The sequence below is a fragment of the Gymnoscopelus microlampas genome (assembly GCF_963454915.1).
Source record: "Gymnoscopelus microlampas genome assembly, chromosome: 4".
NCBI classification, from domain to species: Eukaryota; Metazoa; Chordata; class Actinopteri; order Myctophiformes; family Myctophidae; genus Gymnoscopelus; species Gymnoscopelus microlampas.
In genome coordinates this window covers 4,784,565-4,854,678 of record NC_139941.1, presented here as the reverse complement: position 1 = coordinate 4,854,678, position 70,114 = coordinate 4,784,565, and the positions used below count along the sequence as shown (strand labels likewise).

General features: G+C 39.9%; 3 protein-coding genes and 2 long non-coding RNA genes across 6 annotated transcripts in view; 2 read left to right on the top strand and 3 right to left on the bottom strand.

The window, feature by feature from the left end:
- The window catches only part of LOC311044272 (major facilitator superfamily domain-containing protein 6-A-like), a 31,917-nt gene extending 30,138 nt beyond the window's left edge, over nucleotides 1-1,779 (top strand). Inside the window, exons 13-14 of one of the 2 annotated variants that reach the window (XM_084055722.1) lie at nucleotides 218-361; nucleotides 1,514-1,779. In XM_084055722.1, coding sequence (XP_083911848.1) covers nucleotides 218-361; nucleotides 1,514-1,621 — 252 coding nt within the window. In that variant the 3' untranslated portion in view covers nucleotides 1,622-1,779. Of the gene's footprint in view, nucleotides 1-217; nucleotides 366-1,513 lie in introns of both variants that reach the window. The other variant, XM_084055723.1, reaches the window with a different exon arrangement.
- A 16,956-nt stretch (nucleotides 1,780-18,735) lies between these two features.
- On the bottom strand, nucleotides 18,736-24,067 carry LOC311043269 (uncharacterized protein). Its single transcript, XM_084054445.1, has 3 exons — nucleotides 23,958-24,067; nucleotides 23,403-23,586; nucleotides 18,736-20,956 (listed from the first exon to the last, which is right to left on the bottom strand). The coding sequence occupies exons 2-3, from the start codon at nucleotides 23,584-23,586 to the stop codon at nucleotides 19,509-19,511; spliced, it is 1,632 nt and encodes a 543-aa protein (XP_083910571.1). The 5' UTR covers nucleotides 23,958-24,067; the 3' UTR covers nucleotides 18,736-19,508.
- Nucleotides 24,068-30,855: 6,788 nt separating this feature from the next.
- LOC311043154 lies at nucleotides 30,856-31,639 on the bottom strand. The gene is made up of 3 exons (XR_014600590.1): nucleotides 31,585-31,639; nucleotides 31,388-31,458; nucleotides 30,856-31,033 (listed from the first exon to the last, which is right to left on the bottom strand). It is a non-coding gene; the product is annotated as an uncharacterized lncRNA (long non-coding RNA).
- Nucleotides 31,640-37,331: 5,692 nt separating this feature from the next.
- Nucleotides 37,332-48,119, top strand: LOC311043268 (uncharacterized protein; the record flags this gene model as incomplete). Its single annotated transcript, XM_084054444.1, has 5 exons — nucleotides 37,332-37,548; nucleotides 38,119-38,235; nucleotides 40,353-40,454; nucleotides 44,507-44,874; nucleotides 47,817-48,119. The coding sequence occupies exons 1-5, from the start codon at nucleotides 37,470-37,472 to the stop codon at nucleotides 48,117-48,119; spliced, it is 969 nt and encodes a 322-aa protein (XP_083910570.1). The 5' UTR covers nucleotides 37,332-37,469.
- An 18,797-nt stretch (nucleotides 48,120-66,916) lies between these two features.
- On the bottom strand, nucleotides 66,917-68,306 carry LOC311043586. Its single transcript, XR_014600614.1, has 4 exons — nucleotides 68,182-68,306; nucleotides 67,792-67,838; nucleotides 67,645-67,694; nucleotides 66,917-67,318 (listed from the first exon to the last, which is right to left on the bottom strand). It is a non-coding gene; the product is annotated as an uncharacterized lncRNA (long non-coding RNA).
- Nucleotides 68,307-70,114: the final 1,808 nt, after the last annotated feature.

Sequence of the window (70,114 nt, the reverse complement as noted above, 5' to 3'; positions counted from 1 at the left end):
TGGAAGCCCATGAGGGTCCCTGGACCCCAACTGTAGACCCACTGGTGTTTCCAGTGGGCCAACATGCACAATATTAGCACCCTGACTCTGTTTGACCAGGGCCTTCATTAGTATCATTAGTAACACCTGTGAATGTCTTCACAATATGGCTGCTGTGCATAGAGCCTATTAATGGTCAAGTAACATTTTCATGACGGTGACAACCCTCTGCCACCAGGAGGAGCAGGAGGAGTGGAGCCGGCCGGCGTGGGGGCTCAGTGGCGCCCCCTGGGTCACGCTAACTTACACCCTGCTGAAGCTCCGAGAGACCGTCGTCATGAGCAGGAAAAACCCACCGCCTGCTGAAACACAACCCCTACAGGTGTGTGTGTGTGTGTGTGTGTGTGTGTGTGTGTGTGTGTGTGTGTGTGTGTGTGTGTGTGTGTGTGTGTGTGTGTGTGTGTGTGTGTGTGTGTGTGTGTGTGTGTGTGTGTGTGTGTGTGTGTGTGTGTGTGTGTGTGTACAATAATTATACAGTTTTGAATTAGTCACTTTATGAAAGAAATACAATATCTGCACTAATTGTGGAATATCAGATTTGTTATGGATAAAAACATGAACTTGTGACATGCTGTCAATGTGGGCGTGTCCCTGACTAACTGTCTAACAATGCCTGTCTCACTGCTTCTCCACATCCTGAAGAAAGGTGAGACACTTCTGTGTGTGTGTGTGTGTGTGTGTGTGTGTGTGTGTGTGTGTGTGTGTGTGTGTGTGTGTGTGTGTGTGTGTGTGTGTGTGTGTGTGTGTGTGTGTGTGTGTGTGTGTGTGTGTGTGTGCTCTCTGTCTGTCTGTCTGTCTGTCTGCCTGTCTCTCTGTTTGTCTCTCTGTGACGCTTGATTATGAATCCCACCAACGTTATAGGATAGACCCGCCTTACCTGTGTCTGATTGGCTCCCTGGCAGGCATAGTTTTACTGAGGCTAGGTTTAGGCATAGTCTTACTGAGTTTAGGTTTAGGCATAGTTTTACTACGGTTAAGGTTAGGTTTAGGCATAGTTTTACTAAGGTTAAGGTTAGGTTTAGGCATAGTCTTACTGAGGTTAGGTTTAGGTTTAGGCATAGTTTTACTAAGGTTAAGGTTAGGTTTAGGCATAGTCTTACTGAGGTTAGGTTTAGGTTTAGGCATAGTTTTACTAAGGTTAAGGTTAGGTTTAGGCATAGTCTTACTGAGGTTAGGTTTAGGTTTAGGCATAGTTTTACTAAGGTTAAGGTTAGGTTTAGGCATAGTTGCAATCACAGCGGGTTTTGCCTAGAACTGCGGTGGGATCCATAATAACACCTCTGGGACGTCTGTGTTAACTTTGAAGTGTGTTAACTTTGAAGTACACAGAAGTAGTGTGACGAGCATTGTAACTAATTACTTTTCTAAGAGAGTAATAATTAAAGTATTAAGTGTGTGTGTGTGTGTGTGTGTGTGTGTGTGTGCGTGCGTGTGTGCGTGCGTGTGTCTGCGCATGTGTTGTCTCTCGGTTTAGGTGTCTAACGGGCGGCACGCCAATGGTTACCAGGGTGACGGACAACCTGAAGCCCCGCCCCACCCACAGCCGCCTGCTGACGGCCAATCGGAACCGCCGCACAGCTAACAAACAAACACTGACTGACCTTTGATCTCTAAAGGCCACCAGGGTTCCAAATGGACCCTTAACACTGAGAGTGTTACACATGTTTTGTATCTCTGGGACCCCCCAGTCCACACTGTGCAATTCTCAGTGTTAATATAACTGAGAGTGTACACATGAAACCAAATGGACCCGTATGGGTCCATTTGGTTTCATTTGTACACTCTCAGTTAAATACCGAAACGGACGTTGAGAAACAGTGCTCTTAGGGTCCTCCCGGGCGGGGTGAGGTTCATCGTCTTGTTCAAGGACACAGCGGGGCTGCGGCAGGGATTGAACCGGTGGACCTCTTGGCTTCAGTAGAAGTCGTTATTGTAATTTACAGCGGAGATCTTCGGAGGTCAAAAATTACCCGCGAAAGATGAACCTTAATGGACCAAGAAATTTGTTCTGAGATCCGATTGGTTTCAACGTTTTTTTGTTTTGTTTGTTTGTTTGTTTTTTGTTTTGTTTTTAATGACGGACCCCAAACCTTAATTGGACCCGTGAAACTTGTTGAGAGATGTCACAGAACCGACCCCGACTGTTGTTTTATATGGATCTGACAAACCCAATAATTACAATATTATTATTGTTATTAAATTATTGTTATCAAAGGTAAGGCAACAGATAATGGACAACTTTTGATATTTACATATACATACTATATCTAAACAACAATACCAGCTTCTTTTTTTCCCATATAATTATATGGAAATGACTTAAAATGAGACGTTCTGAACACTGCTTTACACTGTATTGTCAGCACTTGTTACAATATTGGCCTATAAATGAACATTGTAAATGTGTAGCATTTAAACATCTGACATATTTGTGATGCTCTGGACACCTCTCTACTGTAGACGGTTAAATTGAATGTATATTAATGTTATATATCCTTATATCTGTCTATAGGGCACAGTGGCAGACAAAATAATGGGGTTTCTATCTGTGGCACCACTGCTACGCCCTATAGGGCAGTGGTTCCCAAACATTTGAGCTTGAGACCCAAAAGAGAAATTAAATGTCTCCCCGGGACCCAAACTACTGAAAATAGCAGATCTACAAGCACACAACACGTCGCAGTTGTGTCGCGATGCGACGTGTTGTGTGCTTGTAGATCGTGTGTCTTTTTTAATTTAGGGAATTTCTTTGATTATTTTCATTTTATTTATGAAATTCTTTTGAAACATGTTTGATTTTTTTTTTCAATATAGTTTTGAAATAATAATTGAAAACAAAACATAGGAAATAAAAAATAACGGGACATTTACATACAACCCATAAAAAATTACCCGCAACCCGAACTGGGGTCTCTACCCACTGTTTGAAAAACACTGCCATAGGGAGTTCAGGTGAGCTTCCAGGGTGGACTTCCTCCTCTCCTGGCATCACAAAATGCTCAACTGAATGTTGGGGGCAGATGTAGCTATTCAAACACCCTTTTTCCAACATTTATAAAGCATATTCCTTGTTTATGAGAATGACAAATTATGACATTTAAGTACGGTTTCTCCAGCATCTGAATATCCAGCATTTAAACTGATCTGTCGCCCTGCCTTTAAAATGCTGTTCTACCAGTAGACGACAGTGACGGGATGCTCCATAATGGAATCTGCCAACAAGAGACAATTACGTTGTTATTATTTTAAAGTTATTTTGGGGCGCTTTTCTTGCCTCCATTGATAGAGAATAGGTAACAGGGGGATAGAGTCAGGGAGTGACGTGCGGCAAAGGTCAGCTGGGCCTGGGAATCAAACCGGTGACTCGTATCCACCATCAGAGCCTATTGTTGCTGTTGGGCAGAAACTTCTTATTTCCACGTTTAAACTTTTATGTTTTTTTTTCTATTTTTGTTTTTACGTAAATTAATCCCCTACTTTTGCCCTACTGTGTCAAAAGAAAGTTCTACAAAAAAAACAGCCGATCTACAAGCTCACAACGTTTTGAGCTTGTAGATCTGTTTGTTAACGAAGTTTTTTTTAACTCAAGGCGATTCTCAACCTGCGAGCCGGGGCCTACTGTTCGGCCGCGAGGATATTGCAAGTGGACCCCCCAAATAATTGGCAAAAAACGAATATTTTAATGATAAAATAACATCAATATATAAAAAGGAATGTAACACAAAAAGTGTATGGTATTTTTGTCTTTAACCCATTAAGACCGGGAACGCATCTGTGTGATTTTTTTAATTTCTTTGGCTATTCAAAAATAGCAGATCTACAAGCTTGTAGCGCGGCACTCAGTGCCACGCTACAAGCTTGTAGATCTAGAATCTTTTTTTTATTTTATCGTGAACATTGCAAATCTTGAATATATATTCTACAAAACAGTTTTTTTTTAAACTTATGTTGCTATATCAGTGGTTCTCAAACTTCAAGGACCCCCAAAATGATACGTTATGTATTTGGCCACGCACCCCCATCTCAAAATATTTTGGTTCCAGGGACCCCCCCCCCCCCCAGAAGCATTTTTCAAAAATAGCAGATCTACAAGTTCATTATGAACTTGTAGATCTGCTATTTTTGAATAGCAAAATAAATCTAAGATGACACGGACGCGTTCCCGCCGGTCTTAATGGGTTAAAAGCTTGGAAAATGTGTTTTAATTGTGATTCCGCACAGATGCATATAATAGGAACTTATTCTATGTCGGTTTCATTGATCCAAGTCGTAATACAATCGATTGATCGATCATTACATTCAAATCAAATAACGTTTATTTATAAAGCACATTTGGGCCACGGACACTTTCTCGATTTCCAAGTGGGCCCTGATCCAGAAAAGGTTGAGAACCCCTGTATTAATTAGCTTTCTTAACGTACAGTAGTGAGATTAGAAGAGACCGGCGAATGTTAAGTATATCAGCGGTTCTAAATGTTTGACCCGGGAGGCCACCAGCTGTCCCTATGGACCCTTTCGGGTCTGTAACTCAAGAGAGTGTACAAATGGAACCAAATGGACACAGGTCCAGGTCACCTGATTCGGATGTTATCAATGCATTACATGGGACATTATCACGTTTTATCAGACCATTGAATGGGCAAAGTAGGAGACATACTGACCTACCCGCGATTTATCACACCATTCCATTGGGTGTTATCAGGATACTGATCTACCGACGGAGAGGACTTATATAACCCTTTAAGGCCGGGAAGGGAATGCAGGTGTGTCATTTTAAGATTGCTTTGGGCTATTCAAAAATAGCAGATATACAAGCTCATAGCGCGGCACTCAGTGCCGCGCTATGAGCTTGTAGATCTGCTATTTTTTTTAAATTGTGTCCCTGGAACAAAATATTTGGTAGCACTTTACAATAATGACCCGTTATAAAGCATTTATAAACGTTTATAAGTAGTTTGTAGACTATTAACAAATCATTAACAACCTGTTTGTTGACATTCGTAAATGATTACTAAAACCTTTATAACTACAGTTACAAATCATTTGTAAAGTATTAGTAAGTAGTGAACTATTCATGAATAAGCCATTTATATACATCTGTAAAAGATTATTAAATCATTTGTAACGACCCATTCTAAAGCATTTATAAACGTTTATAAGCAGTTTGTAGACTATTAACAAATCATTAACAACCTGTTTATTGACATTCGTAAATGATTACTAAAACCTTTATAACTACGGTTACAAATCATCTATAAAGATATTAGTAACTATTCATGAATAAGCCATGTATAATACATCTGTAAATGATTATTAAATAATTTGTAACTGATGTTACATAATATATACAAGCTATTGGTAGCTTGTTCATGTTTAACATATGCTTTGTTAAACATTCCTAAAGTATCTATAAATCCTTAGTACATGTTATCATGTGCCCTATAGTAAAGTGAAGACAGTTCATCATTTACAACTGTCTGTTAATGTGTTTGTTCATGTTTAACATGCTTTGTAAAACATTCCTAAAATATCTATAAATCCTTTGTACATGTTATTATGTGCCCTACAGTAAAGTGAAGACAGTTCATCATTTATGACTGTCTGTTAATGTGGACTTTCTCCTTACCTGTTGCAAACTACCTGGCTTTCATGAATGCAGACACCAAACAATTACTAGAATTATCATTCATGTTAAGCAAATGATGCGTAAGACATTCGTAAAGAGTATGTAAACCATTTGTGGTGTTAGGGACCAAAAAAGTCACTACAAAGTACTACCAATCAACTCTAAATTGCCTGAAACGTACTCCTAACAGGTTTTTGGGGGGACGATTTTGGCCTCCACACTTAGTGATTGTTGCGTTTCGGTAGTTTGATTACAAAATGTAAGTTGTGTAAAAAATAATCTGACTATACTAAGTTGTTATTTGTTTGTTTAAATCAGGCTATACTCTACTCAGAGTCATAAGTTTACAAAATGTACTAAAGTACAGTGAACGTCTGTGCGGTTTGTCTTCATCACTGAAAATAACGTACATGTAAACTGATGTCATGTGCAGTTGGGGTGAAGAAACACAACGATTTCACTCCTAATAATACCTATTTGATTTGACATCCTGACTTGCTGCTGTAGCTGAGGCTTGAACCTGTTACCTGCGGCTCACTAGTCAGTGACTCTATCCATTCACCTACAGCTGTTTCCTTGGAATCTGCGGTTCTGAAACGTTTTGTTGTCAACCCCTCAAATTGACATGTATTTGGGCAGTGGACCCCAATGTGAAAAGATGTAGTGTCAGGGCCCCCCATGAAAAAGATTTATATTTATGCTGTAACACATTTTTTTAAAGTTATTTGTCTTGTTTGTTGTTCAAGTCAAAGCACCAGGAAGGCTGTACCTGTCAGCCATCTGTTAGCTCAATGGGTTGAGACGCAGTATTCATGATCCAGAGGCCATGAGTTCAAATCCCATTGATGTCTTTCCTATGATTCTTTCCTTTGCAGACTGGCTTCCAGAGGATCAACTGAAAACTACCAGGAAGGCTATATTTGTCATCCAACTGTTAGCTCAATGGGTTGAGACGCAGTATACATGATCCAGAGGCCATGAGTTCAAATCCCATTGATGTCTTTCCTATGATTCTTTCCTTTGCAGACTGGCTTCCAGAAGATCAACTGACAACTACCAGGAAGGCTGTACTTGTCAGCCATCTGTTAGCTCAATGGGTTGAGACGCAGTATTCATGATCCAGAGGCCATGAGTTCAAATCCCATTGATGTCTTTCCTTTGCAGACTGGCTTCCAGAAGATCAACTGAAAAATACCAGGAAGGCTGTACTTGTCAGCCATCTGTTAGCTCAATGGGTTGAGACGCAGTATACATGATCCAGAGGCCATGAGTTCAAATCCCACTGGTGTCTTTACTGTGATGCTTTCCTTTGCAGACTAACTTCTAGAAAAACAAGTTAAAACCACCAGGAAACCTGTAACTCTCAGCCAACAGCTTAGCTCAACTGGTAGAGCGTCTGTCCAATAACATGACTTGACTTGACTTGAGTGGGTTCAATTCCCACTCGAGTCAAGTGTCCCTGGTAACTTGAGGCAACGGATAAATTGACTGATATCCTTAGTGATGCTTCCCTTTGCAGACTAACTTCTAGAAAAACAAGTTAAAACCACCAGGAAACCTGTAACTCTCAGCCAACAGCATAGCTCAACTGGTAGAGCGTCTGTCCAATAACATGACTTGAGTGGGTTCGATTCCCACTCGAGTCAAGTGTCCCCGGTAACTTGGGGCAACGGATAAATTGACTGATATCCTTAGTGATGCTTCCGTTTGCAGACTAACTTCTAGAAAAACAAGTTAAAACCACCAGGAAACCTGTAACTCTCAGCCTACAGCATAGCTCAACTGGTAGAGCGTCTGTCCAATAACATGACTTGACTTGACTTGAGTGGGTTCGATTCCCACTTGAGTCAAGTGTCCCCGGTATCTTGGGGCAACGGATAAATTGACTGATATCCTTAGTGATGCTTCCCTTTGCAGACTAACTTCTAGAAAACAAGTTAAAACCACCAGGAAACCTGTAACTCTCAGCCAACAGCATAGCTCGACTGGTAGAGCGTCTGTCCAATAACATGACTTGACTTGACTTGAGTGGGTTCGATTCCCACTCGAGTCAAGTGTCCCAGGTAACTTGGGGCAACGGATAAATTGACTGATATCCTTAGTGATGCTTCCCTTTGCAGACTAACTTCTAGAAAACAAGTTAAAACCACCAGGAAACCTGTAACTCTCAGCCAACAGCATAGCTCGACTGGTAGAGCGTCTGTCCAATAACATGACTTCACTTGACTTGAGTGGGTTCGATTCCCACTCGAGTCAAGTGTCCCAGGTAACTTGGGGCAACGGATAAATTGACTGATATCCGTCAAGGGTAGGGCCCAGAGTAGGGGGAGAAGTAGGAATAGGGCCCGGAGTAGGGGGAGGAGTAGGGCCCAGAGATTCGGTTTCAGTTACTAAGGTGGTGACTGGATTTGAACCAGAACACTCCTACAAGTTATTCTACGGATATCAGTCAATTTATCCGCTGCTCCAATTTACCGGGGACTTGACGTTAGTGGGAATCGAACCCAGGACCGCTCGGTCCTGGGTTGAACTGGATTTGAACCAGCACACTCCTACAAGTTATTCTACGGATATCAGTCAATTTATCCGTTGCCCCAAGTTACCGGGGACACTTGCCTCGAGTGGGAATCGAACCCACACAAGTCAAGTCAAGTCATGTTATTGGACAGACGCTCTACCAGTTGAGCTAAGCTGTTGGCTGAGAGTTACAGGTTTCCTGGTGGTTTTAACTTGTTTTTCTAGAAGTTATTCTGCAAAGGGAAGCATCACGAAGAATATCAGTCAATTTATCCGTTGCCCCAAGTTACCGGGGACACATGACTCGGAGTGGGAATCGAACCCACTCAAGTCAGGTCAAGTCATGTTATTGGACAGACGCTCTACCAGTTGAGCTAAGCTGTTGGCTGAGAGTTACAGGTTTCCTGGTGGTTTTATCTTGTTTTTCTAGAAGTTAGTCTGCAAAGGGAAGCATCACTAAGGATATCAGTCAATTTATCCGTTGCCTCAAGTTACCGGGGACACTTGACTCGAGTGGGAATCGAACCCACTCAAGTCAAGTCAAGTCATGTTATTGGACAGACGCTCTACCAGTTGAGCTAAGCTGTTGGCTGAGAGTTACAGGTTTCCTGGTGGTTTTAACTTGTTTTTCTAGAAGTTAGTCTGCAAAGGAAAGCATCACAGTAAAGACACCAGTGGGATTTGAACTCATGGCCTCTGGATCATGTATACTGCGTCTCAACCCATTGAGCTAACAGATGGCTGACAAGTACAGCCTTCCTGGTATTTTTCAGTTGATCTTCTGGAAGCCAGTCTGCAAAGGAAAGACATCAATGGGATTTGAACTCATGGCCTCTGGATCATGAATACTGCGTCTCAACCCATTGAGCTAACAGATGGCTGACAAGTACAGCCTTCCTGGTAGTTGTCAGTTGATCTTCTGGAAGCCAGTCTGCAAAGGAAAGAATCATAGGAAAGACATCAATGGGATTTGAACTCATGGCCTCTGGATCATGTATACTGCGTCTCAACCCATTGAGCTAACAGTTGGATGACAAATATAGCCTTCCTGGTAGTTTTCAGTTGATCCTCTGGAAGCCAGTCTGCAAAGGAAAGAATCATAGGAAAGACATCAATGGGATTTGAACTCATGGCCTCTGGATCATGAATACTGCGTCTCAACCCATTGAGCTAACAGATGGCTGACAGGTACAGCCTTCCTGGTGCTTTGACTTGAACAACAAACAAGACAAATAACTTTAAAAAAATGTGTTACAGCATAAATATAAATCTTTTTCATGGGGGGCCCTGACACTACATCTTTTCACATTGGGGTCCACTGCCCAAATACATGTCAATTTGAGGGGTTGACAACAAAACGTTTCAGAACCGCAGATTCCAAGGAAACAGCTGTAGGTGAATGGATAGAGTCACTGACTAGTGAGCCGCAGGTAACAGGTTCAAGCCTCAGCTACAGCAGCAAGTCAGGATGTCAAATCAAATAGGTATTATTAGGAGTGAAATCGTTGTGTTTCTTCACCCCAACTGCACATGACATCAGTTTACATGTACGTTATTTTCAGTGATGAAGACAAACCGCACAGACGTTCACTGTACTTTAGTACATTTTGTAAACTTATGACTCTGAGTAGAGTATAGCCTGACTTAAACAAACAAATAACAACTTAGTATAGTCAGATTATTTTTTACACAACTTACATTTTGTAATCAAACTACCGAAACGAAAGTTGGTCACCACCGAAACGAAAGTTAAATCCGAAATAATCACTAAGTGTGGAGGCCAAAATCGTCCCCCCAAAAACCTGTTAGGAGTACGTTTCAGGCAATTTAGGGTTGATTGGTAGTACTTTGTAGTGACTTTTTTGGTCCCTAACACCACAAATGGTTTACATACTCTTTACGAATGTCTTACGCATCATTTGCTTAACATGAATGATAATTCTAGTAATTGTTTGGTGTCTGCATTCATGAAAGCCAGGTAGTTTGCAACAGGTAAGGAGAAAGTCCACATTAACAGACAGTCATAAATGATGAACTGTCTTCACTTTACTGTAGGGCACATAATAACATGTACAAAGGATTTATAGATATTTTAGGAATGTTTTACAAAGCATGTTAAACATGAACAAACACATTAACAGACAGTTGTAAATGATGAACTGTCTTCACTTTACTATAGGGCACATGATAACATGTACTAAGGATTTATAGATACTTTAGGAATGTTTAACAAAGCATATGTTAAACATGAACAAGCTACCAATAGCTTGTATATATTATGTAACATCAGTTACAAATGATTTAATAATAATTTACAGATGTATTATACATGGCTTATTCATGAATAGTTACTAATACCTTTATAGATGATTTGTAACCGTAGTTATAAAGGTTTTAGTAATCATTTACGAATGTCAATAAACAGGTTGTTAATGATTTGTTAATAGTCTACAAACTGCTTATAAACGTTTATAAATGCTTTAGAATGGGTCGTTACAAATGATTTAATAATCTTTTACAGATGTATATAAATGGCTTATTCATGAATAGTTCACTACTTACTAATACTTTACAAATGATTTGTAACTGTAGTTATAAAGGTTTTAGTAATCATTTACGAATGTCAACAAACAGGTTGTTAATGATTTGTTAATAGTCTACAAACTACTTATAAACGTTTATAAATGCTTTATAACGGGTCATTATTGTAAAGTGCTACCCACATCTTTAGATGGGAGGGGGTCCGCGGACAAATACATATTATTTTGGGGGTCCTTGACACAAAAAGTTTGAAAACCATTGATAATAATAATGAGCAACATAAGTAAAAAAAAAAAAACCTTTAGGAAAAAAAAAATGTTAGGATTTACAAGACATTTGTAAATTATTATTTTTTGAGTGAATTTGTAAAAAGATTTGAGTTAAAAACTTTCGCTTTAAAAAAGTATATATTCATTCAACCTAAAGATTTGCACACATTTTCACAATAAAAATTAAAAAAAGCAGATATACAAGCTCGTAGCGCGGCACTCGGTGCCACGCTATGAGCTTGTATATCTGCTATTTTTATATAGCCAAATAAATCTTAAAATGACACAGATGCGTTCCCGAGTCTTAAAGGGATAAAGTACGTTCGGTTTTGGTTTTGGACCATGACGGAGGCACGCAGTCTCAAGCGAACTGGAGCCACGGGACGGACCGCCGAGCGAGCTAAAGCGAGCAAGATGTCATGCCGAACGTTGCGACGTTCGCTTGAGCCTACTAAGCGCCGTCCGAGTTCTATACCCATAGGCACAGAATCGTAAATCGTGTCGTGGGGACTGCTCTGCCTCCGGGGTAGGTCAGTATCTCCTGATTACGCCCTCAATGAATGGTCTGCTAAATCACGGGGAGGTCAGATATCTCCTAGGTTGCAATAGCGCTCCTGTTTTTGTGTATAGAGGGGTGGGTGTATAGAGGCGCGGAGAGATTGCGCCTGATCCCATTGGTTCACCGATCTGTCCGTCAACCCCCGCCCCGTTAACACAACATTACGAGCGACGCCCACTGCACTCTGGTTGGTTGGGGAAATAAAACACTTCCCATACCGGGTACACCAACGCGCTCCTCCAGGCTATTTTTTAGCAAAACTAAACAATAAAAGCCTGGAGATCGAGGCTAGATATCGCCTACTTCGCCCATTCAATGGTCTGATAAAACGTGACAATGTCCCATTCAGTGCATTGATAGCATTCGAAGCCGGTCTCCAGGTAACAAATGGGGATCTGTGGCCTAATGCTTATCAAACTGGGGGTCCTTGAAACGAAAAAGTTAGGTTTTAGAATCACTGGAACGCTAATCTACACTGTAACATCCTGCACACTCTCTGTGTTACAGACCCGTGAAGGGTCGTTTTTGTACCTGTGGTGGTCCCTGGACCCCACATTGAGAACCCACGGTCTTGTATGATAATAATAATAATAATAATAATAATAATAGTCTCTGTGCATAACTGTGGTTCCCTTTTCCAGAAGGTGGCATAAACAACATAAACATAAACATTTCCTTTAACCCATTAAGACCGGGAACGCATCTGTGTCATTTTAAGATTTCTTTGGCTATTATTTTTTTTTTAAACGTGGAACATTTGTGCAAATCTTTGAATATATATTTTTTAAAGCGAACATTTGTCAAACATTTTGTTCCAGGGACCCCCAGAAGTAAAGATTTGACGTACAAATGTTCGCTTAAAAAAATATAGATATTGAACGTTTTTTGAATAGCCAAAGAAATCGAGAATGACAGAGACACGTTCCCGGATTGAATGGATGTACGGGTCAGTGTGTCATCTTAGCTTCATTTGATCGGCTCGGCAGCAGATTTGAACCGGATCATGAAGGTGTCGTGTGATTCCAGTTCAAATCTGCTGCTGAGCTAGTCAAATGAAGCTATATGATGACAAACTGACCCAGAACAGGAAATGTTCCATGCTACCTTCTTGAAAAGGGAACCATAGTTATGCACACAGTCTATTAAGAGTAGATCGATTGAAAGTCATGGTTTTCATCTCACGTCTCTATTTATTATTTATGCCGTTTGTTTTTATTTGCTCTTCACGCTACTCGACTGATGCCATGTAAAAATGATAATAACTCCATTTGATACTAAATCCTTGATCTCTGCTGTGTGATCATTAAATATGTGAGCTGTAACCACTCAGAACTCGCATTGTAAACACAATTACAAAGACTGGAAATGTTTTTCTCAAGTCTGGATACACTGGTGTCTCTTCAGGTCACTTAACACATTGAAACTCTTGTCACAGAGGAAACAGCAGAAACGTTTTTCTGCTGTGTGGATCAGTGTAAATTTCATCGAATAAAACGATGACAAAAGAAAACCCGTCAACCTCCTTTTTTTTCACTGATGAAAACTAAATAAAAACTAAGCTATGCTGCGACGCGTTGTTAGCTTGTAGATCAGCTATTTTCAGCATGCAACCAAGTGTAAAATCAGCTATTATGACCACATCAAGGCCCGCCAAAATATATTTTTGTCAACAAAATCAACTGTATATTTAGTCGACTAAAATCTTATGATATTTAGTCGACTAAGACTAGACTAAAACTAAAACATTTCAGATTTCAAATGACATTTCATTCAAAAGTCTATGACTAAAATTTCATCAAAATGTGCTGTCAAAATGAACCCTGGTGTGGATCCGCTGGTGACTCTTCAGGTTAGATGATGTGTTGAAACTCTTGTCACACTGTGTACAGTAGTATCGTCTTTCTCCGGTGTGGAGACGCAGGTGTGCCTTCAGATGATCTTGACTGAAACTCTTTTCACACTGCGTACAATAGAAAGGTTTTTCTCCAGTGTGGCTATGCTGGTGTTTCTTCAGGTTAGATGATGTGTTGAAAGTGAACTGTGGAAAGGTTTTTCTCCTGTGTGGGTACGCACGTGTGTCTTCAGTTGATCTGACTGACGGAAACTCTTGTTACACTGTTGACAGTGGAAAGGTTTTGTTATTCTTGCGTCGGTGCGCCAAGATAAACGAGGAAGTGTAGTGGATCAAATAGAATCACTTTTCGGTTATTGCATTGTATATTTCTCACTTCAAATGTTTTCAAAAATATTCTTGAGAGCAACGTTTAGCTGTAAATGACATTGTTTGTTTTTTACATGGCTGTCATGTTGGATACAGCATAAAACCAAGCAGCGCAGGTTGACATGAGCAGGTGTTCTATATATACTGTATATATACAATTAGCATCATCAAAATCAGACCCAATACATTAACTTGTGAAAACAAAAGAAGACATAATCATTCAGATAACCAATTAGTAACTATACATGTGAGCACAATTTGATTTCAACCATACCATGATTTGGGCTTTGAGTGAAGCTAAACAGTCAAGTGTTATAATGGATGAAACAGCTGCTGCTACAGCCATCTGTGGATGCGTGCCCCGGATGCATAACTTTACGCATTATGAGGGAGGGACACCGTGAGGCATTTCCTTAATGTTAATGCGCCAAATAAAACAAATTAAATGGATTGTTCATCCAAATTCCCAAATTTCAAGTCTGAGATGAGGACAAATCTTAAGTGAAGTCTGAAGTCGACTGAAGAAGTGCGACTGAAGACCGAGTCTCAAAATCTATTTGCTATCTCTCCTTTTACATGTAGTAATGAATATATAAGGTTTTCTGTAAGATGTGTGTCAGCTCAGATTGCGCTTTAAAAAAGCATGTTAGTGTTCAACTAGCATCTTACGAGTTGTACTTAGACCACCAAAACATTTGCTACAAACTAAAAGTTATTACCCTGTGAGTCTTCATGTGTATCTTTAGAGAAAATCTTCGATTGAAGCTTTTTCACAAATTGTACAAACAAATGGCTTTTCCCCTGTATGAATCCTCATGTGTCTTGTCAGACCTTCATTATGAGTAAATCTCTTTCTACAAACCGTACAAGCAAACGGCTTTTCCCCTGTATGTATCCTCATGTGTTTTTTCAGATTTGCTTCAAGAGTAAAGCTTTTGCTACAGACTGTACAAACAGGGAGCTTTCCCCCTGTATGAATCTTCATGTGTTTTTTCAGCTGGTCATTAAGACCAAATATTTTGCTACAAAATGTACAAGCAAAGGGCATTTCCCCTGTATGGATCTTCTTATGTCTGCTCAGACTTCCTTTAAGAGTAAAGCTTTTGCTACAAATTGAACAAGCAAAAGGCCTCTCCTCTCTATGAATTGTCATGTGCTTTTGCAGATGATCATTAAGACAAAATCTTTTGGTACAAAATGTGCAAGCAAATGGCTTTTCCCCTGTATGAATCCTCATGTGTCTGGTCAGACCTCCCATCAGAGAAAAGGTTTTTCTACAAACAGTACAAGCAAAGGGTTTTTCCCCTGTATGAATCCTCATGTGTGTTTTCAGTATTCCTTTTTTAGTAAAGCTTTTTCCACAAACTGTGCAAATAAAGGGTTTTTCTCCTGCATGAATCCTCATGTGTCTTTTTAGAGATATTTTATGAGTATAGCTTTTGCTACAAACTGTACAATCAAAGGGCTTTATCCCTTTATGAATCATCATGTGTCTGTTCAAAACACCCTTGTGACCATAGACCTGGCCACAGTCTGTACAACTAAAATCTTTCTTTCCTGTCTGACTCCTCGTGGATGGTGATTGTTTTGATGATTTCAGGTTCTGAGGCAGCTTGTTGGTCAAAGACAAGCTTTGTTCTAACACATGTTGAGTCTTGTGTGATTTCAGTGTGTTTAAAGCTGACTCATCACCCCTGGTCTCCCACTTGCTATCAATGTATTTAGTATTATATTCAGAAAGGTTTGGAGCCCAGTCATCACTGTCTTCAGTGTCAGATTCAGAACAGTGTGAAGAGTGGAGCTGGTCATCACTAGTTGGATGAGAACACATATAAGCTTGTGTTTTCATGTGTTCAGTTGAGGTGCTGGCTGGAGGCTCTGTCTCTCTGTTTTCATCATCATCTTCACTTTTCACTGCTAGTAATATAGCCTCCTCTGATCTTAAAAATACCTCCTCCTGTTCCTCTTTAATCTGTGGAGGTTCTAGTTTCACCTGAACCAGACTAGGACTCATCTCCTGTTGCTCCTCTTTAATCTGTGAAGTTTCTAGTTTCACATGGATCAGACTGGGACTCATCTCCTGCTGTTCCTCTTTTATCTGTGGAGGGTCTAGTTTCAACTGGACCAGACTGGGACTGCTCTCCTGCTGTTCAACCTCCTCTTTACACACAGGAAGGAATTGGAGATCTAGAAGGAGGACAGAGGAGGGAACTTCAGAGAGAGCAACTCAATGTTTTCTGATGGATTAAATTAATTTTCCAACTTGTTGATTATTTAGCAATTATATTATATAATTGTTGTTTTTTTAATTGGGAAGCGGCACTTGTCAGAATGGTATTGTATGTCTAATTGGTGAATTGAGTACATTGTATGCGTTGTATGTCTTACTAATGAATTGAGTACAATGGCCCCCCGGGGCTTTTTGTGTTATCCTTTTAACATAGCTATTTTTTTTACTGTATTATCGTACAAACAAACAGACTTTTTAATAAAGTATTCAATCAATCAATCAATCAATCAATCAATGTACAGGAATTAGTGTTCACAGGTACTATACAAATGTACTGACCTATGACCTTGAAATCAATAACAAATGTTTCTCCAGTACAGTACAGAGTCTATTGCAGTGATTCTCAAACTTTTTAATTTCAAGACCAACCAGTTAAGTATGCATTAGGCCACAGGGCCCCGTAACACTGAGAATGTACAAAAGCAACCACATTGACCCTTTGGAGTCCATTTGGTTCCTTTTGTACATTCTCAGAGTTTCAGGCCTGTAAGGGTCCATTTGCTTCGTAACTATACATCATTTAGATGGTGACCCACTGGAAGCCCTTCAAGGACCCCTGGGGTTCCCAATTTTAGAATCAATGATGTATTGTGACCCGCCAACTAGATTGCAATGCCTTAAGTGAAGAAGTTAATTCATTGTTAAACAGAATCTTCATTCATCCCAAGTAATATCAAATGTCTCCAAAAGGCCCTTATGGTTATTTGCAGGGTTAACAACCGTGTAAATGACATTTCCACGTGTGCATGGTTTGGCTCTGGTTGGCTAACCGTACTCAGCGTTCCAATATGAACGTCTTAAAAACCCTATATGCTTCATTGACTGGGGACCAACAAGGCCCTTGGCCCTTTACGTTCCCCCCTCTACACCACTTGAGCTGATATACAAGCTCACAAGTCTGTAGAAGTCTGTTTTTGCAGGTTTGACTATTTTTGCTGAAAATCAATGTACAGGAATTAGTGTTCACAGGTACTATACAAATGTACTGACCTTCAAATCAATAACAAATGTTTCTCCAGTACACAGTCTATTGCAGTGATTCTAAAACTTTTTAATTTCAAGACCAGCCAGTTAAGTATGCATTAGGCCACAGGGCCCCGTAACACTGAGAATGTACAAAAGCAACCACATTGACCCTTTGGAGTCCATTTGGTTCCTTTTGTACGTTCTCAGAGTTTCAGGCCTGTAAGGGTCCATTTGCTTCGTAACTATACATCATAGATGGTGACCCACTGGAAGCCCTTCAAGGACCCCTGGGGTTCCCACTTTGAGAATCAATGATGTATTGTGACCCGCCAACTAGATTGAAATGCCTTAAGTGAAGAAGTTAATTCATTGTTAAACAGAATCTTCATTCATCTGAGTTCATCCCACGTAATATCAAATGTCTCCAAAAGGCCCTTATGGTTATTTGCAGGGTTCTTCTTATCGTGCCTACAAGACAGTCAGTTACAAGGCTTGGCTAGATGTGGTTCAGCCACAGCTGAACACATTGCTGTCCCTTCTCATTAAACTCTGCCAAGTCCGATACTGTGCAGGATTGCTCCAGCAGGGGGCATATCAGGAGGTGCTGCATGGTTTGTGGTTCAATGCCGCAGTCACACACAACGTCCCCGTCATTTAGGTATCCCCATTTGGCGAGGGTGGCTTTTGCACGTCCAACACCAGATCTTATTCTGTTTAGGCATTATATGCTTCATTGACTGGGGACCAACAAGGCCCTTGGCCCTTTACTTTCCCCCCTCTACACGACTTGAGCTCAAGCTCACAAGTCTGTAGAATTGCTATTTTTGCAGAAGGTTTGACCATTTTTGCTGAACGCCTGCTTTTTATGACATACCCAGAATAGGAACTCTACGGTTCATATGGTTAATGACAAAGACATTCACTGATTGGTTTTATGCCCACAAAACACAAAACAGATTTCTGAATATGTACTACTGCCAGACAGTTGAGGAGAGACAATACACTTTCTACACTACACTATTCATAGATGTCTTGTGTTATCACAAGGTTGATTATATACAGCCATTTTCCTCAATGTGGCCATTTTGTTGCTGTAGTTTTTTGTGTGCCGTACGTACCGTGAGGTGTCACTTCAGTTGTAGTTTTGAAATGCAACCACGGGGTGACGCCGGCTTAGAGAGAGCAAACTGCTCGGGACAGTAGTACACACACAGATTTTTACACTTTTTAAATAACTTTTTATTACAATATTGACAAATATTCACATTTAGATATTCTGTTCAATTGCTTGATTGATTTAGTTTTTATTGACATTTGACACAAAAAAAACATACACATGACCTTTTATACATAGTACAAGGATACTTTTGACAGATGTGATGGCATCTGTCATCAATTGTTAGGGATACTTTTGTCTGTGAGGGTTTGTTAAGATTTGGGAAGTCAAAAGAACACGAATAGTCCAGGGGCCAACACTGATATTTTCACAAATTGGTACCACCTAAGGTAACCGTAAAGTTTTTGTATTTTTGTCTTCCTATATGTCTCTAGTTTATATTTTGGTATGATAACCCTTCCAATCTTGTAGCTCAATGGCAGTTATCACTACCTACCAGCTAATGTATCCTGTAGGAGACACAAAGTAGAGTCCAAGTGGAGTCCGTTGCCTCTTCTACCAATACACTAACCTGTTAGTAATCTACTATGACGGCTTTGACGAACGACATGTAGATTGTGATCGACTGATTGCTTACCAATGCTCTAAAGCAAGGAGTACTATAAGAATATAGTGCTATTTAAACACATAGAGCTATTTAACACAAAATATCACTTAACTCATTGACTGCCACTGATGAGTACACTCGTCATTTGGCCAAGGTTCACAGTGACGAGTCGAAGAGTGTGGTGTTTTCAGTGGTTTACACTGCTGTTCTGCAGCCTGTGAATCATGATGATGATGAAGACCACAGCCAAAGATCACGTGATCACAACAAAATGGAGATGGTTTGGTGTAGTAGTTTTAGGATTTATAAAAGTCACATTTTCAAAGTCAAGCTTGTGTTGCTTTTTAGCGAAAACAAGCCAGTCAACTGCCCATAACTATTGAATGGATTATCCCGACGGCTCGCTTTTTCCCCGCGATTCTCCGAGACCTCCCTACGTCTTTTGAGGCGATTGCTGGGTGGATCGTTGTGAAGGATAATATTCTATGATTTTTCAAAGGTTAGTAAAAACTCTCGAAATCGCTGGCAAGGGCAGCTATAGACGATGTTTTAACACTGGCAGTTAAAGAGATTGGCCATAAGCTGTACAAGCAATTTTCCTTTGCTCTGTATGAATTCTTGTGTTTTTTTCAGAACACCCATGTGATCAGACTTTGCCACAACTGGTAGCTTTTCTTTCCTGTTCGAACAACGAGCTTCAATCATCTAAACAAACATCATCTACGAGGATTCAATGACAATCTTTGTCTTTCCATATTATTGCCCTGTATGAGTGCACTCCATGTGCACCTTTAGAGAGAATTTTCGATTGAATTTTTTTTCACAAACTGTACAAGCAAAGGGCTTTTCCCCCGTATGAATCATCATGTGTTTTTTCAGATCTTCACTATGAGTAAATCTTTTGGAACAAACTGTACAAGCAAAAGGCCTTTCACCTGTATGAATCCTCATGTGTCTTGGTAGATCTTCATTACGAGCAAAGCGTTTGCCACAAACTGTACAAGCAAAGGGCTTTTCCCCTGTATGAATCCTCATGTGTTTTTTCAGACTTGATTCAAGAGTAAACCTTTTGTTACAAACTGTACAAGTAGGGAGCTTTTCCCCAGTATGAATCCTCATGTGTTTTTTCAGATAGTCATTTAGACCAAAACTTTTGCTACAAAATGTACAATTAAAGGGTTTTTCCCCTGTATGAATTGTCATGTGTTTTTTCAAATTTCCTTTACAAGTAAAGCTTTTGGTACAAACTGCACAAGCAAATGGCCTTTCCCCTGTATGAATCCTCATGTGTCCTTTCAGAACACCCTTGCGATCACAGACCTTCCCACATTCTTTACAACAAAATGTTTTCTTTCCTGTTTGCCTCCTCATGGATGGTGTTTGTTTTGGTGATTTGAGCTTGTTGCTCAAAGACGATCTCTGTCCTTCCATATCCGTCTTGTGTGATTTCAGTGTGTTAAACTCATCATTGGACTCATCATCCCTGGTCTCCCACTCATCGCTGTCATCAGTGTCAGATTCAGAGCAGTGTGAAGAGAGGAGCTGGTCATCCCTAGTTGGTTGTGATGGTACCCAGTTCTCTATATAAGCTTGAGTTTTCATGTGTTCAGTTGAGGTGCTGGCTGTCTCTCTGTTTTCATTATCATCGTCACTTTTCACTGCTAGTAATGTCAACATTGACCCACCAGCCTCCTCTGGTGTCAGAAGTACCTCCTCCTGTTCCTCTTTAATCTGTGGAGGTTCTAGTTTCACCTGGACCAGACCGAGACTCGTCCCCTGCTGTTCCTCTTTAATCTGTGGAGGTTCTAGTTTCACCTGGACCAGACTGGGACTCATTTCCTGCCGTTCCTCTTTAATCTGTGGCGGTTCTACTTTCACCAGGACCAGACCAAGGCTCGTCCCCTGCTGTTCCTCTTTAATCTGTGGAGGTTCTAGTTTCACCTGGACCACACTGGGACTCATGTCCTGCTGTTCCTCTTTAATCTGTGGAGGTTCTACTTTCACCTGGACCAGACCGAGACTCGTCCCCTGCTGTTCCTCTTTAATCTGTAGAGGTTCTAGTTTCACCTGGACCAGACTGGGACTAATTTCCTGCTGTTCCTCTTTAATCTGTGGAGGTTCTACTTTCACCTGGACCAGACTGGGACTCCTCTCATGCTGTTCAGGGGAAACCGCCTCTTTATACTCAGGAAGGAATTGGAGATCTAGAAGGAGGACAGAGGAGGGCACTTCAGAGAGAGCAACTGATTGGATCAAATTGATTATCCTACTTCTAATTTTTTATAAAAGTTTTGTAATATTTTATAATCGTCTTTTTAAAACGTTGTCAAAATAGTTGTGTACAAAGTATGGAATAGCGTTCAAAGTACAAGTACTTTGTTACTGTACTTTAGTTTTTTTGAGGATTTATACTATACTCAAGTTTTTATATCTATCATCACTTTTACTAAAATGACTTACAAATTAAAATCTGGAGAGGACGCACTGGATCCTATTTTCTTTAACTAACTGCGCCATTAATATTTGAACAAATAACACATATCTTTCTCTACTATCAGGCACATTCCCTATTGCCTGGAAAACAGCCCATGTAACCCCCTGCATAAAGGAGGAGATAGAAGCGACTTAAATAATTGCAGACCGATTTCCGAGCTATCCTGTCTAGCTAAAATTAAGGAATCTGTGGTAAATAACCAGGAAAAAAACGTTTATCTCAAAACACTCTGTTCTAAGCCCACATCAATCCAGTTTTAGAGAAAAACACAGCACAATCTCAGCCACCACCTTAGTAGTAAATGACTTCGCAGCTTCGCAATCTGAATCTGTCGGGGCGGTCGTTCAGAACGTGTGCACATTGGCCTACAAGTGGGCAGGCCTTAGATCCGGAGGCAAGCCGCGCTTTAACCAATCAAAGCCGCTCCAGTCTAAGGATAATTCCTTTTAACAGGTTGTTCATGAAAGTCCTTGCGGTCTTGTTTCCAATGAGAACCTGTGAGCAATTAGGGGTTAAGAGTCTTGCTCAGGGACAAATTTCATTTCATCGACACATATGCTGACCTGGCCTGGAATCGAACCTGGGGCAACCAGTGCCTCTGGCTCCCTAGGCGGGCTCACTAACCATTCAGCTATGGCCGCCCCCGCGTCCATCTCCACAGACTTTCTAGGTCTGCAAGGCGAAACATATGGTCCCTGGCTCGGACTGACACAAATAGTGCACAGCGCACGTCAAGATTTCATAAAAATGTCTCCGTAATCCACACAAGTATGTTTATAAATATATAATAATATTGTATCTATGGCCACCACACTGACGGTCCCGTTTTTCGCCATCGCGGCAACCGTTGGTAACTGGTGTGGTTGTCTGTCTGTGAGAATGATCCCCCCGGCGTCTGTCTCTGCACGGTAACGTTACATCGCAATGTAAATTTAACTCCGCGAGGGTACAGATGGAACCAAATGGATCCGTGGACCCTCTCTCTCTCTCTCGGACTAACAAAAACAGTCAAAATGTCTCTTTTAAGCCACCCGCTCATATTGAACAATTCCTAAGTAAATTGTTTATGAACAGAGCTAAATCAGTTTGTGTGCCTCAGCCTCAGCATAAAAGAGTCATTTTTTTTTGTTGCCCATAGTGTTCCGTGGTGGAAGAAATGCTATCTAGTCGGAATGAAAACATAGGTGCACCACCGGACGTGGAGGGCTGAGGGCATGGACCAAACCCCAGTTTCCAGTCAGCGTAGGTCTAGTTAATCACTACCCCCAGAGTCAAATGGAAAAGTGAAAAACGCTGGGGGTGCTGTTTTTCCTTTTTATTTGACGATGGTTTCCCAGATTGCTTTGCGGTTAACCACTCTGGTACCGTTGAGTCATTTTAGAACCCCGCAATGTGTAATTGTTTTTAGAATTTTGTTTTAAATTTGTGTTGGTTTCTATTTATAACTTCTGTATGCCTTTTATTTTCTGAAATTCCTAAATATAATTTATTTTCAACAGTGATGTTGTTGAATGCATTGCATTGTATTACTCGACGACATTGAAAATGAGTTGAACTACTCTTATTATGACTTTCGATGAGATCAAATCATTGGCTTAGGAATGCGCCAAAAACGAAACATTCTCCATAAATTCCAGGCTTCATGGGGCGTGTAATTGATAGACATTTTTAGTAAATCACTGATTTACTATGACAATATGAATGGCATATTAGGAGGCCACTAGGACAGTGGTTCTCGAACGTTTTATATTCAAGTAACTCAATGGAACCCATTTGGTTCCATTTGTACACTCTCAGAATTACAGATCTTTAATTGTAATTTAGGGCTATAGCTCTTTATAAGTTGTCTACTCATTTTGTATGTCCATGACAAAAGAAAATTGACAAACAAAACACTAACACATATTCAGTCATGGAAAAGCTAAATGAAATGACTGCATTGATAAGCAAAATGAAATCACTGCATTGTTAATCCAGCAACAGCGTCTTTCTTCCATGCCCGAGAAAGACATTCAAGTTTTTGATTGTGACCCACTTAAATATCAAATGTTCATGAAATCATTCGAACACAGTTTTGAAAGTAAGAACACAAATCCTACCCAATTTCACAACAGTGTATGTGTGCGTGCGTGCGTGCGTGCGTGTTTTATACTCACAGCCTTTCTCAGTGTGAGTGCGGTGGTTGTCGTCCTCAAAGGTGGAGATGGGAGGAGTGCAGGCAGCAGTCCTCCAGGGGGCAGCAGAGCTCAGGTCCTGACTCAGGTCTGCTGAGTCATAGGAATCCATGAGCTGCTGAGGCCACATGCTGTGACTGGATAGATGACCATCACTGGTAGGCATCTGCTTTGCACACACACACACACACACACACACACACACACACACACACACACACACACACACACACACACACACACACACACACACACACACACACACACACACACACACACACACACACACACACACACACACACACACACACAGTAACAGAGTTAACATACTAGTCAAGGCAATGTGTCGTTAGCTTGTAGAACGGGAAAGATTAGACGATGTCTTTTGCTAGGCAATGCTGAATCTCAGTCTTAAAGCAACAGTACAACAGTACCATAATTGCATTTACCATTGACCATGCAAATTGTGTTAATCGTTGGAACTTGGGACCAATTCTAATTAAATAGGATTTATGCAATATCAAATATTTGGATAACCTCTGTTTCACTGGCATGAGCAGTCACTTTACTGTCACTGTGATCCTCCAGGCCATGGGGGGAGGCAATATCTTCTCCTCCTCCTGTGAAAGCCTCCTGGTCCTGGCCAGTCTCTCTGGTCTCCACAGCCCCACAGTGCATCCCTGCAGCTCCCTCCGCCTTCTCAATCAGGAGTTCACTCTCTGCTGACTGATAAGAGAGACACATTAGACATCGAATAGACCCAGAACATTCAATATCATATTGCTGCTGTCTTGTCTGATACCATGACATATGTAGGATTGATCTGTTTAATAACATAAAAAAACAAGCCTTCCAAGTAACTGCTCCGTACAAATTGTATATACAAATAACAGACATACTGTGAGTGGAACACTCCTAGGTTCAATGTCAACTACATTTGAAAGCAAATGCCAGTGCATATCCCTATCCATGTTTATTACACGGCTAGGTTGAATGCTTGATTCTGATTGGTCAATCACTGAATTCAGCGGTGTGTTATTTCCGGATAATGACCGCTGAGCTCAATAATAGACCTCTGTCTAATCAAATTAAGGCTCAGAGCAAAGGCTGCGCTGCTTAACTTTGTGCCGTATCCAACATGGCAGCCATGTAAACAAACGCACAATGTCATTTACAGCTAAACATTGCTCCCAAGAATGTTTTTGAAAACATTTGTGAGAAATAGACAATGCAATAACCAAAAATGTATTCTATTTCATCAACACTTCCCGTTGTTTTCCGAGGTGACCGTCACTTTAAAAAAATAAATGGGGTCCTTTTATCGTCTACTCAGGCTTTTGGGAGCACCCCGGACCATTTTTAAGTTGCTTGATACAGATGATACAGATTTAGATAGTTGATATTCATTTTATGAGACATGCCCCCTTCCTATACAAACCCTTTGTAAACGCCATTTTAAACATGTTAGATTCATTGGAAACACCCGTCCTTGGTTCTGGTGACTGATATTGTCCTTCTAATATGTGAGGAGACCGTGTTTTTTCATTTACTTTTTTCATGTTTTTTGGGGGGTTTTTTTTGGAAAATGAAAAAAATAAAATACAATTACAAAATTAAATTAAATAAATGAAAAAAGTAATCGAAAAAACACGGCCCCCTCAGGTATTAGGAAGGCAGTATGAGTCACCAGAACCGAGGACAGGTGTGTTCGATAAAACTAAGTCTCGCTAGACGAGATTTCAAAGACGAGATTTCAAGACAATCACGTTGCATAGTGTTCTGTCACTATGAACATCAGATCTCACCAAAAAAAAAAAAAGAAAAAAACTTTTCAAATACGTGATTTAGCGCAAGGACCATAGGCGCACGTTTTTAGCTGTTTCCAGTACTTACTCCACTACAATTATTTGAAAACTTTAGTTAAAACGATTTTGATTATTATTGAAAAACATACATTAACCACTTCAGCCCTATAGAGATCTACAAGCTCACAATGTGTCGCATTGGTACTTTAAGTATGTTTTGATACTTTTGTACTTTTACTCAAGTTCCGGACTTTTACTTGTAACAGAGCATTTCTACATTGCAGTATTGATACTTTTACTTAAATAAAAATATTTAGTGCTTTTTCCACCACTGAGTAATAAGCATTTGAATACGATGGCTTCCCTATGTATTTGAGCCAGAGATACGTCCTACATGGAGGAATACAGACACAACAAGCAGAAATAATTAGAGACTGTTCTGTTGTTGTTGTTGTTGTTGTTGTTGTTGTTGTTGTTGTTGTTGTTGTTGATGATAATGATAATGTCTCTTTGGCTAACATTAATAATCCTTGAATGAATGGAACACCCAATGTCTCTGATAGCTTCATTTTCCTCTAGTAGGCTAAATACCGGGCCATATCTATCTGTCAGATATTAGTTAATTAAATCAATAAACAGAAACTTATTATTAAAATTAATTTTTGGGTTTATTCCAGAGAAGAGATCTTAAAGGTTCTATGACATTCATTTTCACTTTTTTTTTTTTTTATGTTTTTTTGGGGGTTTTATGACCTCAATTACACCAAAAAAATCTGAACTTTGAACATTCAGGGGATTTTCTGTGGTCTGGGGTTTTCTGAATAATTAGGCTGAAAAATAATCTGAGCTTGGCCCTTCGGCAGTGAGGTCACAGCCGATTAATGCCGCCCACTCTCGTCCTCGCCCCTTCCCTCCCCTATCCTTTCCTTTGAGGGGGGGGGGGGGGGGGGGGGAGCAGAGGCGATGATTGACAGGCAAAATCCCTCACCAGCGACACCAGCAGGCAAAGATTTCTTTTTTCATTGCAGTTGAAAAGGCTTTAGAAATGTGAGAGAAAAACACCTGCCATGGATCAATGGAGTGGATTTTTTTGTTAAAACTTTCTATACACGTTTGAAGGACCATGAGCAGAGGCGATGATTGACAGGCAAAATCCCTCACCAGCGACACCAGCAGGCAAAGATTTATTTTTTCATTGCAGTTGAAAAGGCTTTAGAAATGTGAGAGAAAAACACCTGCCATGGATCAATGGAGTGGATTTTTTTGTTAAAACTTTCTATACACGTTTGAAGGACCATGACAAAGACTTTTAATGTGTGGTAAAACTGAACGTCATGAAACCTTTAAGCGTCGGAAATGCTCAGAGCGAAGGTTCCAGATATTCTTCTGAAGTTCAAACAGAGATACAGAGTTTTATTATTTATCACGTCAGCCAATGGCTTTGTTTCCTTGGCAGCCCAAGTCATCGTGACATCAAATACTGTAAACAATCCGAGGTTAACCCATACCTGCCAACTCTCCTGTTTTCACCAGGAGAGTCTCTCTCTCTCTCTCTCTCTCTCTCTCTTTCTCTCTCTCTCTCTCTCTCTCTCTCCCTCTCTGCTGAAAGAATGGGAATACTCTTTTATTGTGGCTTTATGTTTACTAGGCAATTTTTAAAGAGACAGTCACTTTTAAATAATTTATGGTTATTAACATGTCTCTTTTATTGCTACTTTTAACGTTTTAATGGATCCCGAGACCCCCCACTTGTGGGCGTGGTCAGTACCCCCCCCCCCCCCCCATAATAATCTATTATTGTTGCCATAAGGGGCCCATCAGCCGAAAACAACGTTGCAGGCCCTGCCTGAGAGGGTGCAAGCATTTTCAACCGTATTGACACCTAAGCTACCAAATATGAACAAGCACAAACAAATGAAAAACGGTACAAAATCCTATCAGTCTCCCAGTAACGTTAACTCTGCAGTGAATGATCCTACTTCTGATGTAGCTCACTTGACTAGCTGTAGTATAGAACCCTCGTAGACGGTATCGTAGACGTATTTAAGATTCTGACGTCTTCAATCTACGAGAGTTGTAGGGTTCACGCCCCATGGACACAAGGACTTTCTGCACTATGTCCCGCAGACACTCCAAACATGTACACATTGAAAATAAAGGTGCTTACCCCCAAACCACAAATGTTAACTGTCTCTACGCGGTAGTAGTTGTAATAATCCATATCTTTCAATAAAGAAGTGTTTTAATGCCGTCTGTTGCCGAACGCCATTTATTTCACCCTCGTTTACTTCCTGTTTACATTTAGTGTAATTCCGGGCTTCACCGGATGCGCCCCGTCACTACCGCCCATTGGGAACTTCCGACAGAATCGGCCGCAGACGGCATTAAAACACTTCTTTATTGAAAGATATGGATTATTACATTAAACTACTACCGCGTAGAGACTGTTGACATTTGGGGCTTGGGGGTAAGCACCTTTATTTTCAATTTGTACATGTTTGGAGTGTCTACGGGGCATAGTGCAGAAAGTCCATGTCTCCATGGGGCGTGAACCCTACAACTCTCGTAGATTGAAAACGTCAGAATCGTAAATACGTCTACGAGGGTTGTGTACTACTACAGTGGTCACCAGACATGTCGACCCAAGACAGGTCGACCCGGACCGGTCGACCCGCTGTCGACCCGCTTGGACCCGACAACTCGACCCAAATTCGACCCAGAGAGAGAGAGAGAGAGAGAGAGAGAGAGAGAGAGAGAGAGAGAGAGAGAGAGAGAGAGAGAGAGAGAGAGAGAGAGAGAGAGAGACAGACAGACAGACAGACAGACAGACAGACAGACAGACAGACAGACAGACAGACAGACAGACAGACAGACAGACAGACAGACAGACAGACAGACAGACAGACAGAGAGAGAGAGAGAGAGAGAGAGAGAGGGAGAGACATAATAATAATAATATGTACATTGATTTACCAAAGAATTATTATTTGTCTGTCAGGGTGAAACAAGCCCAAAGGCTTTCAAGCAAGCACAGCCATTGAGATAGACACCTCCTTACCTCAAGCCCTATTGTCTTCTTGATGTGATAAGGCTTTCAAGCACAGCCATTAGACACCTCCTTACCTCAGCTCTAAATCCTTACAGTGTGTCTATTATCAATTGGTTCAGCCTGGCGATCCTCAATCTGTGTTGTCTGACAATTATTCTTGCACTCACTTTATTCTCCCCTTTTCAGGTAAAGTGCAAAGTTGCCATGTTATAATACGTTTCTATGAATGCTTTAGCTTCAAGACTGTATTGGTGTGGGACTGTTGGTGTTTCTGTTGCACTCGTTACAAAGCTAATGGAGGCTAATGGAAGCTAAAGGGAGCCACCCAGAGGCCTTTTACAGAACATCATAAAGTGACGTTCAGTCTACACATTAGCAGCAGCTCAGTCAGTGTTGTCGTATATGGGATGCAAATATTATAATTGGGATTTCATTTATATTGCATATTTCATCTTACTTACATTTTGTTTACAAGGTGAATATGTATGCTACACAGCATATGACCGTGTCCTTGTTTAAGGAAGGATAGGCTATCATAAATGTTTAGCTTCAGCCTATTTCCTTTTGATCACCTCAAACACTGATGGATGTAAGACTTGTATACATGCTTAATGTCCCTTTAAAGTTAAAACTGTATATAGAATGCAGATATATGCAGAGAAACACAGAGACACTGGCCATCAACAACATCAATCATATTCCTAAGGCTAGCACCCATCATCAGCACCATCATCAGTCCGCGGATGTTCGTTTCACTGGGCTCAGGCGGTGTATCGGCATGTCCAGTCGCTTGGTTTGTCTGTGGCAGACACGATGAAGAAGTCAAAAGTTTCATCAAGCAATTGTTTGCTTTGCCCTACATCCCGGCCGGTGAGATAGTAGACGCATTCAATCGCCACACATCGACGTCGACAGAACGGCTAGAACCTCTTGTGGACTACATCCGTGACACCTGGATGAATGGCCAGTGGAAACCAGTAACCACAGCAGTGGTGCGTTTACCGACAAGCCATCCGAACCAACAACGACGTGGAGGGATGGCACTACAGACTCAACAACGCAGCACAGCGGCCAAGCTTGAATCTGTACCTGCTTGTGTCGTTGTTGTACAAAGAAGCTGGTACAATCTCACACCTACAACGTCTCGTCACAATGGATATGGTGGCACGCTACCAGCGAAAGAAAACTAAGGACACACAGGGCAAACTGGTGAAACTATGGGATGCCTATGCAATGAAGGAGTTGGACATCACCCAGCTGCTGGCAGCTGTTGCTGAGGTGAACACCCCAGCTAGCAAAATATCGCACATTTCTGGCGTGAGGCCGTCCCCACGCCACGCCGACCGGGGCGTCCGCCGGGCGGGACACGCCGCGTCCACTCGGCGTCCTTGATCAGCGTGAGCCGCGCGTCACGCCGAGCCGCTAATCAGCCTCACTCCGGCGGTGAACGCCAACCGTGGCGTTCGTCGATAGCGGCCGGGTAGCGTAGCGCCGTCATATAATATGCTGTATATACCCCCCCCCCCCCCCTCCCTCCCTCCCTCCCTTTGGGAATCCCCCCTCCTCCCTTTCATCCCCTATATTTAGCGGCCATTGTTACACCCCCCGCATTTGAGGTTTCTAAACATGTCAAGTAGCAATACAGAATAAGGTCCCCATCACACAGTTCCCCTGTATCTCTAAGTATCTGTCTAAGAACATGACATAATGCATAAAATACATGGCCTACGTGAAATAATGCAGCACAGACATTAACTCCATTGTTATGGTATTTATTAGAAAAGGAAGGCACAGAAATAATAATCCTAAAATACAAATGTATCACTTTAAAATGGCAGACAGTGAGAAAAGTATTCCACATAAAAGTATCAATGCTGTAATAATATGTGTGAAGTCAGACTGGTAATCAATAGCCTACTTAAAGTAACAAAACAAGTAAACATACCCATTGAGCAGAATGTCAAGTAAAAAATGCATAAGAATATTAAAAAATAGGAGATCTATGGTCCATTTGTACACTCAGAGTTGCAGACCTGTAAGGGTCCATTTGGTTTCATCTGTACACAGACTTTCAGACATGTAAAGTCCATTTTGGTTCCATGTGTTACTGGTGTATGTGTTTCTAGTTAACATGCTATAGACTCAGAGCCATATCAAAGCTACTGGACAAAAGTAAACATACCCATTGAGCAGAATGTCAAGTAAAAAATGCATAAGAATGTTAAAAAAATAGGAGATCTATGCTGCCCTGCCAAGGTAAAGAGCAGTAACTACGAAATCAAAAATCACTGAAAAATGATATCGGCATATAAGTGATATTACACTAATTGTGCATCTGTTCTTGAGGTAATTGTTTATCCCCCAAAATCACAAAGGCTAATTTGACCTTTGGGATACTCAAATAAGTCGGCGTGTCCAAAAACTTAGTTACTGCTCTTTACCTTGGCAGGGCAGGTCCATTTGTACTCTTGCAGACCTGTAAGGGTCCATTTGGTTCTATCTGTACACAGACGCCCAGACATGTAAAGGTCCATTTTGTTACCGCTGTAGTTTGTCCTGGTGTAGTGTATGTGTTTCTAGTTAACATGCCACAGACTCAGAGCCATATCAAAGCTACTGGAATGAATACAAAATGGGCCACTGTTCATTTAATTCAATTTTGGGTTCTGTGTGCTGGTGTCTGTCGCCCGCCTCTTCTTCCAAAGCCAATGCAGTTCCTTCATGTGGAACGCGTCACGTGAGCCACCCAACGAACGCCAACTGAGAGGGAGAGAAAGGAAATAAATTAGACAACGGTGGAGTTGGTACTTTAATAAGGACCCCCAATTTAACATGCATCAGGTCTACAGACCCTGTTAATGGCATGGCTATCTCTGAGACCCCAATTTATATAGTGAAATGTATGTTAATTTAACTCAGTGTGTAGAAACCCTTGATACATTGATCAGTTCCCCTCTTCCAATGCCTCACTAAATTTCCACACCAACACCATTTTCACATAATTTTCAACTATCATGACATAGAGAGGTTTCAGGGATTTATGGTAAAATAAATGTGGCGTGCTGTGAGCTTGTAGATTGGCTATTTTGGATAACTGTGTAGTCACACCCTTACCTTGCAAAACGTGAGGTCCAAGAGGTTCTTGAATGTGGTCACTGCCCTCACCAGGTCAAACAGCGCTGCGTCTGGAACATACAGACACAGGGATAGTGTGTAAGTAATCAAACAGTTTTTGTTTTTTTAGTCAGGCTCTACTTTATGCTGTACATTACTTCTGCTGTACATTACTTCTAGACTCATGTTAAACCTACCATGGTTTTATAAGCTTGGTCATCACAGATGCTCCCGATCTCTTCATCCCCACTGCTGTGACGCAGGAAATGACGAGCAGAAACATCTGAGAAAGAAAGAAAATTAAAAAGAAAAAGAGAAGGGTTAGACACAATCAAAGCCGTATCATGCTCCATCGCAGGAAAAAACTACAAACAGTAACATACTAATATCAATGCAGGGTCTTAACATTTTCTGGGGCCTGCATTTAGCTGCTAACCAGTGTTTAATAAAGTCATGTTTGTTGTTTTGAAAGAAAAGAAAAGAGAAGGAAAAAATACATTTAAGATTTCGGCTGTGGCATAAGATTGTAGATTGGCTATTTTCAGCAGCCAGTTCATTTAATGTAAAGCAAAATAATTAAGAAAATTAGCAGCCGTGTGTGTGTGTGTGTGTGTGTGTGTGTGTGTGTGTGTGTGTGTGTGTGTGTGTGTGTGTGTGTGTGTGTAAGCTTTTAGCTTAATTCTGCCTTATTCTAGCCTTCAGCTAACATGAGCTCGGCGATCTATATAAATAAAATAAGTACAAGTATCCATAACACAGATTCACCTACCAATCCATCGATCAACAGTTAGTATCATAACTCTGTGACGTGATTAAAAGTAATGTGGGTAGCAAGAAAAGTCTAGTCAGTTAGCTACAGTAGGCTAGCCAAGCTAGCACGCTAACATGTACACAATGAAACAGTCAAACATTTGTAAAACGAGATATTTAGACTACACACAGCAGGCATACATCCACACAGATACAAAAAAAATAGTAGGCTAATACACTAACCTTTAAATGATATTTCCCCGGAGGAAAAGGATAGATATATCAGCGGTATGTTTTCCCTCTGTCGAGAAGCATAGAGGAGAAAGAGAAGGGACGACGCAGAAGCAACCGGATGTCCTACCGTTGCTCAAGGAATGGAGCTGTAGTGTTGCCATGTCTGCTTATTATAAGCGACTTTGGGTTTGTTTGAAGACGCGTTGTGATCTTGTACATCGGCTATTTTCAATATATATATATATACACATACATATCTAGGCCATGTGGCCTATAGTCACCACATGACTATAGCCAGCAATACACAGTTTTGGGCTTGTTTTCATAGACCTGGCTGCTTATTTCTCTCGCAAAATATGGCAACACTGGTCATTGATTTGATGTAAGCGTCCGTTGCGTATATCCGGTGTATATCGCCACCTACTGAACTGGAATATATTGAGTTCCTGCTGTAAGGCCTAAATAAAGTATGTTTAGTGCTAATAATGAATTATACAACTTGATAATAATAATAATAATAATAATAATAATAATAATAATAAGGGTAATAATAATAATGATATTGATAATAATAATAAGACACTTCATTATATATATTTTGTTTTAAATAAGCAAATACATCAACTCTAAATTAGAATTAACAATGCAAGGAATAAATATAATAGCAACAGAATAAGAATAATAAAAACAACAAAGCTAAAAAAAACAACAACTGAGGAGCAATTAATCCTTGGAATTATTCAGTAGTACTATTATCAGTATTATTACTGAGGTCACCTTATTTTGTTTTGAACACTAAATAACATTAATATACACGATTACAAATGACTTCAGGTTTAGGGGGGGAAATGGCACAAAAAAAAATGTTATAGTTTTACTTGTTGACTTTTTTGATAGTGTTTAATTTGGACTACTTTTTTTTATAGTTTTACTTGTTCACTTTTTTGATAATGTCATTTGTATATTTGGATTATCTCTGTGCCTTTTTCTAATAAAAAAAAGAGAAAAAAAGTCTTTACTGCATTATTTCATGTACATCAGGGGTCAGCATACTCAGATACAGCAGGGAAGCTGCCAAAATGTTCTTATTTTTTATTTGTGCAACTGTCATACGACTGTAGCAAAAATATAGCTTTACAGACCCATACAGCCAGACAGGCAGACAGACAGAGTTTATATAAATAGTTTTACGTTTCACTTTTTTAATGGTGTTGAATTTGTATATTTGGATTATTTCTGTGCTGTGATAGCAGTGAAAATGAAGTGATAGCAGTGATGATAGCAGTTCACCCAGTTTAATTTCAGGGACCCCAGTCCAATGGCATTTCTATCTTTGGGACCCAAATTAATCTTTATCTTTAATTAAAATCATGGTTAATTTAACTCTGAAACACGTATAACGTACACTTTTCACGGGTCCATTTGGTTCCATGTACACTTTTACTTACAGACCCATAAGGGTCCATTTGGTTCCTTCCTATCATTTAGCTGGGGACCCCCTGGAACTCCCTCAAGACCCATGGTGGTCCCTGGACCCCACTTTGAGAACCAATGGTCAGAATGTATAGGGAAAATTCAAAGCGTGGCATTAACAGCGTCAGGACGTCGTGACGCTGGCTGCAGACCGCCGCAGACTCTTCTAAAATGCTACTCCGCCGGACATTTCGGTGAGCGAGACATCTCCGGCGTGAGGAGGGCGTGAGGAGGGTGAGCCTCCGCTCGGCGGGGCCCGCTCTGTCCAGGCCGGCCTGACGTCGGTTGCAACGCCGATCTGCTAGCTGGGACGATGCCACACGGGGTCGGACTGGCAAGAGCGGACAGCGAGGTCTAGCCTGGTCTCCTTTCTCTTTTTTATTCCCCCATTTTTTGTATATAACTATTTTTGATAGTTTGATAGTATGACTGAAATAGTGCACATTCGATCAGACTCAGCCTTTTTGTAATATACTACTATTTTTGACCTTTTTTTCAATCATTGAAATTGTTTCACACTGCCCTGTTTTGTCAAATAAAATAACAGTTACTTTAATTCATTTCACCTCTTGTGTTGTGTTTAATGATGGCAACTAGTGTAGATCTGCTACTTTCAAATGATTTTAGAGGAGAGGAGGACAAAACAGGCTTACAATATTTACTCTTAAATATACTATAACACTTCTTTAAAAAAAGTATGCAACTGGGGGAGCATGCTTACAATATTTAAATATACTATAAATATACTCAGGACCTCCCTCACCGTCACCTTGTACCTTGTACTCTACTACCCTCTAGGGGTTACACAGAGCTACTACTTCAGACAACCAGACCCGGTCGATCTGGGTCGAGCTGTCTCAAAATCGCGGCTGGTCGACCTGTCTTGGGTCGACATGTCTGGTGACCACTACAGCTATCACTGGACGTTAAACAGCTAGTTAGCTTCGTTATCTTAGCACAGGTGCATTTCACTGTTTATCCTCATAGCCACGTTGTGAAGCTACTACACTATTCATTAAAACACACATTGACACAAAGCCAATATAACATCCATATCATGTCCGCAATAGCCAGTTCTCACCACAATACAGCAAACACACAACTAGCCTTAGCCCTGAAACATGACCGTAATACCATGACAGTCATGGACCCACATTTACAACTCTCACATGTACATACATATTCAGATTTCAAATATAAAGTGCTTACCCCCGAGCCACGGATGTTACAAGTTGAGCCGGACCACGATAAGTACCCGTATCTCCCGTATTGTTCAATAAAAAGACATTTAATCCGATCGGCGGCCATTTTCTATTATTTTGTTTATTTTTTTGGTTATGTATTAGAGTGTAATACACCTCACAACCGGTGGTCTCGCATAGTCGAAAGCATCGGAGAAAATTCGGAGAAAATGGCTGGCGGTCAGATTAAAAAGCTTTTTATTGAACAATACGGAATATACAGGAACTTGGACCCTTTGCGGCTCAACGTGTTACATCCGTGGCTTGGGGGTCAGAACTTTATATTTGAAATATGAACGTTTATGTAGATGTAGCCGTGGTGAATGTGGACAAATTCGCAAACCAGGAACAAGTGGTAACATGACGCTTGTGACAGACGAGCGTCATGTGAACCATGGCTATACAGCTCCGAGATGAGGTAATAGACTAATAATAGACTATATTATGTACGCGCGCATTATGTACAAGTAATGAATCAATAATAAAAACATGACAATACATTCCCACACTTATCCCAATAAAGTCCTGGTACACAATACTGTACCTGAAAGGAGGAAATAAAGTGAATCCATGCAGTTTGCAGACAGTAGACACACAGAGCTGCTGTGCAGGGACTGGAAACATCAAGACACGCCTTCTCCGTTTTTCTGTAGGAGACCAGTCCAGAAGTAGGTCGTGAGTTGAATTTATTAATACCAGACCTAATCTAATACAAGGCTCTGATTAATACCAATGGGAGATAATGGCCCAGTTGTGGTGGAAGAAGTACTCAGAGATATTTTACTTAAGTAAAAGTAGCAATACCACAATATAAGACTACCCTGTTACAAGTAATAGGCCTGAGCTCAAAATGTTACTCGATTAAAAGTACCAAAAGTAAAAGTACTAAAATGTTTGAAAATAGCAGATCTATACAAGCTCACAACGCGTCGCGATGTGACGCGTTGTGAGCTTGTAATCTGGTTATTTTCAAATAGCCTATGAATAAAATAGAGCTAAAGTGATTAATGTATGTTTTCTAATATAATAATTGATAATTGCAAACTAACTAAAGTTTTCAAATAATTGTAGTGGAGTACAATATTACAATATTTGCCTCTGAGATGTAGTTGAGTATAAGTAAAAGTATAGACAATTGGAAATACTCCAGTAAGGTAAAAAAAAATACCTCAAAATTGTACTTGAGTAAATGTACTTAGTTACTTTACACCACTGCGTGTCAGACCAGGGGTCTTCACCGTTTTTCAGGCCAAAGACAAGGACCCCTTAGCTGAGAGAGATTAAGCAGGGACTAAATATTGTATAAATTATGCTGCAGATGTTTTCATAATTTCAGAAAACTTGGTCTGCTCTTTTTTCCCTCTACACAAAACCTCTTTGCTGAAAATAGCCGATTATATTAGATTTTAACTCTATGCTCTGTCCCCATAAGATGCTCTAAAAACTGATACACTGAGATTCTGAATATACTATATAGTGTCTTAAATCATATGGACATATTAAAAAATGAATACAATGTGTGTTCCAATGCTCAATATCATTTTCCATTATTAAATGTCTTGGTTGATGGGGTATGATTTGGGAATCATGACATTTTGTTAAACATTCATGCAAAACACTATAGTCTATAGTGGTAAAATATATACCTTATATTATATATATATATATATATATATATATATATATATATCATTTACCATTTATAATTATAGTTATATATATATATCGATACATATGGTTAACATTGAGCAGAAACAGGAGCACATCTAGAATAAGACTGAATAATACATGTGTGTTTGTAGTGGGAATTCCATTTCTTAAAAGCATCTTTGCCAGTAACAGTTTACTTTCTAACATGTCATTTCTTTAATGAAGAAAATACACAAATACACATCCATATGACGTTGTCGTCAGGCAGGGAGAGGGGAGGGGGAGGGTGGTGGGATGGTCGGGGGAGAAGACAACCACGCCTACTTAGGAAACCATTTGTAGGATTTGTGTACTACTTCGCCTCTAGTGGCTCCAATGGAGAACGTGTATCTTGCTAAATTAACAATCTTTGTCGCGCCAACGAACTGCAGAGGCCAATGAGGTATCGTTTTTTTGTGTGTGTTTCATTCCGGACGAGAGAGAGTGAAGGACACGGGTCTGGTCCGTCCCTCTCTCTCGCCCGGGTTGAAACACATCCAGCACGTTTGGGAGAGAGACAAACAAACAAACAAACAAACGTGATACAGAGCATGTGTGTTATAATATTATATTTGTTGTGAACAAACATTTGTGTATAAGCTGTGTCAGCGTGACAAGCTGCACGTTGTTGTGACAACAGGAGGAATTTCCACACGAAGCTCAAAGACTTGTTTTTTTTTGTATTTTTGGTGAAGATGAACTCTCCTCCAGACTCAGCCAGGGACATTTCTATTAAACAGGAGGAACCTGAAGACCATCCACTCCGAGTCCTCAGTAAGTTTCATGTGCTCTCTCTCTTTCTTTCACTTTTTTGGTTCTGTTGAGGGGCTGCCACAATATCTAATTGTCACTGTGTATAGTATACGATCATCTTTGGTGATAATAACCTTGAAATGCGTAGCCATAATTAAATCCAAAAGCAAAAACACAAAAAAACACAGCTCAAGCCGCTAAGTGCATGTCTTAGCTCCATCCCCCCAGATTGCCCTGAAATGTCACCAGTAAAGCCCGTATTTCTCCAAACATGTACAAATGCAAAATATAAGGTGATTACCCGCTTGCCCTAAGTGTTAACTCGGTGTCCGGAGTATTTGTGCAATTTATTAGTCAATATTTTTCAATAAAGAAGTGTTTTAATCCCGTCTGTGGCCGATTCTAAACTAAACTGGATGAGATCCTACCTGGAAGGGAGGGAGCAAGTGGTGGAAGTAAACGGCACCCAGTCCCCTCCCCTCCCAGTGACTTGTGGAGTTCCTCAAGGAAGTATACTAGGACCTTTACTGTTCCTGATATATGTGAATGATATGTCTTCAGCTTGCGACTGCAAACTGTTCCTTTTCGCAGATGACTCGGCTCTGCTGGTCTCGGACAGGGACAGGCTGCAGGTTGAGAAAACTCTCAGCACTGAACTCAACAAGATCTGCATCTGGCTCTCCGACAACAAACTTTCATTACACCTGGGTAAAACTGAATCCATCCTCTTTGGGTCCAGTCCTAACCTTAGCAAGGCTGAGAGTTTCACGATCAAAGTGGGTGATGATGTTATCACAAGAAAGGAGGAAATTACCTACCTGGGTTCTATCTTGGAGGCAAACCTCTCCGGTAACAAAAACGCAGAAAAAGTGATCAAAAAGGTCATCCAAACAATACGCTATTTGTGGAGGATTGATCGTCTAGTCAGTAAGAATACTCTGAAGATTCTTGCAGGGGCCCTCATACAAGGTCATTATGATTATGCATGCACTTCATGGTATCACAACACCTCCAAGGCCTTAAAAACAAGGCTCCAAACATCCCAAAACAAACTTGTAAGGCTACTTCTTGGCTTCAATCACAAAACCCATCTAACCCTGCTCATTTTGCTAGGATTGGATGGCTTAGGGTTGAGGACAGTATAACAACTTGCTATGGGCCTGGTCTTCAAGATACGCCACAACATTGGGATCCCCCTGTATTTGTCAAAATACTTCCAAAATGTGAATCAAGTCCATGATCATAACACCAGAGGCAGCTCCACAAATCATGTTCATCCCAGATTTGGCTCAACAAAGGGAATGAACTCGTTCTCATGCTATTCATCAAAAATGTGGAATGCCCTACCAAAAGGAGTAAAGGAGTGTAAAACCCTACTCACTTTCAAAACTGCCCTCAAGATACACCTTCAGGAGGCTGCAATTGAAAAATGGCCCCTGTCCAAGTCCTAACCTACCCCACCCCCCTACCCCCCCTCTCTCTTTCTACTTTTGTACATATTTTTCACTTTTCATACCAGTAACCTGTAAACTGATTGTATGACATTCTGTATATTAGCTTGTATATCTGTCTGTCTCTTATATGTCATCATGATTTGTGTGCATGGGGATCTCATCTTAAACAAGCTTAGTGCTTAATGAGCTTTCCAGTTTAGTAGACCTTGTATTGTGAATTTGTACTTCCATGTACTGTTATGTACAGTAATGTACTGTTCTCATGTCTTACTAAATAAAGTAAGTATATCAATCAATCAATCAATCAATCAATTCTGTCGGAAGTTCCCAATGGGTAGTAATGACGGGGTGCATCCGGTGAAAGCCGGAATTACACACAATGTAAACAGGAAGTAAACGAGGGGGGAATGGCGTTCGGCCACAGACGGGATTAAAATACTTATTTATTGAAAAATATGGACTAATACATTGCACAAATACTCCGGACTGCTAGTTAACATTTGGGGCAAGTGGGTAATCACCTTAAATTTCGCATTTGTGCGAAAGTAAAAGTCAGACTCAATAAAACACATCTACAACAGTCTTGATCTAAGGCTAGCATGACGTCATGAAACAAAAGCACCTCCAGCCATGAAAGCCTGAAATTCCTGGCTAAAGTGTGTTATTAATTGAACAGTAATTGTGAGTCGTGGGTGCAGAAGGAACATTGAAATCACTTTCAGCTCCTAGCCCGTAGATCTCTAAACATGTACAAATGCAAAAACAAAAGGTGCTTAGATTTGGGGCGTGGGTGTAAGCACCTTTTTTTTGTATTTGTACATGTTTGGAGATCTAAGGGGCTAGGAGCTGAAAGTCCAGTTGTCCATGGGGTATCTACCCTACGACTCTCGTATATTGAAAACGTAAGACTCATAAATACGTCTACGGGAGTCGTATTATACGGCTAGTCATTATCAGACTTAAATTTACCCTTCAACTTCGTGTTTATGCCTAAAATGATTGGATATTCAGGTTTTGTCACTATTGTAGAAATATTAGACCTTAATTGTCAAATGTTCAATCGTGCTCTAATCATGTATACTTTGCAATATATAAATATACAAATATTCAAAATATTGCATTTTTTTAAAACATTTTGGACAAAATAGCCAATTTTACATCGAGGTGCCCACTCTTCCTGTTACTCATTTTCCCTTGTGTAATCTTACGCGTGATTATTTCCATAGAATTAAGTCTCAATCTTTGCACAGAGGATTCATATTTTGGAAAGTTGGCGTTGGCCATTTTGCCTTTCATTCTGCAAATAGTTATTGTTGACACCACTGCTGGGTCTCCAGTTATTAAAGTCATTATTCAATTGCTTCATTTCAGACCAGTGTGTGGAGTCCAGACTGCAGGTGAAGATGAACTCTCCAGACTCAGCCAGGGACATTTCTATTAAACAGGAGGAACCTGAAGACCACCCACACCTCAGTACGTATTTTAAGTATTATATGATAGTCTTGGCAAAAAATGTCATGACAATAATAATATCCAGATATTATAGGACCACAATGGAAACAAGTCCCCAAGACTTTTTGTGCCTTTTAGCCTAAGGGCCCTTTTTTCGCCAGTGCCTTGCCCATTATCCCTAAACCTCTTTGCCATTTTTTACTATTTTTAAAAACATTTTCAAATAGTGCAACTAGCCAATCTACATCGACACGTTGTGAGCTTGTAGATGTATAATAGTTGCACTATTTGAACATGTTTTTAAATAGTAGAAAGTATCACAGCAATTTAGGGATGATGGTTAAGGCACCGGCGAAAATAGGGCCCTATATGTTTTACTGTACCTCCGCGCTATGTGCATTGTTTGACTAATGAAATAATACATCAACCGATCAATATGCATATCCATCATTAAATATGCAATACAAAAGAAACACTGCACCACATTTTACATTTTTCTACAGAGTGGCCATAGGCCAAAGCATCTACAACAGGGTTTGTCTGTCACACAGCTCACAGCTCAAGCTGCCAAGTGCAGGATGTTATGAAACAGAAGCACATCCAGACATGACAGCCAGAAATGCCTGGTTAAAGTTTGGTAGTAGTTGAAAACTATGAAAACTGATTTGTATGGCGTCTCTGTAGGAGGTGAGAGGTCTAGAAATGGGTCTGTGAGTCTGATCTGTGTGAGATAACATATTTGACAGGCTTTTTCTAAGCTTCTTGATTTGCGGTTTAACCACTTGAACCCCAGCATCCCTATGCTGGGGGGGGGGGGGGGGGGGGGGGATAAAAACTGATCTACAAGCACACAATGCATCACAAAAGATTTAGTGTAGAGGGAAAAAAGAGAGGACCAACTACAGAGTCGACCCTGCTCAACATTAGTAATAGTTCACTTAGTATTTTTCTTACAGTTTCAGAGAATATCCGTGGTCGTAATGGGGACATAGTTAGATGCCAAAAAATATATGATTGTTGAAGTTTTACATCAATCTTAATTACAAACAAAAACATAACATGAGATTACATCGGCGGGTAAGTAGGTAGCCTTGAGAACCAATTATTCCTGAGCCATGTGGCCCATAGGGCAGGAGCTTATCTCCTGTTTCTGTGGCGTGAGGTGGCTTGATGTAAGTATATCCCCCAGCCATGATGTACAAGTACAACCTCTGGACATGATGCGAGCATGTTGAAAGGACTTACCCCAATCCAACCCTTGATGCTGAGTGCCAAGCGGGGAGACATTGAAAAGGGATTGAACCCGAACCTCCCAAACTCTGGGCGGAAACTCCAACCAATTTTAACACAATCTGGGAACCCATTGTCAAATAAAAAGGAAAAACAGCATCCCAGCGTTTTTCACTTTTGCATTTGACTCTGGGGGGAGTGATTAAATAGATAAGACGATGACTGTAAACCGGGGTTTGGACATGCCCTCAGCCCTCCACTTCCGGTGGTGCGCCTATGTTTTCATTCCCACTAACAATATTTCTCCACGGAACACTAACACCATTCCTCCCAAAGAACATGGATTGTTTTGGTTATAAGCCCACTTGTTTCTATGATGAAAAAAAAAACAAGTTAAAATGTTACTAACCTTCTGTGGTTTTGTCGGCTCTGAGGACGCTAATTGTTAAATGAGTTTGAATTTGTTTCCAGTAGGAAGCGAACGCACAGATGTAAATCCGCCCACTACATTTGATTTAGTAAAGCGCAGCCTGCTTACTCATCTGAAGGCATGCCCACATGTAGGCCAACACTCACACGTTCTCCCGACAGATTCAGTAGTGCAGCTCTGAATCTGTTCTTGAGAGATTCATTTTAAAATAATTATAATAAGCACTTGTCAAGTAGTCCTTCAAACAGCTATGATTCATAATTATGCTACTAATTTGTGCTACTATGTTGAATCTGAACAAAGCGCATGGCCTAATGGTGAATTATTAATTAGGTTATAAACAGTACATTACATTTTTGCAAAAAGGTTTGAGGTGAGAAATAGCAATGCAGTCACATACACTTTATTTGGCACTGCCTTGTTGCAGTGTGCAACTCAACGCGTTTAGATCACATACTTTAAATCAAATATGTGCACTGTGTGATTAACAACATTAAAAATTGCATATCTTCAACAATTTCCAGATTTCAGTGCATGTCATGTCACTTGAAAGCTTACAGTCTGCACTTAAATAATCTGATCTGTACAAAACTGAAACATGATCATAACTTGCAGCAACATTATATTATATGTAAAATAATAGTACTTGCTTGGCCTACTGGCAGCATGCACAGAAATTTGGCATGATCGGTACAGTGGTTTGTGAAATTAGCCCAAATCACAGACAGATTCAAAGTCTCATTTCTAGACATACTTTAACCAGACATGTACTTATGTGCACTTAGCATGAGCTATGATTGGTCTACCTTGGAGGTGACATACATACATGCATGCATACATACATACATACATACATACATACATACATACATACATACATACATACATACATACTGTACGTTAAGACAAATCCAGTTGTAAATGGCTTGGCCTACAGCCTAACTTACTCCCAAAGCAGAGCTCACATATGAAGTAGTCATGTATATTATTGATTCAAATTAAGTATTTGTTCTTTTGTTTGATAAAATAACTAAATAAACCGCTCACAAAATGTAAGGAAACTTGAATTTGGGCCATTATATCTCACCTTTACTAATACCAATCAGTAAAGTGTTATATATCATTTTTATCGGTGATTAGTCACCTTTACAACGAGGTACAGCTTGTAAGCATCGGGCATTCATGGAATGAGCAACACAGGCAAACGTGTGGGTAGCGCCGAGCAAAAATGTGCCAAAATGGCCTGTTAGACTTTTCTGCTGACATTCAATGTCGTGACATTCATGACATTCAATGGGCTTCAGGTGTGTGCCAGTCACAGGTGTGTGACTGCCTCACAGGTGAGTGACTGGCACCTGAACATGGGTTCTGCAACTTTGTTGAGTTTGTGTATGCTCCAAGCAGCAACACTGCCCCCATTGAAAGATGCCACTTTTGTCAGGATAAGGCCTGTGCAACAGGGCAAGTGAAGCTGGTGTTTCGTTATGCAGAGTGACAGCATTATTTGGTGTTAGCCCTGGTACCATTTCCAAACTTAGGACCAAGTTCTGTGAGGCTGGTGAAGTCAACAAGGAAGACAACAACCCAGACCCCTTGCTTCACTGAGGAACCATAGATTTACAGGCAAGATTTGCACAACGGTACCAAAGACAGATGTCAAAGTTGCAGGGCCCATGCTCAGGTGCAGGTCACACACCTTTGACTGGCACACACCTACCTGCAAATGGTACCAGGGCTGACATCAAATAATGCATAATCTGCGTAACGGAACACCAGCTTCACTTGCCCTATTGCACAGGCCTTATCCTGAGGGGACAAACGTGCCATCTTTCTATGGGGGCAGTGTTGCTGCTTGGAGCATACACAAACTCAACAAAGTTGTAGATCCCATGTTGCAGAACGCAAAGTTGCAGAACCCACCTCTCAGCAGGTGTGTGCTGGCAGGTCGCTCAAAACAAGAGCGATTACCAGCAAAAGCATATTTGGTGATTTTGGCACATTTTTGCTTGGCGCTACCCACACGTTTGCCTGTGTTGCTCATTCCATGAATGCCCGATGCTTACAAGCTGTACCTCGTTGTAAAGGTGACTAATCACCGATAAAAATGATACATAACACTTTACTGATTGGTATTAGTAAAGGGGAGATATAATGGCCCAAATTCAAGTTTCCTTACATTTTGTGAGCGGTTTATATCAATTCAGGTTACAATTTAGCTACAATCTTGCTGAAACTTTGAAGCCTGACTTTGAGTTTCCAGAACCACCTGTAACAAGTTACAATCTGTACTCATTTAGTAATTGGTCAGTCTTATTAGGTAATAGTTTTGTACATTGGCCATGGAGAAAATAGAAAAATAGATTTACATTTTTGGAATCGAGTGTTGACTAATGTGTTATTTTTCTGCTCCTAGACATCCTGCACATGGATGTGTGTAAAGAGGAGGTTTCGCCTGAACAGGAGAGGAGCCCCAGTCTGCTCCAGGAGGAACCAGATTCTCCACACATTAAAGAGGAACAGGCGGAGCTACTTCAAAGACCAGAGGAGCCTGTTGGGTCAATGTTGACATTACTAGCAGTGAAAGGTGAAGTTGATGATGAACACATCTCTTCACACTGCTCTGAAATTGAAGTTGAAGTTGAATCTGATACTGAAGTCACTGAAGACAGTGATGATAGGGGGGAGACAAGTGGAGATGTCCACACTGGAGAAAAACCTGTCCAGTGTAAACTGTGTAACAAGAGTTTCAGCCTTTCATATTACCTGGAGAGACACCAGCGTGTCCACACTGGAGAAAAACCTTTCCAGTGTAAACATTGTGACAAGAGTTTCAGTCAGTCAGGTTCACTGAAGACACACCAGCGTATCCACACAGGAGAAAAACCTTTCCACTGTGAACATTGTGGCAAGAGTTTCAGTCGGTCAGATCCTCTAAAGACACACCAGCGTATCCACACTGGAGAAAAACCTTTCCACTGTAAACATTGTGACAAGTGTTTCAATCAGTCAGTTAACCTGAAGACACACCAGCGTATCCACACAGGAGAAAAACCTTTCCACTGTAAACGTTGTGGCAAGAGTTTCAGTCGGTTAGGTTCTCTAAAGACACACCAGCGTATCCACACTGGAGAAAAACCTTTCCACTGTAAACATTGTAACAAGTGTTTCAATCAGTCAGTTAACCTGAAGACACACCAGCGTATCCACTCAGGATAAAAAACCTTTCCACTGTAAACATTGTGACAAGATTTTCAGTCACTTAAGTGCTCTGAAAAGACATCAGTTCATTCACATCAAAAGGGGAAAAAAGAAAACACTTTTCAATATAAATCACCTCATTGGGAGGATCAAATGAAATAGCTGTATGTTGTCAGGGAGTTGGATAGAGAGGCACAAATATCATGTATATTTATACTGCTCCTGTCAACAGTTTCCATTAGGACTTGGCTTTTGGAGTCATTCCCCAGCTCTTTTGTTTTGTATCAGTTTATGATAACGGTAACTTTGTTTCTTTTTTACCTATAGGTATTGCAAATGATTTTGGAGTTATTAGTTTATACTATAAATGACCATGTAAACCATATCAATTGTATAAGGTAGAACTGTTTTACTAGAATGTTATAGTTTTTATATTATGATTTCTTTTTTCTGTGTTCTATTACATGCCCAATGAATGGGGCACTATTTCAATTATTTTACATATTAAATATCAGTTAATTCAGGGAAACAATATTCTGCATGCATTTTTTATGAATTGTGGCAGTATTTGTGACAATTAATGTTAATTATTTAGTTGTAGTACATTATTACATTGTGATGTGATAGCAAATTAAAGCATATTGAAAACACTATAGTGCATGCACACACAAGATGTTTCATTATTATGCTATATGGTTAATGGATTATTATCAGGAAGGTGAAACATACGCTATGATCGCCAAATATTACTACATTTTGGATGTGTGGAAGACACACACTGGAGAAAAACCTCTCCACTGTAGACATTGTGTCAAGAGATTCAGTGGGTTATGCAATCTAAAGACACCTGAGCTTATCCTCACTGGAGAAAAATCTCCATTGTAAACATTTTGACAAGAGTTTCAGTTAGTCAGGAGGTCAGCTGAAGAGACAAGTATGTCCACAATGGAGAAAAAACATTCCACTGTTAACATTGTGGGAAGAGTTTTGATGGGTTAGGTCACCTTACGTTACACCAGTGTATCTGGTGTAACACGCACGCACGCGCGCGCACTCACCCATTTTAATTCTTTATTTGAATCCACAAATTAACATTATGAATTAAGATTATTAATTTACAGGGAAACAAATGTAACGGGGTTAGACAGTTCATGGGCACTAAGAGTATTTATTTTTGTTTAATGTGTCATATAATCCCGTATGGGATGGGCCAAAACGGTGGCATGACACGAAAATAAAAATGTCATTCATTCATTCATTCATATAGCGCCTTCTCCTCCACATAGAGTCTATGTTGTTTTGCTAACTATTCCTCTGTTTTAGCATTTATAGGCAGTTTGCCTAGACAAACAAACTGCCTATAAAAGCTGAAACAGAGCAACATTTAGCAAGTTGTTTGGCTTTGCTTTGTCATGCCAGCGATTCTCAAGGCACTGGTGGTCAGTTTATATACTGCACATGGCCCAGGCTTCCAAATATGAGGATACAGAATTTACATCTGTACCCAAGGTTTGTTATGATTTGTAATGGTTGGCACTTAGAATGTTTATCTTGGAAAGCCTGGTCCATGTACAAATCAAAAATACAGCCACCTCCAGAATCAGGACCGGTGACTGGTGTCAACAAAAACAACATTGTGTATGAAGGATGCTAGCAAAGACATCACAAGCATAACCAAACCAATCTGGTAACACTCTTGAATGTTTATACATTGCTGCACTGGATGGCATAGATATTTTAACTGCATCAGACACTACAGTATGTCAACAATACGGTTGTGGCGAGCAATGTACACGTTTTTATATGCACTACATCCATTTGTGATGTGTGCAATGGATTCTAGATGTTGCTCAGAATCATTATGGTTTATACAGAGTGGACTATGGATGTCAGGATGATGCTTGTGTATTCCTAGAATAATCACTACCTCACAATTTGCTGTTCTACTGTGCAATGTTCTAATGCCCTCTGTTGGTGGTAGATCACAATCACTGCCAAACCAAGTCCACTCCAGATGAAACTGCAACTAAACCACTAGAAGAAAAATAAAAAATAGAATATTCAATATTATGTTCTTATTTTTTCAACTTGGGGATAAGTCCATCTTTTCACCTGGGTTCACCAGTATTCCCTGAGTGACGTTCTAATAAGTGTGTTCGTGGGGCTAGCAATCTGCGGGAACACAAGACTTAAGTGTGTGTTTCAACCCGGACGAGAGAGAGGGAGGGTCTGGTGTCCGTCCCTCTATCTCGTCCGGATTGAAACAGCTCCGTTCCGTCAGCAACGATAGGACATCCGGTTTTTGAGCTAGCAACAATAAGGTTTCCGGTTGCCTTCAAAATAAGATCGAGAATTTGTAATGTTTTTTAAAAGACACAAATCTATTTTAAAAATACATTTATGATGTATGTCTTTTAAATGGCGCATACCAGAACACTTCTAATTGCCAGTTTTTTTTTTTTTAAAAGACACATTTATTGAAAAAATACATTTATGATGTATGTCTTTTAAATGGCTTACACTAGGAGAGACAGCGAGATCCCAACGTGGCGGTGGCGGGCGCCATGGCGGCCGCCGTTTCCGCCAGATCCTCCGCCCAAAGCGTCACGACCGCGCCGCGGGCACCAGGGCAGCCGCCACAACCGCCGTGGCATCGCCAGGCCTCCGCCGCACCCGCCAGATCCTCCTCCGTCACAACCGCCGTGGCATCGCCGTGCCTCCGCCACGAGCGCCAAGCCTCCCGCCACGAGCGCCACCTCCCGCCACGAGCGCCAAGCCTCCGCCACATGCGCCAAGCCTCCGCCACAAGCGCCAAGCCTCTGCCATAAGCGCCAGGCCTCCGCCGCGTCCGCCAGATCTTCCGCCATAACCGCCCAAAGCGCCGCGAGCGCCACGGCGGTTCGCGGCCGCCGTGGCATCGCCAGGCCTCCGCCGCGCCCGCCAGATCCTCCCCCGCCCTTCTGGCACGAGTGCCAAGCAAGCCTCTGCCAGCCTCCGCAGCCTCTGGTCCCGACCAGACAGAGCAAGCTGTTTTTTCTGTGCGTAATTACAAACGTGTTCTGCTCTCCCCCCCCCCCCCTCTACACCGATAACTCTTTGCCCAAAATAGCCGATCTCCAAGCTCACACTCCGCGCATATAGTCAATAAGATGGTTATTATTATTATTATTATTATTATTATTATTAGAATGACAAACAGTGAATGTCTGACGGACAGAAAGCCTTCTCGAATGATGCCCCGTGATAACTCTTTGCCCAAAATAGCCGATCTCCAAGCTCACACTCCGCGCATATAGTCAATAAGATGGTTATTATTATTCATATTATTATTAGAATGACAAACTGATGCCCCGTTGAAATTATATCAAAACGAATTCATAGTGAGTGTGCTCCAACGGCCTGGTTCGGTCTGTCTGTCTGTCTGTCTGTCTGTGGGTAAGTCTATCTATCTATCTATCGATCGATCGATCGATCTATCTATCTATCTATCTATCTATCTATCTCAAGCTCTTTACCAAAAATAGCCGATCTACAAGCTCACAACGCCTCACGCTGCAAGGTGGTCTGTCTGTCTGTCTGTCTGTCTGTCTGTAAGTCTATCTATCTATCTATCTATCTATCGAGTTCAAGTCGGAATTAAATGATCATATTATTATCTATAATATTATAATTATTAATCAGTACTGATAAATGTGCTACGTTTCTCTGAACCAACTAAGATCTAAATATCAATCTAGCAGCTAGGGGATACATTAAATTCACGTTAATTTAGTCACTCTACCCAAATAGCTTTCTCTCTCTCTCTGTACAGACACCTGCTCGCTCTACCCTAGTGCGCTCTCTCTCTCTCTGTAGAGACATGCTCGCTCTACCCCAGTGGCGGAAACGGCGGCCGCCATGGCGCCCGCGACCGCCACATTGGGATCTCGCCCCTCCTGTTAAATTGCCTGAAACGTACTCCTAACAGGTTTTTGGGGGAACATTTTTTTTTGTTTCGGTAGTGTCACCATTGTGTCACTACCGAAACGGAAAAAAAATTACTAAGTCCAGAGCTCGATGAATGTTAGGGACCAAAAAAAAAGTCACTACCAATCAATTTTAAATTGCCTGAAACGTACTCCTAACAGGTTTTTGGGGGAACTTTTTTTTTTTCGTTTCGGTAGTGTCACTACCGAAACGGAAAAAAAATTACTAAGTCCAGAGCTCGATGAATGTTAGGGACCAAAAAAAAAGTCACTACCAATCAACTTTAAATTGCCTGAAACGTACTCCTAACAGGTTTTTGGGGGAACAATTTTTTTTTCGTTTCGGTAGTGTCACTACCGAAACGGAAAAAAATGTACTAAGTCCAGAGCTCGATGAATGTTAGGGACCAAAAAAAAAGTCACTACCAATCAACTTTAAATTGCCTGAAACGTACGACTAAAAGGTTTTTGGGGGAACAATTTTTTTTTTCGTTTTGGTAGTGACACCATTGTGTCACTACTGAAACGGGAAAAAAATGACTAAGTCCAGAGCTCGATGAATGTTAGCGACCAAAAAAAAAGTCACTACCAATCAACTTTAAATTGCCTGAAACGTAATCCTAACAGGTTTTTGGGGGAACAATTTTTTTTTCGTTTCGGTAGTGTCACTACCGAAACGGAAAAAAAATTACTAAGTCCAGAGCTCGATGAATGTTAGGGACCAAAAAAAAAGTCACTACCAATCAACTTTAAATTGCCTGAAACGTACGACTAAAAGGTTTTTGGGGGAACAATTCTTTTTTCGTTTTGGTAGTGACACCATTGTGTCACTACCGAAACGGAAAAAAAATTACTAAGTCCAGAGCTCGATGAATGTTAGCGACCAAAAAAAAAAGTCACTACCAATCAACTTTAAATTGCCTGAAACGTACTCTTAACAGGTTTTTGGGGGAACATTTTATTTTCCGTTTCGGTAGTGTCACTACCGAAACGGAAAACAATTACTAAGTCCAGAGCTCGATGAATGTTAGGGACCAAAAAAAAAGTCACTACCAATCAACTTTAAATTGCCTGAAACGTACTCCTAACAGGTTTTTGGGGGAACAATTTTTTTTCGTTTCGGTAGTCTCGCCATTGTGTCACTACCGAAACGGAAAAAAAAATACTAAGTCCAGAGCTCGATGAATGTTAGGGACCAAAAAAAAAGTCACTACCAATCAACTTTAAATTGCCTGAAACGTACTCCTAACAGGTTTTTGGGGGAACATTTTTTTTTCGTTTCGGTAGTGTCACTACCGAAACGGAAAAAAAATTACTAAGTCCAGAGCTCGATGAATGTTAGGGACCAAAAAAAAAGTCACTACCAATCAACTTTAAATTGCCTGAAACGTACGACTAAAAGGTTTTTGGGGGAACAATTCTTTTTTCGTTTTGGTAGTGACACCATGTGTCACTACCGAAACGGTAAAAAAATTACTAAGTCCAGAGCTCGATGAATGTTAGCGACCAAAAAAAAAGTCACTACCAATCAACTTTAAATTGCCTGAAACGTACTCCTAACAGGTTTTTGGGGAACATTTTTATTTCCGTTTCGGTAGTGTCACTACCGAAACGGAAAGTCCAAAGCTCGATGAATGTTAGGGACCAAAAAAAAGTCACTACCAATCAACTTTAAATTGCCTGAAACGTACTCCTAACAGGTTTTTGGGGAACATTTTTATTTCCGTTTCGGTAGTGTCACTACCGAAACGGAAAGTCCAAAGCTCGATGAATGTTAGGGACCAAAAAAAAGTCACTACCAATCAACTTTAAATTGCCTGAAACGTACTCCTAACAGGTTTTTGGGGGAACAATTTTTTTTTCGTTTCGGTAGTGTCACTACCGAAACGGAAAAAAAATTACTAAGTCCAGAGCTCGATGAATGTTAGGGACCAAAAAAAAAGTCACTACCAATCAACTTTAAATTGCCTGAAACGTACTCTTAACAGGTTTTTGGGGGAACATTTTATTTTCCGTTTCGGTAGTGTCACTACCGAAACGGAAAACAATTACTAAGTCCAGAGCTCGATGAATGTTAGGGACCAAAAAAAAAGTCACTACCAATCAACTTTAAATTGCCTGAAACGTACTCCTAACAGGTTTTTGGGGGAACAATTTGTTTTCGTTTCGGTAGTCTCGCCATTGTGTCACTACCGAAACGGAAAAAAAAATACTAAGTCCAGAGCTCGATGAATGTTAGGGACCAAAAAAAAAGTCACTACCAATCAACTTTAAATTGCCTGAAACGTACTCCTAACAGGTTTTTGGGGGAACAATTTTTTTTTCGTTTCGGTAGTGTCACTACCGAAACGGAAAAAAAATTACTAAGTCCAGAGCTCGATGAATGTTAGGGACCAAAAAAAAAGTCACTACCAATCAACTTTAAATTGCCTGAAACGTACTCTTAACAGGTTTTTGGGGGAACATTTTATTTTCCGTTTCGGTAGTGTCACTACCGAAACGGAAAACAATTACTAAGTCCAGAGCTCGATGAATGTTAGGGACCAAAAAAAAAGTCACTACCAATCAACTTTAAATTGCCTGAAACGTACTCCTAACAGGTTTTTGGGGGAACAATTTGTTTTCGTTTCGGTAGTCTCGCCATTGTGTCACTACCGAAACGGAAAAAAAAATACTAAGTCCAGAGCTCGATGAATGTTAGGGACCAAAAAAAAAGTCACTACCAATCAACTTTAAATTGCCTGAAACGTACTCCTAACAGGTTTTTGGGGGAACATTTTTTTTTCGTTTCGGTAGTGTCACTACCGAAACGGAAAAAAAATTACTAAGTCCAGAGCTCGATGAATGTTAGGGACCAAAAAAAAAGTCACTACCAATCAACTTTAAATTGCCTGAAACGTACTCTTAACAGGTTTTTGGGGGAACATTTTATTTTCCGTTTCGGTAGTGTCACTACCGAAACGGAAAACAATTACTAAGTCCAGAGCTCGATGAATGTTAGGGACCAAAAAAAAAGTCACTACCAATCAACTTTAAATTGCCTGAAACGTACTCCTAACAGGTTTTTGGGGGAACAATTTGTTTTCGTTTCGGTAGTCTCGCCATTGTGTCACTACCGAAACGGAAAAAAAAATACTAAGTCCAGAGCTCGATGAATGTTAGGGACCAAAAAAAAAGTCACTACCAATCAACTTTAAATTGCCTGAAACGTACTCCTAACAGGTTTTTGGGGGAACATTTTTTTTTCGTTTCGGTAGTGTCACTACCGAAACGGAAAAAAAATTACTAAGTCCAGAGCTCGATGAATGTTAGGGACCAAAAAAAAAGTCACTACCAATCAACTTTAAATTGCCTGAAACGTACGACTAAAAGGTTTTTGGGGGAACAATTCTTTTTTCGTTTTGGTAGTGACACCATTGTGTCACTACCGAAACGGTAAAAAAATTACTAAGTCCAGAGCTCGATGAATGTTAGCGACCAAAAAAAAAGTCACTACCAATCAACTTTAAATTGCCTGAAACGTACTCCTAACAGGTTTTTGGGGAACATTTTTATTTCCGTTTCGGTAGTGTCACTACCGAAACGGAAAGTCCAAAGCTCGATGAATGTTAGGGACCAAAAAAAAGTCACTACCAATCAACTTTAAATTGCCTGAAACGTACTCCTAACAGGTTTTTGGGGAACATTTTTATTTCCGTTTCGGTAGTGTCACTACCGAGACGGAAAGTCCAAAGCTCGATGAATGTTAGGGACCAAAAAAAAGTCACTACCAATCAACTTTAAATTGCCTGAAACGTACTCCTAACAGGTTTTTGGGGGAACAATTTTTTTTTCGTTTCGGTAGTGTCACTACCGAAACGGAAAAAAAATTACTAAGTCCAGAGCTCGATGAATGTTAGGGACCAAAAAAAAAGTCACTACCAATCAACTTTAAATTGCCTGAAACGTACTCTTAACAGGTTTTTGGGGGAACATTTTATTTTCCGTTTCGGTAGTGTCACTACCGAAACGGAAAACAATTACTAAGTCCAGAGCTCGATGAATGTTAGGGACCAAAAAAAAAGTCACTACCAATCAACTTTAAATTGCCTGAAACGTACTCCTAACAGGTTTTTGGGGGAACAATTTTTTTTTCGTTTCGGTAGTGTCACTACCGAAACGGAAAAAAATTACTAAGTCCAGAGCTCGATGAATGTTAGGGACCAAAAAAAAAGTCACTACCAATCAACTTTAAATTGCCTGAAACGTACTCCTAACAGGTTTTTGGGGGAACATTTTTTTTTCGTTTCGGTAGTGTCACTACCGAAACGGAAAAAAAATTACTAAGTCCAGAGCTCGATGAATGTTAGGGACCAAAAAAAAAGTCACTACCAATCAACTTTAAATTGCCTGAAACGTACGACTAAAAGGTTTTTGGGGGAACAATTCTTTTTTCGTTTTGGTAGTGACACCATGTGTCACTACCGAAACGGTAAAAAAATTACTAAGTCCAGAGCTCGATGAATGTTAGCGACCAAAAAAAAAGTCACTACCAATCAACTTTAAATTGCCTGAAACGTACTCCTAACAGGTTTTTGGGGAACATTTTTATTTCCGTTTCGGTAGTGTCACTACCGAAACGGAAAGTCCAAAGCTCGATGAATGTTAGGGACCAAAAAAAAGTCACTACCAATCAACTTTAAATTGCCTGAAACGTACTCCTAACAGGTTTTTGGGGAACATTTTTATTTCCGTTTCGGTAGTGTCACTACCGAAACGGAAAGTCCAAAGCTCGATGAATGTTAGGGACCAAAAAAAAGTCACTACCAATCAACTTTAAATTGCCTGAAACGTACTCCTAACAGGTTTTTGGGGGAACAATTTTTTTTTCGTTTCGGTAGTGTCACTACCGAAACGGAAAAAAAATTACTAAGTCCAGAGCTCGATGAATGTTAGGGACCAAAAAAAAAGTCACTACCAATCAACTTTAAATTGCCTGAAACGTACTCTTAACAGGTTTTTGGGGGAACATTTTATTTTCCGTTTCGGTAGTGTCACTACCGAAACGGAAAACAATTACTAAGTCCAGAGCTCGATGAATGTTAGGGACCAAAAAAAAAGTCACTACCAATCAACTTTAAATTGCCTGAAACGTACTCCTAACAGGTTTTTGGGGGAACAATTTGTTTTCGTTTCGGTAGTCTCGCCATTGTGTCACTACCGAAACGGAAAAAAAAATACTAAGTCCAGAGCTCGATGAATGTTAGGGACCAAAAAAAAAGTCACTACCAATCAACTTTAAATTGCCTGAAACGTACTCCTAACAGGTTTTTGGGGGAACAATTTTTTTTTCGTTTCGGTAGTGTCACTACCGAAACGGAAAAAAAATTACTAAGTCCAGAGCTCGATGAATGTTAGGGACCAAAAAAAAAGTCACTACCAATCAACTTTAAATTGCCTGAAACGTACTCTTAACAGGTTTTTGGGGGAACATTTTATTTTCCGTTTCGGTAGTGTCACTACCGAAACGGAAAACAATTACTAAGTCCAGAGCTCGATGAATGTTAGGGACCAAAAAAAAAGTCACTACCAATCAACTTTAAATTGCCTGAAACGTACTCCTAACAGGTTTTTGGGGGAACAATTTGTTTTCGTTTCGGTAGTCTCGCCATTGTGTCACTACCGAAACGGAAAAAAAAATACTAAGTCCAGAGCTCGATGAATGTTAGGGACCAAAAAAAAAGTCACTACCAATCAACTTTAAATTGCCTGAAACGTACTCCTAACAGGTTTTTGGGGGAACATTTTTTTTTCGTTTCGGTAGTGTCACTACCGAAACGGAAAAAAAATTACTAAGTCCAGAGCTCGATGAATGTTAGGGACCAAAAAAAAAGTCACTACCAATCAACTTTAAATTGCCTGAAACGTACTCTTAACAGGTTTTTGGGGGAACATTTTATTTTCCGTTTCGGTAGTGTCACTACCGAAACGGAAAACAATTACTAAGTCCAGAGCTCGATGAATGTTAGGGACCAAAAAAAAAGTCACTACCAATCAACTTTAAATTGCCTGAAACGTACTCCTAACAGGTTTTTGGGGGAACAATTTGTTTTCGTTTCGGTAGTCTCGCCATTGTGTCACTACCGAAACGGAAAAAAAAATACTAAGTCCAGAGCTCGATGAATGTTAGGGACCAAAAAAAAAGTCACTACCAATCAACTTTAAATTGCCTGAAACGTACTCCTAACAGGTTTTTGGGGGAACATTTTTTTTTCGTTTCGGTAGTGTCACTACCGAAACGGAAAAAAAATTACTAAGTCCAGAGCTCGATGAATGTTAGGGACCAAAAAAAAAGTCACTACCAATCAACTTTAAATTGCCTGAAACGTACGACTAAAAGGTTTTTGGGGGAACAATTCTTTTTTCGTTTTGGTAGTGACACCATTGTGTCACTACCGAAACGGTAAAAAAATTACTAAGTCCAGAGCTCGATGAATGTTAGCGACCAAAAAAAAAGTCACTACCAATCAACTTTAAATTGCCTGAAACGTACTCCTAACAGGTTTTTGGGGAACATTTTTATTTCCGTTTCGGTAGTGTCACTACCGAAACGGAAAGTCCAAAGCTCGATGAATGTTAGGGACCAAAAAAAAGTCACTACCAATCAACTTTAAATTGCCTGAAACGTACTCCTAACAGGTTTTTGGGGAACATTTTTATTTCCGTTTCGGTAGTGTCACTACCGAGACGGAAAGTCCAAAGCTCGATGAATGTTAGGGACCAAAAAAAAGTCACTACCAATCAACTTTAAATTGCCTGAAACGTACTCCTAACAGGTTTTTGGGGGAACAATTTTTTTTTCGTTTCGGTAGTGTCACTACCGAAACGGAAAAAAAATTACTAAGTCCAGAGCTCGATGAATGTTAGGGACCAAAAAAAAAGTCACTACCAATCAACTTTAAATTGCCTGAAACGTACTCTTAACAGGTTTTTGGGGGAACATTTTATTTTCCGTTTCGGTAGTGTCACTACCGAAACGGAAAACAATTACTAAGTCCAGAGCTCGATGAATGTTAGGGACCAAAAAAAAAGTCACTACCAATCAACTTTAAATTGCCTGAAACGTACTCCTAACAGGTTTTTGGGGGAACAATTTGTTTTCGTTTCGGTAGTCTCGCCATTGTGTCACTACCGAAACGGAAAAAAAAATACTAAGTCCAGAGCTCGATGAATGTTAGGGACCAAAAAAAAAGTCACTACCAATCAACTTTAAATTGCCTGAAACGTACTCCTAACAGGTTTTTGGGGGAACATTTTTTTTTCGTTTCGGTAGTGTCACTACCGAAACGGAAAAAAAAATTACTAAGTCCAGAGCTCGATGAATGTTAGGGACCAAAAAAAAAGTCACTACCAATCAACTTTAAATTGCCTGAAACGTACGACTAAAAGGTTTTTGGGGGAACAATTCTTTTTTCGTTTTGGTAGTGACACCATTGTGTCACTACCGAAACGGAAAAAAAATTACTAAGTCCAGAGCTCGATGAATGTTAGCGACCAAAAAAAAAGTCACTACCAATCAACTTTAAATTGCCTGAAACGTACTCCTAACAGGTTTTTGGGGAACATTTTTATTTCCGTTTCGGTAGTGTCACTACCGAAACGGAAAGTCCAAAGCTCGATGAATGTTAGGGACCAAAAAAAAGTCACTACCAATCAACTTTAAATTGCCTGAAACGTAATCCTAACAGGTTTTTGGGGGAACATTTTTTTTTTCGTTTCGGTAGTGTCACTACCGAAACGGAAAAAAAAATACTAAGTCCAGAGCTCGATGAATGTTAGGGACCAAAAAAAAAGTCACTACCAATCAATTTTAAATTGCCTGAAACGTACTCCTAACAGGTTTTCGGGGGAACATTTTTTTTTTCGTTTCGGTAGTGTCACTACCGAAACGGAAAAAAAATTACTAAGTCCAGAGCTCGATGAATGTTAGGGACCAAAAAAAAAGTCACTACCAATCAACTTTAAATTGCCTGAAACGTACGACTAAAAGGTTTTTGGGGGAACAATTTTTTTTTTCGTTTTGGTAGTGACACCATTGTGTCACTACTGAAACGGGAAAAAAATGACTAAGTCCAGAGCTCGATGAATGTTAGCGACCAAAAAAAAAGTCACTACCAATCAACTTTAAATTGCCTGAAACGTAATCCTAACAGGTTTTTGGGGGAACAATTTTTTTTTCGTTTCGGTAGTGTCACTACCGAAACGGAAAAAAAATTACTAAGTCCAGAGCTCGATGAATGTTAGGGACCAAAAAAAAAGTCACTACCAATCAACTTTAAATTGCCTGAAACGTACGACTAAAAGGTTTTTGGGGGAACAATTCTTTTTTCGTTTTGGTAGTGACACCATTGTGTCACTACCGAAACGGAAAAAAAATTACTAAGTCCAGAGCTCGATGAATGTTAGCGACCAAAAAAAAAAGTCACTACCAATCAACTTTAAATTGCCTGAAACGTACTCTTAACAGGTTTTTGGGGGAACATTTTATTTTCCGTTTCGGTAGTGTCACTACCGAAACGGAAAACAATTACTAAGTCCAGAGCTCGATGAATGTTAGGGACCAAAAAAAAAGTCACTACCAATCAACTTTAAATTGCCTGAAACGTACTCCTAACAGGTTTTTGGGGGAACAATTTTTTTTCGTTTCGGTAGTCTCGCCATTGTGTCACTACCGAAACGGAAAAAAAAATACTAAGTCCAGAGCTCGATGAATGTTAGGGACCAAAAAAAAAGTCACTACCAATCAACTTTAAATTGCCTGAAACGTACTCCTAACAGGTTTTTGGGGGAACATTTTTTTTTCGTTTCGGTAGTGTCACTACCGAAACGGAAAAAAAATTACTAAGTCCAGAGCTCGATGAATGTTAGGGACCAAAAAAAAAGTCACTACCAATCAACTTTAAATTGCCTGAAACGTACGACTAAAAGGTTTTTGGGGGAACAATTCTTTTTTCGTTTTGGTAGTGACACCATGTGTCACTACCGAAACGGTAAAAAAATTACTAAGTCCAGAGCTCGATGAATGTTAGCGACCAAAAAAAAAGTCACTACCAATCAACTTTAAATTGCCTGAAACGTACTCCTAACAGGTTTTTGGGGAACATTTTTATTTCCGTTTCGGTAGTGTCACTACCGAAACGGAAAGTCCAAAGCTCGATGAATGTTAGGGACCAAAAAAAAGTCACTACCAATCAACTTTAAATTGCCTGAAACGTACTCCTAACAGGTTTTTGGGGAACATTTTTATTTCCGTTTCGGTAGTGTCACTACCGAAACGGAAAGTCCAAAGCTCGATGAATGTTAGGGACCAAAAAAAAGTCACTACCAATCAACTTTAAATTGCCTGAAACGTACTCCTAACAGGTTTTTGGGGGAACAATTTTTTTTTCGTTTCGGTAGTGTCACTACCGAAACGGAAAAAAAATTACTAAGTCCAGAGCTCGATGAATGTTAGGGACCAAAAAAAAAGTCACTACCAATCAACTTTAAATTGCCTGAAACGTACTCTTAACAGGTTTTTGGGGGAACATTTTATTTTCCGTTTCGGTAGTGTCACTACCGAAACGGAAAACAATTACTAAGTCCAGAGCTCGATGAATGTTAGGGACCAAAAAAAAAGTCACTACCAATCAACTTTAAATTGCCTGAAACGTACTCCTAACAGGTTTTTGGGGGAACAATTTGTTTTCGTTTCGGTAGTCTCGCCATTGTGTCACTACCGAAACGGAAAAAAAAATACTAAGTCCAGAGCTCGATGAATGTTAGGGACCAAAAAAAAAGTCACTACCAATCAACTTTAAATTGCCTGAAACGTACTCCTAACAGGTTTTTGGGGGAACAATTTTTTTTTCGTTTCGGTAGTGTCACTACCGAAACGGAAAAAAAATTACTAAGTCCAGAGCTCGATGAATGTTAGGGACCAAAAAAAAAGTCACTACCAATCAACTTTAAATTGCCTGAAACGTACTCTTAACAGGTTTTTGGGGGAACATTTTATTTTCCGTTTCGGTAGTGTCACTACCGAAACGGAAAACAATTACTAAGTCCAGAGCTCGATGAATGTTAGGGACCAAAAAAAAAGTCACTACCAATCAACTTTAAATTGCCTGAAACGTACTCCTAACAGGTTTTTGGGGGAACAATTTGTTTTCGTTTCGGTAGTCTCGCCATTGTGTCACTACCGAAACGGAAAAAAAAATACTAAGTCCAGAGCTCGATGAATGTTAGGGACCAAAAAAAAAGTCACTACCAATCAACTTTAAATTGCCTGAAACGTACTCCTAACAGGTTTTTGGGGGAACATTTTTTTTTCGTTTCGGTAGTGTCACTACCGAAACGGAAAAAAAATTACTAAGTCCAGAGCTCGATGAATGTTAGGGACCAAAAAAAAAGTCACTACCAATCAACTTTAAATTGCCTGAAACGTACTCTTAACAGGTTTTTGGGGGAACATTTTATTTTCCGTTTCGGTAGTGTCACTACCGAAACGGAAAACAATTACTAAGTCCAGAGCTCGATGAATGTTAGGGACCAAAAAAAAAGTCACTACCAATCAACTTTAAATTGCCTGAAACGTACTCCTAACAGGTTTTTGGGGGAACAATTTGTTTTCGTTTCGGTAGTCTCGCCATTGTGTCACTACCGAAACGGAAAAAAAAATACTAAGTCCAGAGCTCGATGAATGTTAGGGACCAAAAAAAAAGTCACTACCAATCAACTTTAAATTGCCTGAAACGTACTCCTAACAGGTTTTTGGGGGAACATTTTTTTTTCGTTTCGGTAGTGTCACTACCGAAACGGAAAAAAAAATTACTAAGTCCAGAGCTCGATGAATGTTAGGGACCAAAAAAAAAGTCACTACCAATCAACTTTAAATTGCCTGAAACGTACGACTAAAAGGTTTTTGGGGGAACAATTCTTTTTTCGTTTTGGTAGTGACACCATTGTGTCACTACCGAAACGGTAAAAAAATTACTAAGTCCAGAGCTCGATGAATGTTAGCGACCAAAAAAAAAGTCACTACCAATCAACTTTAAATTGCCTGAAACGTACTCCTAACAGGTTTTTGGGGAACATTTTTATTTCCGTTTCGGTAGTGTCACTACCGAAACGGAAAGTCCAAAGCTCGATGAATGTTAGGGACCAAAAAAAAGTCACTACCAATCAACTTTAAATTGCCTGAAACGTACTCCTAACAGGTTTTTGGGGAACATTTTTATTTCCGTTTCGGTAGTGTCACTACCGAGACGGAAAGTCCAAAGCTCGATGAATGTTAGGGACCAAAAAAAAGTCACTACCAATCAACTTTAAATTGCCTGAAACGTACTCCTAACAGGTTTTTGGGGGAACAATTTTTTTTTCGTTTCGGTAGTGTCACTACCGAAACGGAAAAAAAATTACTAAGTCCAGAGCTCGATGAATGTTAGGGACCAAAAAAAAAGTCACTACCAATCAACTTTAAATTGCCTGAAACGTACTCTTAACAGGTTTTTGGGGGAACATTTTATTTTCCGTTTCGGTAGTGTCACTACCGAAACGGAAAACAATTACTAAGTCCAGAGCTCGATGAATGTTAGGGACCAAAAAAAAAGTCACTACCAATCAACTTTAAATTGCCTGAAACGTACTCCTAACAGGTTTTTGGGGGAACAATTTGTTTTCGTTTCGGTAGTCTCGCCATTGTGTCACTACCGAAACGGAAAAAAAAATACTAAGTCCAGAGCTCGATGAATGTTAGGGACCAAAAAAAAAGTCACTACCAATCAACTTTAAATTGCCTGAAACGTACTCCTAACAGGTTTTTGGGGGAACATTTTTTTTTCGTTTCGGTAGTGTCACTACCGAAACGGAAAAAAAAATTACTAAGTCCAGAGCTCGATGAATGTTAGGGACCAAAAAAAAAGTCACTACCAATCAACTTTAAATTGCCTGAAACGTACGACTAAAAGGTTTTTGGGGGAACAATTCTTTTTTCGTTTTGGTAGTGACACCATTGTGTCACTACCGAAACGGAAAAAAAATTACTAAGTCCAGAGCTCGATGAATGTTAGCGACCAAAAAAAAAGTCACTACCAATCAACTTTAAATTGCCTGAAACGTACTCCTAACAGGTTTTTGGGGAACATTTTTATTTCCGTTTCGGTAGTGTCACTACCGAAACGGAAAGTCCAAAGCTCGATGAATGTTAGGGACCAAAAAAAAGTCACTACCAATCAACTTTAAATTGCCTGAAACGTAATCCTAACAGGTTTTTGGGGGAACATTTTTTTTTTCGTTTCGGTAGTGTCACTACCGAAACGGAAAAAAAAATACTAAGTCCAGAGCTCGATGAATGTTAGGGACCAAAAAAAAGTCACTACCAATCAATTTTAAATTGCCTGAAACGTACTCCTAACAGGTTTTCGGGGGAACATTTTTTTTTTCGTTTCGGTAGTGTCACTACCGAAACGGAAAAAAAATTACTAAGTCCAGAGCTCGATGAATGTTAGGGACCAAAAAAAAAGTCACTACCAATCAACTTTAAATTGCCTGAAACGTACTCCTAAAAGGTTTTTGGGGGAACAATTTTTTTTTCGTTTTGGTAGTGACACCATTGTGTCACTACCGAAAAGGAAAAAAAATTACTAAGTCCAGAGCTCGATGAATGTTAGGGACCAAAAAAAAAGTCACTACCAATCAACTTTAAATTGCCTGAAACGTACTCCTAACAGGTTTTTGGGGGAACAATTTTTTTTTCGTTTTGGTAGTGTCACTACCGAAACGGAAAAAAAAATTACTTAGTCCAGAGCTCGATGAATGTTAGGGACCAAAAGAAAAGTCACTACCAATCAACATTAAATTGCCTGAAACGTACTCCTAACAGGTTTTTGGGGGAACATTTTTTTTTCCGTTTCGGTAGTGACACCATTGTGTCACTACCGAAACGGAAAAAAAATTACTAAGTCCAGAGCTCGATGAATGTTAGGGACCAAAAAAAAAGTCACCACCAATCAACTTTAAATTGCCTGAAACGTACTCCTAACAGGTTTTTGGAGAACATTTTTTTTTCCGTTTCGGTAGTGTCACTACCGAAACGGAAAAAAATTACAAAGTCCAAAGCTCGATGAATGTTAGGGACCAAATAAAAGTCACTACCAATCAACTTTAAATTGCCTGAAACGTACTCCTAACAGGTTTTTGGGGGAACATTTTTTTTTCTTTTCGTTTCGGTAGTGTCACTGCCGAAACGGAAAAAAAATTAGTAAGTCCAGAGCTCGATGAATGTTAGGGACCAAAAAAAAAGTCACTACCAATCAACTTTAAATTGCCTGAAACGTACTCCTAACAGGTTTTTGGGGGAACAATTTTTTTTTCGTTTCGGTAGTGTCACTTCCGAAACGGAAAAAAATTACTAAGTCCTGAGCTCGATGAATGTTAGGGACCAAAAAAAAAGTCACTACCAATCAACTTTAAATTGCCTGAAACGTACTCCTAACAGGTTTTTGGGGGAACATTTTTTTCTTTTCGTTTCGGTAGTGTCACTACCGAAACGGAAAAAGAATGACTAAGTCCAGAGCTCGATGAATGTTAGGGACCAAAAAAAAAGTCACTACCAATCAACTTTAAATTGCCTGAAACGTACTCCTAACAGGTTTTTGGGGGAACAATTTTTTTTTCGTTTCGGTAGTGTCACTTCCGAAACGGAAAAAAATTACTAAGTCCAGAGCTCGATGAATGTTAGGGACCAAAAAAAAAGTCACTACCAATCAACTTTAAATTGCCTGAAACGTACTCCTAACAGGTTTTTGGGGGAACTTTTTTTTTTTCGTTTCGGTAGTGTCACTACCGAAACGGAAAAAGAATTACTAAGTCCTGAGCTCGATGAATGTTAGGGACCAAAAAAAAAGTCACTACCAATCAACTTTAAATTGCCTGAAACGTACTCCTAACAGGTTTTTGGGGGAACATTTTTTTCTTTTCGTTTCGGTAGTGTCACTACCGAAACGGAAAAAGAATGACTAAGTCCTGAGCTCGATGAATGTTAGTGACCAAAAAAAAAATCACTACCAATCAACTTTAAATTGCCTGAAACGTACTCCTAACAGGTTTTTGGGGGAACATTTTTTTTTCGTTTCGGTAGTGACACCATTGTGTCACTACCGAAACGGAAAAAAAATTACAAAGTCCAAAGCTCGATGAATGTTAGGGACCAAAAAAAAGTCACTACCAATCAACTTTAAATTGCCTGAAACGTACTCCTAACAGGTTTTTGGGGGAACAATTTTTTTTTCGTTTCGGTAGTGTCACTACCGAAACGGAAAAAGAATTACTAAGTCCTGAGCTCGATGAATGTTAGGGACCAAAAAAAAAGTCACTACCAATCAACTTTAAATTGCCTGAAACGTACTCCTAACAGGTTTTTGGGGGAAAAATTTGTTCTTTTCGTTTCGGTAGTGTCACTACCGAAACGGAAAAAGAATGACTAAGTCCTGAGCTCGATGAATGTTAGTGACCAAAAAAAAAATCACTACCAATCAACTTTAAATTGCCTGAAACGTATTTCGTTTCGGTAGTGACACTACCGAAACGGAAAAAAAATTAAAGTCCAGAGCTCGATGAATGTTAGGGACCAAAAAAAAAGTCACTACCAATCAACTTTAAATTGCCTGAAACGTACTCCTAACAGGTTTTTGGGGGAACTTTTTTTTTTTCGTTTCGGTAGTGTCACTACCGAAACGGAAAAAGAATTACTAAGTCCTGAGCTCGATGAATGTTAGGGACCAAAAAAAAAGTCACTACCAATCAACTTTAAATTGCCTGAAACGTACTCCTAACAGGTTTTTGGGTGAACATTTTTTTCTTTTCGTTTCGGTAGTGTCACTACCGAAACGGAAAAAGAATGACTAAGTCCTGAGCTCGATGAATGTTAGAGACCAAAAAAAAAGTCACTACCAATCAACTTTAAATTGCCTGAAACGTACTCCTAACAGGTTTTTGGGGGAAAAATTTGTTCTTTTCGTTTCGGTAGTGTCACTACCGAAACGGAAAAAGAATGACTAAGTCCTGAGCTCGATGAATGTTAGTGACCAAAAAAAAAATCACTACCAATCAACTTTAAATTGCCTGAAACGTATTTCGTTTCGGTAGTGACACTACCGAAACGGAAAAAAAATTACTAAGTCCAGAGCTCGATGAATGTTAGGGACCAAAAAAAAAGTCACTACCAATCAACTTTAAATTGCCTGAAACGTACTCCTAACAGGTTTTTGGGGGAACTTTTTTTTTCTTCGTTTCGGTAGTGTCACTACCGAAACGGAAAAAGAATTACTAAGTCCTGAGCTCGATGAATGTTAGGGACCAAAAAAAAAGTCACTACCAATCAACTTTAAATTGCCTGAAACGTACTCCTAACAGGTTTTTGGGGGAACAATTTTTTTTTCGTTTTGGTAGTGTCACTACCGAAACGGAAAAAAAAATTACTTAGTCCAGAGCTCGATGAATGTTAGGGACCAAAAGAAAAGTCACTACCAATCAACATTAAATTGCCTGAAACGTACTCCTAACAGGTTTTTGGGGGAACATTTTTTTTTCCGTTTCGGTAGTGACACCATTGTGTCACTACCGAAACGGAAAAAAAATTACTAAGTCCAGAGCTCGATGAATGTTAGGGACCAAAAAAAAAGTCACCACCAATCAACTTTAAATTGCCTGAAACGTACTCCTAACAGGTTTTTGGAGAACATTTTTTTTTCCGTTTCGGTAGTGTCACTACCGAAACGGAAAAAAATTACAAAGTCCAAAGCTCGATGAATGTTAGGGACCAAATAAAAGTCACTACCAATCAACTTTAAATTGCCTGAAACGTAATCCTAACAGGTTTTTGGGGGAACAATTTTTTTTTCGTTTCGGTAGTGTCACTACCGAAACGGAAAAAAAATTACTAAGTCCAGAGCTCGATGAATGTTAGGAACCAAAAAAAAAATCACTACCAATCAACTTTAAATTGCCTGAAACGTACTCCTAACAGGTTTTTGGGGGAACATTATTTTTTCTTTTCGTTTCGGTAGTGTCACTGCCGAAACGGAAAAAAAATTACTAAGTCCTGAGCTCGATGAATGTTAGGGACCAAAAAAAAAGTCACTACCAATCAACTTTAAATTGCCTGAAACGTACTCCTAACAGGTTTTTGGGGGAACAATTTTTTTTTCGTTTCGGTAGTGTCACTTCCGAAACGGAAAAAAATTACTAAGTCCTGAGCTCGATGAATGTTAGGGACCAAAAAAAAAGTCACTACCAATCAACTTTAAATTGCCTGAAACGTACTCCTAACAGGTTTTTGGGGGAACATTTTTTTCTTTTCGTTTCGGTAGTGTCACTACCGAAACGGAAAAAGAATGACTAAGTCCAGAGCTCGATGAATGTTAGGGACCAAAAAAAAAGTCACTACCAATCAACTTTAAATTGCCTGAAACGTACTCCTAACAGGTTTTTGGGGGAACAATTTTTTTTTCGTTTCGGTAGTGTCACTTCCGAAACGGAAAAAAATTACTAAGTCCAGAGCTCGATGAATGTTAGGGACCAAAAAAAAAGTCACTACCAACACTGGGTGAAAAGCAATGATTTTGGGAGGGTATCCCTCAGGCATACCCCTGATACTTAAGGGAGTATGTGTGTGTATGCTGCCCTCATTCATTAATGTACCACCTCCCACATACCTCCCACATATTCAGGTGTATGTACCATTTCTGAGACCTTCATTTGCATGTCTGCCAGCAAGGACCTCACACACCCACCCCTCCCACCCCTCTCACCCTTCCACCCCAACCACTTCTGAGCATGTGCAGAAAACTACATTTGATTGGAAGCTGTGGCTTATAACCCCACCCACCCACCCCACATTCTGCATGCTAATTCTTGTATAAACCCCCTAGTTTATACCCCCCCCCCCCCTCAGTGGGAAGGGTGGTTTAAAGCCCCCCCCCCCCCCAGGGGCTGTGGCTTGCCCCCCCCCCCCCCCCACCCCCAATGGGAGGGGTGGTTTATAGTTCCCCCCCACTACCTGCACTAATTTATATATATATATATATATATATATATATATATATATATATATATATATATATATATCCACACACACAAACAATATAGAAAAACACATAGGCAGAACTCATGTAATTATGTTTATTGATCAAGAAAAATAAATGTATACAAAACAATGGAACAGGAGCACACAGATAAGGTAAACTGTTTCAAAGAAAAGTATTTTGTTCCAGGGACCCAGAAGCAAAGATTTGAGTTAAAAATGTTCACTCTAAAAAATATATATTCAAATATTCTGAATCAGAATCAGGTTTATTGTCACATCACAGGTTTAATTAAAAAAAGTGGGTGAAATTTGTGTCTATATACTCACACTAGTACCTGAGATAAGATATGTGCATGAACATAGCAGCAATGTATACTGTGCATGATATACTTATGGACGTTAGTTAAGGTGCTTGGAAAAAAAAGTTAAAAGTCAGTGCGTTATACACAGGATTACGGTGCAAAATGTCAGTGTGTGTCGACCGCATAATGCACATAGACTGACATATAGTCAGCAAGTAGTGACATGAAGAAGAGCAAAGAAAAATAACGGGAAAAGGAAAACAAAGTCACTTGTAGGCTACTCATGTAATCCACGGTGGCTGGGTCCAAGGAAGAGCTAAATCCAAGTCATGTGTCCCTGGTATAATCCACAGGAAGAAATACAGAAAATAAAGAAATATATTTTGTTCCAGGGACCCCAGAAGCAAAGATTTGAGTTAAAATGTTTGCACTAAAAACATAGTCCTCAAGCTCTTTGTCGTCAAGCATTGGGTCCTGGAGAACACAGCGTTTGGTACAAGGTCCTGGAGATGATCTTGTGAACTTCTTCCTGCTGGAGGGCTGAAGATCCAAAATGGAAGTCCATCTTTGGAGTTGCTCTGTGTCCTTTTTGGAGATGATCTCCTGAACTTTGGACTGCTGGAGGGCTGAAGATCCAAAATGGCAGTCCTTGAAGCCTTGAAGAAAAACAGAAGAAGAAAAAAAGAATTACAATTAAACCACAAAACCACTGAAACCGGAACACAACAATGTTAATACAATTACCACACTCTACCACACTACTGTGTGTGTGTGTGTGTGTGTGTGTGTGTGTGTGTGTGTGTGTGTGTGTGTGTGTGTGTGTGTGTGTGTGTGTGTGTGTGTGTGTGTGTGTGTGTGTGTGTGTGTGTGTGTGTGTGTGTGTGTGTGTGTGTGTGTGTGTATTGCCTGCTGACTGTCTGCTGAATCTTCTGCTGAAAACCAAGCCATTGTCCTGCAAATTGCAATTTATTCTGGAGATTACCTGTTAAAACTCCGAAAGGTCCTCACACATGTACCGCTGGGTGCCAACAACTGTAAAATAATATAACAGCAATTACAACTCAGAAAACTTCAACTGAAACAGGAGTGCACAAAAAAAAGTTAAATGAAGAGTGTGGGTGTGTAGTACCTTATAAAACTTCCTCGTCAACAGTGGGGAAATCAATGGAATTCTCCCTGCAAATATCATTTTAGGGGTTAGTGGGATGAAGCAATGCTTTGCCATTGTATTCAATATAGCCACAGTAAAGACAAACTACAAAGCAATCCAACTTTAGTTACTAAAATGTATAAAGTCTGTGTATTTTACTATACTGCATTATGCTGACAAATTAAATCATGGCATATGAATTGACTAGCTACTTGACTAGGCCACATGTTTTAAAACAATCTGAACTCATACAGGTAAAGGAACACTAGCCTACAACTGATCAAACAGACTGTAGAGAACTGATCAAAGTAAATACAATAAACAGTATAACCTACTAATGATTTACAATTAGATAAAATAGCAGCTTACCATTTACAAAGCTAGTCCAAAAACACCAACAGGCCAGCAGTACATGGTTGAGAAGAATGAATTCACCCAACCGCCCAAACAGTTCAAATGTTTGAAAACTCTGTTTGGACACATCTGATTGGATAGACACAAATGTTCCCCTCCCCACCATTTGAATGTGCATGTTAAATGTTGGCAGTCAGAGAGAGAGAGAGAGAGAGAGAGAGAGAGAGAAAGATTGGAAATAAACTATTTACTTAGTTTAGTTAGTTTTAACAAGTTAAACGTTACTATGTAGAGGTACTAATGCTTTGCACTAAACAACAAGCACAAAAAAAGAACTGACATTTTATACTTAAGTAAAAGTATCAATAGTGTAATGTAGAAATGCTCTTACTTGTTACAAGAAAAGTCCATTACATTTTGTTCTTTTGAGCACTACTGGGCCTAGACTAGAAAACAAACTAAATAGTTTATTAACCACATGACTGGTGGTAACCTGTATTTTTGGCAGTGATGGCAGAAGTACTCAGTTATTTTACTTAAATAAAAGTAGCAATACCACAATATAAAAATACAAACAAAATATAAACATAATAAAACAAGTAAAAGGCCTGTGTTCAAAATGTTACTTGAGTAAAAGTTTAAAAAAAGTATTGGCATCAAAATATACTTAAAGTACCAAAAGTGAAAGTATTAAAATGTTTGAAAATGGCAGATCTACAAGCTTGTAGATTGGCTATTTTCAAATAGCCTATGTATAAAATAGGGCTAAAGTGGTTAATATGGTGATAGAGGTGGAGCTCCTATTGTCTGAGAGACCTGAGACAATAGGGCCACTGAACCCATCAACACCTTTCATGCAAATGTTGTGCCTGCATGTAAATCTCTACCCCCCAAAATACACACGAAAACACACATAAAGTAAGCCTTGTTTGTGATATAATTTTAACCATTTAATGACCCTTAAACGTACTTGGTAAAAGTACAAAAGTATTGGTATCAAAATGTGTTCAAGTACTAAAATGTTTGAAAATAGCCGATCTACAAGCTCACAACACGACGCGTTGTGAGCTTGTAGATAGGCTATTTTCAAATAGCCTAGGTATAAAATAAGGCTAAAGTGGTTAATGTATGTTTTATAATGTAATCATTTATATCTGCAAAGTAACTAGTAGCTAAAGTTTTCAAATAATTGTAGTGGAGTAAAAGTACAATATTTGCCCCAAGACTGCACTCTGATCTCTCTGTGTGTGTGTGTGTGTGTGTGTGTGTGTGTGTGTGTGTGTGTGTGTGTGTGTGTGTGTGTGTGTGTGTGTGTGTGTGTGTGTGTGTGTGTGTGTGTGTTTGTGTCATGCTTTATTAGTATGTCCTTTCTGTAAACTAACACTGCTCACCTATGCAAGACCTAAGAACACATTTTTTTTTTTTTAATATTTGTATTAGCTTTTCCTTGAATGTCACAATGCAACTTTGGTTCACTGTTTCTCTCTCTCTCTCTCTCTCTCTCTCTCTCTCTCTCTCTCTCTCTCTCTCTCTCTCTCTCTCTCTCTCTCTCTCTCTCTCTCTCTCTCTCTCTCTGAGCCCCCCCCCCACTCTGAACCCCACACCTCCCATTGTTTGAACAAACCTCTAATTTACATATGTAAGGGAGATTCCCTAGCAGAGAAAAGAGAGACGCATATCCAGGTATCTTAAAGGCATTTTTAGGTAAACAGTCCTCTCCCACATTCATTGAAATACTTCCACCAATCATTTATGTTTGGTGGGTGTATGCCTTGCCCACGTATCCAGGTATATCACCTTTTTCACCCAGTGCAATCAACTTTAAATTGCCTGAAACGTACTCCTAACAGGTTTTTGGGGGAACTTTTTTTTTTTCGTTTCGGTAGTGTCACTACCGAAACGGAAAAAGAATTACTAAGTCCTGAGCTCGATGAATGTTAGGGACCAA

What these genes read in the sequence shown, in the direction of transcription:
- LOC311043269 (XM_084054445.1), bottom strand. Translation starts at nt 23,586, where the DNA reads ATGCCTACCAGTGATGGTCATCTATCCAGTCACAGCATGTGGCCTCAG. An exon ending in CACTCACACTGAGAAAGGCT is followed by an intron (nt 20,957 to 23,402) that starts GTGAGTATAAAA and finishes TCCTCCTTCTAG; the next exon opens with ATCTCCAATTCCTTCCTGAG.